General features: G+C 35.2%; 4 protein-coding genes and 1 pseudogene across 13 annotated transcripts in view; 2 read left to right on the top strand and 3 right to left on the bottom strand.

Annotated features, from left to right (window-relative positions):
- Window positions 1-7,394, bottom strand: part of LOC132143552 (circadian locomoter output cycles protein kaput-like) — a 20,319-nt gene extending 12,925 nt beyond the window's left edge. For all 3 annotated transcript variants that reach the window (XM_059553873.1, XM_059553874.1, XM_059553876.1), the window contains exons 1-13: window positions 7,283-7,394; window positions 6,999-7,210; window positions 6,298-6,400; window positions 4,060-4,208; window positions 2,481-2,572; window positions 2,230-2,319; window positions 2,003-2,120; window positions 1,264-1,377; window positions 1,007-1,125; window positions 763-845; window positions 573-679; window positions 334-481; window positions 170-245 (exon numbers count right to left, since the gene is read on the bottom strand). In XM_059553873.1, coding sequence (XP_059409856.1) covers window positions 170-245; window positions 334-481; window positions 573-679; window positions 763-845; window positions 1,007-1,125; window positions 1,264-1,377; window positions 2,003-2,120; window positions 2,230-2,319; window positions 2,481-2,572; window positions 4,060-4,208; window positions 6,298-6,314 — 1,113 coding nt within the window. In that variant the 5' untranslated portion in view covers window positions 6,315-6,400; window positions 6,999-7,210; window positions 7,283-7,394. The remainder of the gene's footprint in view (window positions 1-169; window positions 246-333; window positions 482-572; window positions 680-762; window positions 846-1,006; window positions 1,126-1,263; window positions 1,378-2,002; window positions 2,121-2,229; window positions 2,320-2,480; window positions 2,573-4,059; window positions 4,209-6,297; window positions 6,401-6,998; window positions 7,211-7,282) is intronic.
- Window positions 7,395-8,936: 1,542 nt separating this feature from the next.
- LOC132143278 (cytosol aminopeptidase-like) lies at window positions 8,937-11,712 on the top strand (annotated as a pseudogene).
- A 5,258-nt stretch (window positions 11,713-16,970) lies between these two features.
- On the top strand, window positions 16,971-40,318 carry LOC132143553 (RNA-binding protein 47-like). Of its 7 annotated transcripts, none has more exons than XM_059553882.1 (7): window positions 16,971-17,212; window positions 24,459-24,620; window positions 32,188-32,911; window positions 33,345-33,849; window positions 35,354-35,557; window positions 36,617-36,807; window positions 38,215-40,318. In XM_059553882.1, exons 3-7 carry the CDS (start codon window positions 32,219-32,221, stop codon window positions 38,467-38,469), a joined length of 1,848 nt encoding a protein of 615 aa, XP_059409865.1. In that variant the 5' UTR covers window positions 16,971-17,212; window positions 24,459-24,620; window positions 32,188-32,218; the 3' UTR covers window positions 38,470-40,318. The 7 variants fall into 7 exon arrangements, with proteins under 7 accessions (XP_059409865.1, XP_059409860.1, XP_059409861.1 ...); XM_059553877.1 differs by having other exon boundaries at window positions 35,351-35,557; XM_059553878.1 differs by lacking the exon at window positions 24,459-24,620 and having other exon boundaries at window positions 35,351-35,557.
- Window positions 40,319-42,940: 2,622 nt separating this feature from the next.
- Window positions 42,941-50,856, bottom strand: LOC132143548 (5,6-dihydroxyindole-2-carboxylic acid oxidase-like). Its single transcript, XM_059553869.1, has 8 exons — window positions 50,203-50,856; window positions 48,974-49,329; window positions 48,560-48,882; window positions 47,370-47,574; window positions 46,028-46,195; window positions 45,691-45,870; window positions 45,370-45,519; window positions 42,941-43,535 (listed from the first exon to the last, which is right to left on the bottom strand). The coding sequence occupies exons 2-8, from the start codon at window positions 49,326-49,328 to the stop codon at window positions 43,336-43,338; spliced, it is 1,581 nt and encodes a 526-aa protein (XP_059409852.1). The 5' UTR covers window position 49,329; window positions 50,203-50,856; the 3' UTR covers window positions 42,941-43,335.
- Window positions 50,857-51,318: 462 nt separating this feature from the next.
- LOC132143547 (uncharacterized) lies at window positions 51,319-60,281 on the bottom strand. 2 transcript variants are annotated; one of them, XM_059553867.1, is made up of 7 exons: window positions 60,049-60,281; window positions 57,320-58,330; window positions 54,539-54,610; window positions 54,263-54,448; window positions 53,382-53,502; window positions 52,051-52,146; window positions 51,319-51,947 (listed from the first exon to the last, which is right to left on the bottom strand). In XM_059553867.1, exons 1-7 carry the CDS (start codon window positions 60,110-60,112, stop codon window positions 51,824-51,826), a joined length of 1,674 nt encoding a protein of 557 aa, XP_059409850.1. In that variant the 5' UTR covers window positions 60,113-60,281; the 3' UTR covers window positions 51,319-51,823. The 2 variants fall into 2 exon arrangements, with proteins under 2 accessions (XP_059409850.1, XP_059409851.1); XM_059553868.1 differs by having other exon boundaries at window positions 52,051-52,143; window positions 60,049-60,280.
- Between the last annotated feature and the right edge of the window lie 8,833 nt (window positions 60,282-69,114).

Below are 69,114 nucleotides of genomic sequence, written 5' to 3'. Positions count from 1 at the left end.
CAGTTAACCATCAATACTGATAACCTCACATTTGATAAACAGACATTTTTCACCACTGCAGGGAATAAACTTTATCCAAGTCTCTCTTAGATAAGCCATTCTAAAGCATGTACATTATACCACATTAGTGTCATATTTCTGAGAGGTTACTATCTCAGAATCATTTCACCTTATCTCCGGCCTGCTCAGGGGGAGATTCCTCTATACCCATCTCTCTTCTCTGCTTTGTGCGCACCTCAGCATAACTACAGACAAAAATAAAAACAATTCAAAATAAAAACAGAAGCAAAGTCACTATCGGTATCTTCTCGGTTTGTGTGGTCATCCATGTACCTCACAACCGTGTGCGTGCAAACGATAAACTCTGGTCGTGAGTTCCACTGGTGATAGGTGATGTAGTAGTTAGTCTGGAGCCAAATCCACTGCTGCCCTTTAGTTAAAAAGCGATAATAACACGATTTCCCTTTACCAAACTGCATTACTGCAAGCAGACAGAGAATAAGAGAGAGACATATGAAGAATCTGGCACCAAATGTAAGTTTCAAATAGATGTTTGTTTGTTTTAAACTCACAATGCTCATGGCATTTGGCCAGTGAATGCAAGTCATCTACGTGATAATAGTCATAGCCTGATGTTCCCAACACCTCAAAGGGCATATAGCCAATGATAGGAGGTGCTCTGTAACACAAGAACACACAGATAACTCACTGAAGGAAAAACTGGACATTACAAACATGAAGAAAGGGAAACTGTGTGAACACCTGTGATCTAATAAAAGGAATTTCCACTCCAGACTGTGTCGAGACGTAAATTCTTCATTGGGCTCCTCCACCATGCACATCTCCTGTACACAATCAATAACAACAAACAGGTCAATATTAGAATGCTTTTGCTAGTAATGCTTTGTTATGATGCCGGCCTATGGTTGATTGCTTGCTTTTAGAGAGAGTTTTTGTAATGGAGATCTATTTTTGCTCTGGATTTTCTGATTGATTATTAGCTTACTTTGATGAATTGGGGTTTGGCGAGCCTCACAGTCGCAATAAAACAGACTTTATCGTCGAAGGCCGGCTGCAACGTGTGCTGTAAAATTCCCTCAAGGCCATTTCGGGTTGCAAGAGGCACTGGGAGAGCATTCAAAGTGGAGATTTGTGTTAAAGGAAATTGGCTGTCCATGTGTTTTCCTTTGAGCAGTAACAAATACAGTTAACATATGGTCGAGTATTTAGTCAGTTTAAATCAAGAGGAAAATAAATACTTACTGTTGGCGAGTGACTTAAAGTTGCCAATAAACTTGACATATTCATACACAGGCGGTTTTTTGGGATCCACAGGACCTCTGAGCATGTGACAACAAAACTCCATCTGGTTCTTGCCTGAGACAAACGAACAACAACGAAAAAACATTAGACATGACAATATAAATTAAAATCCCTCTTGTATAAAGTGAAAATGACAGTGAAAATATCCTGAGGAAGCAGACATCGGCACAGAGTAATTTTTACCATCTCAGTGGGAATCAGGACAGGACTAGTAAGTGACAAATTCACTATATATCTATATCTCACTGATTTGCTTCAAAAACTTAAATGGTAATTTTAATGAAATTAACATTAATTTCAGCCAAACAGCAATTGCTGTCAAGTAGAACTAAAAGGTTTCAAGTGCAAAGTAAAAACCTTAAATATACAAAAATAAAAAGGAAGAACGTTATTGAATCATTTTATTTAATTCAATATACATTATTATTAATATAAGTTAATTTATTTAAAATGGGTTAACCGTGAACTAAAATTAAAACTGTTAATGATAATTTTCTTGAATTTAAATAAATCTGATATTAAATCAAATCTAAATATATGAAAAACTTAAATGAAAATTAGGAATGCTGCCTTTGAAACTAGCAGAAAAAAAGTTGAAGTAATGAAATTACTAAACCTAAAACTGAAAAAACAACAACAAATAGAAACATTAAAAAGTAATATAATTGATATTGCTCACATTTGAAGTAATCAGAGTTGAGGTTTTCAATGTCTGGGTGTGAGGAAAGCACTTTATAGACTTCTTTGTGCTCCCCCACTGGCAGAAAGTTTAAAAGGTTCTGATCCACCAGGTCCGACTGAAACAAACACAATTATATATGAATGTAAGACACATAAAATGTTGCAATTCCAAGACCAAAAGAAATCTTTAAATAGACTACAATCAATTTGCCAACTCTCACTTACCGGCAAATGCTCAAGTAGAGAAGTTACACTTTCTGAGGAGTAAATGATGTTGCCATCTGTCAGCATCACTATGAAAAACCCATCCAGCGCCTTAAAAAAAACGTAAAAACACATAACTAAAACAGCTGCAATCCATAAACCAAGTGATGGGTGAAAAATGTAAAATATTAAACGTGAATGAGGATGCACTCATTTTTTATTAGGAAGAAACAGAAATACAAACACACATATTGCCCAAAGCAGGGTCATACCTCTAGCATCAGCTGTGTAAACTCCTCGTTGCTAAGAAATGGGGGTTTCCAATCTTGCTTGATCTCACTTGACTCAGACTGTGCAGCAATTTCTGCATTTGAACACAAACGATTCCTTAGAAACTGTTTTCCTAGGATCTGCATGTCTCAGTTGCTTAGAGACTACACCACATTTTACAAGTTTTTGGCTCTAATCAAGTTACCTTTCAGAAGTTTCTTATGCTCACCAAGGCTGCACTTATTTGAAGAAAAACAGTAATATCATGAAATATATTCAAATAATTGTTTTCACATAAAATACTGCAGTAGTATGCTGCTTTGTGGTCACTTTACCCCATTATACTACATCATCCAAGATCTTCATGTTGAAAAAAAAAAAGAAAGTTTTTTTTAGGAAAACCATCCAAAATTTTTCTCCATATAGTGGACTTCAATGGGAGTCAACTGGCTGAAGGTCATTATTGCAGCTTCAAAGGGCTCTACATAATCCCAGCCGAGGAATAGGGGTCTAGTTAAACAATTGGTCATTTTCTAAAAAAAAAAAATAATAAATTTAGATGTCACGTGGTTAAGTTTTTTTTGTCTGTGCACTTCAGTTAAAAAAGGTTGGGTAGTGCGAAAAACTTCTCATTTTATCCTCTTTTTTTTTGTAAAGGGCATTTGATATTCTGTGCATGTTTGATTTGTAAACACTGGGTTGGTACATTGGTACCGCCAATGTCACGCATGACCTTTCTAAAGTGATTATGTAACACACGAAGTCAAGTTCTTGCAAGACGAGCATTTATGGATAAGTATATAAATTTTTTAAAAATTAAGTTTCATGTAGAAGATCATGTAGAGCCTTTTGAAGCAGCACTAAAACTTCAATTTGGAACTTCAACCCATTGGGTCCTATTGAGGTCCATTATGTGGAGAAAAATGCTGCAATATTATCCTCAAAAGACTTAATTTCTTTCGACTGAAGGAAGAAAGACATGAACATCTTGGATGATATGGGGGTGAGTAAATTTATAAGGACTTTTTCATTCTAGAAGTGAACTAATTATTTAATTCAAGACTGAAGTACAGTTATTACTAAATGTATACATTTAACTTAGAAAATAAAACATCTGGAAGATACTGAAATACACTGGTGATATAAACTGTGTATCTGGAGTTGGGGTTAAGCATATTGCATTGTGGGATTCTGTGCAGTATGATGTGATTTTTACTGCACACTTTTGGCATTTTTGTAGGTCATCCAGGTATACAATGCATACAGAAAATTAGCATATGGCTCACAACACAGATACTGCAGAAACTGCATGAGCGGCATGACATTAAAGCTGCATAATAAATCAAGATTACAGCTTTTCATGTGATAAATTACAGCATTCCACTTGGATGTAAATCACATGCCAACTGTATATATATATATATATATATATATATATATATATATATATATTTTTTTTTTTTTTTAAGCAACAACAGCAGTTGAGCATTAGAGCCCATCACACACATCTACTGTGTGCATGGGTACTATGGCAAAACAATAATACAAATCTCCAATTATTCCAGTAATTATTTGCCCCACCTTTGTGCCTGCACAGGTAGTCTATGCTTTTCTGCAATATCGTAGACTTGTCCATCTTGCGTGTATTTCCAGGCAACATGGTGCCAAGTTCTTTAATGAGGACATTGAACTGGTCTCGCCTTTTCTTCTCTGACTTATTTCTCGAAACTCTGTGATTGAAGATAACAAAGTTGAGAAAACAAAGCATTAGAGAAGGCTGAAAATGCTATTCACGATAAACATATCACTTGCTGGAAGAAAAGTACTACTGTAAACATTAACCTTTAGACCAACAGCAAAAGCATGCAAGCATAACTTAAAAAAAAAAATAGAGCTTTTAAACAAGTTAGCGTGTTTTATGATGCATTCATGATATTGACATTTCCAATTATTCTTTTTATGGCTCATGAGAACAGTGAACAACATAAGCCATATTAATAAGGCCAGTTCAAATGTTGGGAACTGTAAACTTAGAAAAATGCTTGCATTTTAATAGCAATGCAATACATCTTGTGGTGTTCACATACAAATACTCATGTCTAGAAGTAAGACTTTCTTGTTGTATTCTACGAGTTGGGACCATTTTATTATCACAAATATGTGATCTCTATGTTTGTACGCATTTCTATTACAATAATATTTCATAAGTTAAAGGGGCTATATGAAGCGATTAAAAAAAAATTCTTTCCATTTGGAGTATTACAAGCTCTTGGTGCATGAAGAAGATCTGTATAGCTGCAAAGACTAAAGTTTCAAATCCAAAGAGATATTCTTTATAAAAGTTATTTCCGTTTAAATTTTTCTGGATTCTGTTTTTTTCCATTGAATTTTTTCTCCACTCCTTTTTAATAGTTAAATTGAAGTTTATTAATCATAAAGCAAGTCTAATTAATTAAAATCATGAAACTTATACATTTTCACATCTCAATTTAATAAAAGTTTAACAAAACTTACATGTTTGAAGCCCGATGAAATTTTTTATTTTTTATCACCATATTTTTTATTGTTACCAAATTCTGTTTTAACATGTATAATTATTTGAATGCATAAAACAACTTTTTTTTTTTTTCTTACAGGAGAAGCCTAATGATTTTTTTCCCTTCAAAAATTCTGTATTTCAGAAAGGCGGGGCATAGAGGAGCAACAATAATGTACAGTATGTGGAAAAAACCCTTAAACCGTATAAACACATTGCATTACACCAAATAATGTTCTTTTTAGCAATATCATATGACCCCTTTAATATTTAAATGTTCATTTCAGAACAACAAAAACAGCAATTGTTTAATGTAACTGTTTTGCCTTATCTTTCTCTTCTTCCTCCATCAGCCCATCAAAAACACTACAATCAACCCTAAAATAGGACATGCATTTATTCTCTGTGTGATGGAAAACCATTCTTTTTTTCTGTAATACAGTTACATGTCTGTCATTGGATGCTTTTTTATTTTTATTTTTTTGTATACTACTGCAGAGAAAAAGAAACAGAGAAGCCATGTCCTTCTAAAAATAGACTAAGGCTGACGATAAACTCCTACTGTATTTCTTTAATATGTAAATGCAGAAAGTGGAACACTGACAATGCATGGGTGAATATAAAATTGTAATTACATTTTAATAAGCAGGTTGTAGATATATGCATGCATTGATTCATACATTAATTATATCTAGCTACATTTTCTGTTGTGCTACTAAAGCATCTACATTATTTTTTAAGTACCATTTAAATGTTTGGGGAAAGAATTAATACCTTAATTCAACAAGGATGCATTAAATTGACCAAATCTGACAAATAAATCTATAACATTACAGAAATGAAAGATTCATATTATAATTTCAATGATGCTCTTTTGAACTTTCTATTCATCGAAGAATCATGAAAAACAGTATCACGGTTTCCCCAAAAGTATTATTCCAGCAAAAACATCATTTTTAAATATTGATAAGAAGTGTTTCTTGAACACCCATTTAGTATATCTAATGATAGCTGAAGGATAATGTAACACTGAAGACTGGAGAAATGGATGCTGACAATTCAGTTTTGCTATCACAGGACTAAATTACATTTTTTTTATATATTACACTAAAAAACGGTTATTTTAAAATGCAATAATATTACAGTTTTTACTGTACTTTAAAAGTCACGAAATTCAGCCTGGCTTGAGTCTTTTTACAAAACAAAACATAAAAAAAATCTAGCTGAACCTGATCTTTTGAACAATGGTGTGTACGTAATGTTGTGTATATTTTGAGCTCTACCTGTCTCTGGAGCTCATGATAATGCAGTCTCATGGATCAGTCTGGGGTTAAAAAACCTGTTGCATTGGGAAGACATATGAAGAGGTCCCGCCAATGTGAAAGCCTGTGGACACAAAACATTGGATTAATTATGGTGAATTAATAGTGCAAGTAGTTTAATATTGTTTCTATGACTCTGTTCTTGCTACAGCTCGGGGCCACATGAACGCTTACTTGACATAAATATCTTTATATTTACTTTACAAAGGATGTAGGATATATTCAAACTTTTACTACATTTTCACTTGCTGGTTCACTCAGCATCAGACCAAATCATTACTGAATTTAAAAGTCTCTAATGAAGTTTATTTCAAAGTATGCAAGTTAGAAAAGCATCTCAACCCTCGAACATTATGCTCATCATTCCACTTCAACCCAATAATTACATGGAAACTGCAACCACAACAGCTGTAATAACAAACATACCGATCATTCATTTACATCAGTCAAATCCGCCAAACAAGGACACTGGCGTTGTAAGAAAACATTCAAACTGAACCAAACGAGTATGTCATAAAGAAAAATTAAATGTCACGTCAGTGCATAAACAGCTACATCTAAACTTAAAGAGATTTTTCCTCGTGCACACCAGCAAATGGATCGCGGAACTACCGCCTTTATCAACATAAATAAATGTGGTACCTACAGAAAAAGACACTCACATCCACACAGGTGCCTGTCTGATATAATCTCCTTGGCTCCGAGATCACAATGCAGCGCTGCGTTGAATAATCGGTGCAATAACTAGAAATGCAATGCTGAATTTCATGCGCGCACTTCCTCGAACGAGCGGTCTCGCGAATGTGGGTCAGAGGGCCTAGTGACACGCGACGCGTAGCGGAAGCTCCTCCCGGTCGCCGCAAAATCTGGAACGCTTTAAAATGCGTTAACTCGGTGGTCGTAACGATAAATACATTATCAGCGTAGACTTCTCGTTTTCTTTTACATTCGATCAGCGGCGGTTCGCGGTTGCTCTCGGTTTCGAACAGGATGAAAACATTTAGGCCAAGCCTACTTCACACCAGCAGTCGAAGTCATGCGCAGAGTGTGCAAAGAATGTGCGCACTTCTTGAAAAAGTTAAATACTGGTGCGCTATGCCTATTCTTCGTGGACCAATTGCACAATTTTGTACATGATTTTATTTAAGTGTTACCTTTTGGCTGCAAGCATACTTTAATTGCCTAGTAATAAAAGGTACAGTGAAGTGGCGTACAAAGAACAATGTTTAATGAGACTAATCAGACTTTTTAATAGCAAAATAAACATTTAATTACAAATTTAAAATTGCATAAGGAGCCAACAAACCAGTACTCCGGTTGTTTGCAGATATTATTAATTGAACTGTCAAATGTAAACACAATATTCCATTTTTTTTCATTCATTCATTTCAATTAAATGTCTTGTGTGATCTTCTAAGATTAAAATATGTAAAATTTAGAACTAAGCATGCTGGTTTTAACTTTTTTATGGTTTATGATATGAAATAATACATCACGCAGATTTTTGTCATTGTTTCAATTTCATGTTAAATAGAAATAAGGCTCGTTGAATTTAATTAAACATTAGTTCCTTTCAGAGATGTTTTATTTTAAAATACAGATGGCAAAGCAGGTTCCAATGTCCCTTAAATTTTATGACTTAAAAAAATGATTTAAGTTTTATGACTTTTATTTTGGAATAAAATGTCGTCTTTTGTTGACGTCAATAGCTGCGCTTGTGTGAGAGTTTTAACCAAAAGAAATGGACACAGCGACCCCGTTTTAACCTCCTGAGGCTTTCTCTGATTTATCTCCTTGAATCACGGTTGAGTCTGTTTTTATATCAGAAAAGATCAGCATTTATTTAAAATAAAACACTTTTGTAACATGCTACACTATACCATTCAAAAGCTTGAAGTTAGTATATTTAATTCATCATATGTATTATTATTATTATTATTATGTATTCATTTATATTTATCATAACATTGTGAAATTATAGAAATTAATACTTTTATTTAGCAAGGATGCATATTTTAATCAAAAGAGATTATATTTATAATGTTACAAAATATTTCTATTTCAGATAAATGCTGATCTTCTGAACTTTCTATTCATCAAGGAAACCTAAAAAGAAATTATACTCCGCTGTTTTCAACAATAATAATAACAATATTTTTTTTGAGCAACAAATCAGAATATTAGAATGATTCCTGAAAGATAATTTGACTGGAGTAATGGTGCTAAAATGCTTTGAAATCACGGGGAAAATGTACATATACATAACACACACACATATATATATATATATATATATATATATATATATATATATATATATATATATATATATATATATATATATATATATGCAGGCTTGGTGAGCAAAAGAGAATACTTAAAAAAAAAAAAAACATTAAAAATCTTGCTGTCCAAAAACGTTTTACTGTTAGTGTAGTTCACCCTAAAAACTAAAGAAATTAGATTTTGCATAAATACAGTTAAGAAAGAATGAGCTTTAAAGGTTGTTCTTTCTGCTTTCTATTAAAAAGGGGGGGGGGGGAATCTGTACTGTAATGCATAATGTAATTGTATTCTTGTGGAAATTTAGAAAAATACATATGTGTGAGTTTCATTCAAGTATTTTTTTTTCACAATACATCTATTGGAAAGTTAAGAACGCAGTTTTTTTTAATGCAGTATTTAAAATTACCCTAAAAAGTTTTCCTGTGTTTATACAGTGGGCTGCAGGAAGCTGGAGGTAGCTCGTGTGAGGTGAACCCTTGTGTAGATGACCAGTCAGCAGCAGAGGGCGCTGTGCTCGGGCTTTTTGAGTATGATGAGCTTAAAACCAAGAAGAAGGTCCCTGTCACGATCAGCAGCATGACAGAAAGGTGTTTTGTATGGAGATGGGCAGAACCTGGCCAGACAACTAATGTAAGCTCCAGCCAAACACATAACTCCCATAGTGTTCGTAAAAACTATAGAGCAGAAGCTCTCACCCTTAATTTACTCACAAAGTTGCTGTCCACAAGAGGTAGTGTCAAAGTTCTGTCATCTTTTCATTAATGACAAAGCAACACACTTTTCTGTGTTTGTTTCTCTCTCTCATTTTTAAGGGCTCAGTCTTGGATTGAGAGTGAGCAAATGGATGCTTTTCTAAGTGTGTCTAAAGGCTCAGAGGAGTCCTCTATCTTTCTTGAGCTGCATTACAAAGGCACTTTAGACTCTGCACCACCTCATCTTGTGTTGGTGAGAAAAAAGGAATCACCTTTGACAGGTAACTACATCAGAACCTAAAACATCAGTGGTTGTGAATTTGAAGCAGATAATTGGTATGTCTGTCTCATTCCAGTGGTGAAATCTCTCTGAAACCTTCTTCAGGCATGGATGCCATTAAAGCAGATATGGGTGGAGCAGCCACTGTGTATTCTGCTATCATGACAGCAGCAGCTTTGAAGCTCCCCATCAATATCATCAGTCTGTCCACTGCACTAGAGACTGTCCACTGCAACCGTTGACACGCAAACTAACATCATGTTTCTTATTTCAGGTTTGGCACCACTCTGTGAAAACATGCCTAGTGGAAAAGCAAACAAACCGGGTGATTTTGTCCGTGCCAAAAATCGCAAAACCATTCAGGTATTCTCCTCTTGCACATATTGTACCAATATGCACATAGATACCATGTATTACTTTTTGACATCTGCATCAAATGTAATTAGTATTAAAAAAAAGTTATCCTGAGTTTTTCCAGGAGTCTTTAAAGTCTTTATTATCAACAGTGTTAACAACAGTGTTAACAGTGATAAATTGTTTTTTAGAAATTGTGAAACATTTTTGCTTAACGTTTAAAAGAATAGTATTTAATATAACATTTTTGTAAAGATTTAAAGGTGTTTACTGTCACTTTTTATCATTCTTGTGTCCTTGCTGAATAAAAGAAAAAAATAATAAACTGTACATTTATAATGTGATCATATATAAAGATCTATATTAAATAACACATTGGCTTAGTTAGCCTAATTTTTCTTTATTTTATTTCTATAAAATTTGGTTTATATTCTGTGTTAAGCTCACAGTTTCAAGCCCAGAGCAATAATCAATGTTGCTACACTTACAGGTACCATCACACAAGCTGCATTGATGCTTTCAAATAAACATAGACTCATATTAATGGTTTCTCTCTGTCTTTGTTCCTCTGGCGGGTGCCATGGATGTGGCCTTAGGCTCTGCTGCTGCAGGCGTGTTTAATAACTCTGATTGGCTGTGGGAGCGGCTGCATAAGGTAATGTGCAACGTCACTCTCATCTGAATGTCAAAATTACTTGAATACCATTCTTCATTGGCATTGTTCTATCATATTGTAGGCTTTGTGGAAACTAATGTCTTCATATGTTTTTTGTATACTCCTAGGCAAGCATTGTTACTGACAGGGTGTGGAGGATGCCACTGTTTCAGCATTACACCAAACTGGCAGAGCCCACTGGCAGATCTGAACAACATTGGAAAATATAGCCGGTACATATGAACACCCACACATGCTATTTCACACATTGTTTAATTATTTTTAATATGTTTGCACCCTCTAGTTCAACTGGAAGTAGCAGATCATGTTTTTTTGACTGGGTTGTTATGTGAACTAAAGGCTATTGAGAGACTTCTTTCAGAAACATTTCAAATTCTTACCAACTCCAAACTTTTGGACAGCAGCGTATGTGTTGTGTATGCTTTAGTAATAACTGTGCTTGTTTTTGGTTGCCATAACACTGAACTGGTCTATGACCTCACAGTTCAGGCGGCGCCTGCACTGCCGCAGCCTTCCTGAAAAAAGTTTGTGACAGCTGATCATTGGGCTGATCTCGACATTGCCAGAGTCATGACCAATAATGATGACGTTCCATACCTGAGAAAAGGAATGTCTGGAAGACCTACACCTACTTTGGTGGAGTTTGCTGCTGGTTTGGCCTCTGAACCCTAATGTGACCAATGTGAGCTTTGCCTTGGCTGCCTCAGAAGTACAGTATATCCATGATGATCAGTGTTGATGATCAGCAAAAAATGATCAACACAGTGAAAGGATTAAAAAAATAATAATCAGTGAAGTTTTTAACGGCACAAGAAGAAGAACAGAAAACTGTTTCTAATGGAAACTGCTGACAAGCATTGCTAGAACCTGCTATACTGTTGCTAAAATCTAGTTACTTTGTAAAAAGCAACAACTGAACTGAACTAGAGAATGAAAGACCAGTTTGCTGGACTGCCTTTAGAAAAAAAAAAAAAGTGGCACAAGGTTCAGGGAACTTTTCAAATTCTTCATATTTGTGTAAAAGATTAAATAGTACCAGTATTATACCATGTATAAATTCACAAAATAAAGTCATATGGCAATGAAGAGTGTGATAAATGTCACAATATTTTTACCTTGAAAACGTTTGTTGTATTTTCTAAACAAATGAAAACTATTTTCATTTCATTAAACAATAGATTTATGCTTACAATTAATGTGGCACCTTGTTCTGTTATGTTAGTATTGAAATGAACTTAAAAGTATATTTAATTTATGATTTGCTCACAGTCATGTCATTTCAGACTTGTTTGACTTTTGTGAAATATAAAAACAAAATAATATTTGTTTATTAAAGATAACAGTTTTGGTTACCATTGACTTTCGTTATATTAAAAAAAAACACTCACAAAATATTTTTTTTAAAGAAAGAAAGTCAAATAAGTTTAGATTGACACGAGGGTGGGTAAATGAGGACAGAGTTTAAATTTTGGGCTGATCTGTCCTTTTAAATCGGGCTTTCTAGTGTTTTCCTAGCCATATTTAAAGATTTACTGTGTGTCCTATACAGAGGAAATGTTTGAGAAGAAAAAACATCTGTACAAAGATTATTCATGTTATTAAGGTCATTATAGAGAAACTTTTAAACTCAATAACTGGAACTTGAAAAGTATGAAAAGTGAGTTGCTTTGTATACCACTAGATGGCTTTGTGAAAGTGATTGGAGGAAGAAGCAAGGCTTGTGTTATCTCAGAATGTTCAGTGTTGTGTCAGCTGGGCCTGAGCACTCATTTACACACAAAACAGGACAATTTACTGGAATGAAACCCTCTCACACCATGCCTCTCTGTGTGTTTCTAACTTTAGGAACATTTTAACTATTCTCGGGGGACACAGTTGCTAAAAGATCTCCAGACATTTGCAAAATCTCACAAAAAATAACTTTTATCATATCCTCAAAGATAAAAGTAAATGCGACAAAATAAAAGTAAAATGGTTTGCTTTCTGAATGTTGGTTTGGGTTTGTCTGTATGAATTCTAATTTCATTTAAACTAGGTTTAGCAGAAGTGTGTTTTAAGAACGTTAGATTGGACGTTGTGCTGTAAGCTGATGTGGAATTTGTGCAATAAACTTAATCTGAAAAGCGGGTCGAGATGGAGAGGAGAGCGATTGTTCTAACAGTGCAGAGGTTTAAGCACGCGTGCCCTGCTTTCATCCCACAATCCCCCACACACAACTCAAATATCCCCTTTACACACATACGCCATCCTTACCTGTGTATTTTAATGAACAGCACTGCATCAGTTGCCTTATTTTCTTCATGATAGAATTTTGATTAGGTGAGTTTACTTTTTAGACCTGTTTTACCACTTTTTACTAGTGCTGTCAAATGATTAATCGCAATTAATAACATCCAAAATAAACTTTTTTTGTTTACATAATATATGTGTGCTGTGTCTGTTTATTATGTATACAGTATATACACACGCATATTCAATAACATTTCAATATATCAATCAATCAGTTTCAATAAAATAAAGTATATTCAGCAAAACTATTTAAAACAATGAAAGTATTGCCAATTATAGCTATTTTACTACAAATACTAGTACTTTTTAGGTGCAGTATTGTCTATTATGTTACATATGTTATACTACAAATTCACCTATAAATGTACTTTTTCATGCAGTATTTTGTTATGAGTTTACTTGTAAGTTTACTTTTCAGATGCAGCACTGCAGATGATGTTCCATCTATTTTACTACAAGTTTGACTTTTTAGTAAGCCCGTCTCTGGGTTTGAGAGTTATATGTATGAGGTTTGTGCAAGGCTGAGACAAAGAGGGATCAGTTTGATAACAGTTCAGAAGCGCAGCCAGAGGACAAGGTCACCCGCATACAGTCAAAATATACTCTTTGCTATTTTGTTCTTCTTTTGTTAAAGCAGGAAAGTTTGTGGTAAATGAAGAGCTGATATCCACATCACCAGTTGCGAAGCAGTTGCGTCTTATAACCACCTCCACTCGGCAGGTTGAACCATGCCTCCCCTCCCTGGTCTGTAAGTACTCGCCTGGCCTGTCCGGCGATGCTTAAAACTCCTTTGGGAAGGATGGGCCTTCCGCAGCATCACTGTTCCCAGTGGAGTGGGTACGTTTTCCCAGTGTTATCCAATCTCACTTAGTGTTGTAGTGCTTTGACAATGGTGAGTGAAACTACTTGTTCAGAGCCCTGCCTACATCAAATAGGGGCGCAGGCTGCTTGCACAGGACACTGGAAGGGGCAGCACCCATGGCGCTTTTGTAGGGATCTCAATTCGTTGGTCACCGACGTGACGTCTAGAGTGACCGACTGAAAGGGAACGTCTCGGTTACGTATGGTAACCCTCATTCCCTGAAGGAGGTAATGGAGAAATCATGTCTCATCGCTATGGTTGCTGTACCACCACTGAGCCGCCGGGTCACATGCTCGGCTCCTCAGCGAAAACCTGGTATGCATTGCACCTGCAGCCTTAGTACACTCACATTGTGATCAGCGGCAGCTGGATGCAATAATTGTATGCCAATATGCATTGGCTCCTTTAGTTTACACTCAATGTAGATTGGTCTATCGAAGCGATATCCCAATTCATCGGTCACCAACGTGACATCTCCGTTCCCTCCTTAAGAGTTCGAGGGTTACCATATGTAACCGAGACATTTTTGTTTTTTTCTAAACAGCAATGATCGGAAGAAAATGTTTAAAAAGACTTTTTATTATTTTTTAAATTTTTTCATATGGTGAAAAATACCCTAGTTAATTTACATAACACATCTTAAATTTGCTTAGTTGTACCAAGATAACAATTTCTGCAATCAAAAGTTCAGTATAATCTTTCAGTATGATAAATAAATAAATACAAAATGTATATTTCACAGCTGTCTCTTTCCATTTTAATTCAAAGGAGTTTTTCCTACCTTTCAAATGTATTTTATTTGAAAAAAAAAACAGTGTATGAAAACAGAAAACAGTTATTTTTTTATTTTACATTTTACTATTTAACTGTTTTCACTGTATTTATATTGATATAAATGCAGCCTTGATGAGCAAGAGACTTCATTCAAAACCATTAAAAACAGTTACAGAACCAAAACTTTTTAACAGTAGAGTAAATTAAACTTAAATTGAAAATTCCATTGCCTAGAAGCAATACATATTTCCTCCGGGTGTGTGTGTGTGTGTGTGTGTGTTTTGGGTTAAGGGGTGGTGTATGTATGTTTTGGGTCTGCAAATGACTTATTGTGTGTATGTTTTTGGGCTGAATGATAATGAGTGTGTGTGTGTGTGTGTGGGAGAAAGTGTGTGATTGTACTCCCCCTCTTCAGGCAGGAGTATGATTGGCTTTAAACAGATTAACATTCTAATGGTGAGAGTCTTAAATCCACCCAGTAAAAGAACAAAAACTGCTCATTAAAACATACTGACCCTACCACATGTTCTCCCTCTCCTTTTCCTTTAAATGTTTCATTTCTTTTTCTCTCCACCTGTCTTTCTCTTCAGACATTGTTCTATGAATTTCTAGGATTGGTAAAGTATCTCTAACTCATCAGTTTGGCTCAGTTGCATTACGCCTGCACACATCCGCCCTTCAGATAACCATTTGATTGCATTTATTCATTTTTGTAATGCAACTTCAACTCATGTTAAAGTTCAGTATTAGATTAAAATGTGTTGTTTGTTTACTAAGATGTATGGAAGCTTGTTTATGCCTTAAAGTGGAGTAAAATTAAAATAATAAAATGAAATAAAATAAAGTTCCTGGTCTATTTCGTGTTAATTTTGCTGTGTCACTGTAATGCCCACTGACTCTGCAACCAGAGATGAGGAATGTAATTTTTCCACTCCTGCTGCTTTTGCCTATGTGAAATTCACCTGCAAGCCTTTGTCATATCCAACATTGAGGAAGTGTTCCCGATCTCTCTCTATGTCTCTTGTTTTCTCTCTGCATTGTCTGTCTATTGAGAGAGAAGAAGGTGTGTTAAATGCATTGATTGTATGAAAGGCGTTTCTGTGTGTGAGAATAAATAGAACTCTTCTCAGAGACTTGTATTTCACACATGGGGGTTGGTTCATTTATTTTTCTGTTGCTAGCTTAGTCAAGAAATCAATGGTTTAGTGAACCATTCTAATCAGTGACTAGTTATTAGATGAACTATTTGTTTGCCTGAGAAAACAATGGTGCATATTATTGAATGATATTAAAGTGGTAGTTTACCCCCAAAAAATAGAATTCTCATGTAGTTACAATCCTGTACACTGAAATAAAGTAATTGCTAGTAAATTTCACAAATAATAAAGGCAACACATTGAACTGAACAGTTAAAATGATATTTTGTAGAGAGACTGAAATAGTATTTTCTTGTTAAAATGTTCTCCAATATGTTTTATGTATTTATTTATTTCAATTTACAACTTCAAAAGAATTATATGTATGTATATACATATTATATTATATGGTTAAGTTTATTGTTTGGTTTTACGTTATTCGTTTTAATTATGCATAATTTACTGTTATTACTGTAGTAAGTGCATGTAATGATTAACTGTCACATTAAAGTAAAATAAACATAACAGTTTTTGTGTCTGTACGACCACATTTTATAAATTAATTTAATTAGAAATACACACTAACACACACACAAGCTAGAGGTCAGTGAAATGGGTGAAATTATTATTTTGAAGATAACCTTTTTTTCATTCCCAGAGGTCTATGAAAAACAGTGTGTGTTCATCTTTGTGTCACATTGATGCCTTTTTTGTGTACATCAGAGAAACCAAATGGGATGGTGAGCTCTGGTATGTTTAAGGTGTGTGTGTGTGTGTGTGTGTGGAATGCTGCTCTGGCCTGTCTCCAGGTTGAGGGAGGATAGCGTTTCCAATCCGAGAAACTGGAAGCATTCTGGTTTGGTGAGTTTCTGAGGCACACACACACACACACACAGAGAGAGAGAGAGAAAGGAACAGGTTGCTCGGACCAGCCCGGTGAGAAAGATGTGAGACAAAACATTTCCCAGTACTAACTGCTGTAGACATAGACTGACACATACCCACACACACACACACGCTCTTTCTTTTTATCAGTTTCTAAAGATTTAACATTCCTTATATATATATATATATAGTTTTCTGAAAAGTTTGTTTTTGACCTTTGGCATTAAAGACTGGTTCAGTATTCCAACAGATTTTTTCTTCCTCACTGCAGAGGAATGTGAAGATTATGTCAGTGAGAGGCAGGTACAGAGACTAGCGCTAATTACTCTCTCTCTCTCTCTCTCTCTCTTTCTCCGCCCGGTCTCCCTCGTTTTCCCTCCCTCCTCCTCCTCCTTGCCAGTGAAGGAGACAAGCAGGGGAACAAACAGCAGGGACGGGGAAGTGAAACAGTTTGGAGACAGAAACCAAAAGAGCAAAAGAAGAGAAACTTAAAGTTTTTTCATCACTCTGGACTGTCAAGACCTGTGAGAACAGACACGATAACGGGTGAAATACAGAGAAACAGGGATGAATGTGGTTGATCTGCTGTGCCTTTGATTAATGCAACACATAGATTCTCTTTGACAGCAACTAAAAGCGCAGGTAAGTTCCCACATTCTCATGCATGTCTTTTTGTGATCCTCTCCTTCACTGTCTCATGTTTTGTCAGGTTTCCTTCCTTGTTCTCTGTGTGTCATCTTCTCACAGATGGTCCAGCGATCACGTTCTCCCCTCTGACCTTATTTATTTTCATATAGTTAAACTGACATCTCTCTTTCCCTCCCTCCCTTTTTCTATCCTTTTTCCATCTTACAGTTGTAAGGTTAGAATGTCCTTGTGTTGCGAAAACTGTGTTAAAAGTTGCTCTGCGGGTCTTTTGTGTGTGTGTTGTGTAACTGGGCTCAGGGGGTGTGCTATAATTTAGTGTGTGTGAGAGAATCAGGTTTCTGACAATGAGATGGCTCAATCTAAGAGAAAAAACAATGATTAAAAAAGATTTAAAGGCCCATTCCAGCCAACGTAAGAGTTTGCATGCTTAGTGTAATGAGTGTAGACGTGTACTTTTTTCAGAGGGGAATGGCACAACATGAACGGACAAGACCCACACTTCACTTTACAGATTAATCACCATTTCATAAGCAAATAATTGTTTCTAGAACCGTAGAATCTTGTTTTTCTACTAGCAATGTATGGAAATTAAGTCTTAAAACACATAATAGGAAAGCTTCAGCTAAAACTTTAATGTGATGTTGAGTTGTCTCCAAAAAGCAGCTACATCTGAGGCAAACCTCACTTTAGGAAAATATCCAAAAGGTAAAAATGACTCATATACTGTATGTCATAAACAAATTTATCTTTTAGGGTTAGGGCAAGTTTGTTGCTATTATAATTAATTTTATGTAAGAAGAACAGCAAGATAACTATGTAAACGTTTGTGTGGGTATGTTTACTTAGCTGTACTTGAGGTATAATTTTGTCTACAGAAGTGAACTTAATTGTTCAAAACCTCCCTTTGGGGGATAACTATGGACTTTTTCAACTGGAAAAAAAATTCATAAACCATGTTTTTTTTTTCTTCTTCTAAAATTACAAGTCATTTCTTTTAGTTGTAGTAGACAGTGGCAGTAGTATTATATATATGTTTAGACAAAAATCATAAAAGGTCAGGAGTCTTGAGAGTCGACACACTGTGACTTTGCATTATGGGAGATGTAGTTTAAAATAAATTAAGAACTTGAGAAGAATTAACATTGAAGGTGAAGTACAATGAAAAGACAACCTGTCTGTGTGTGTGTGCGTGTGTGTGTGTGTGTGTTCGTGTGCGTGTCTCAATGTTCATGTGACTCTCTGTTGTTACTCTAAATACCGCAGCTGTTAAATGTGTAGGCGTGTTTATTTGGTGACAGACCTTTAGGGGCCCAGTAGTATATGCACTTGTGTGTGTATGTGTGTGTGTATTGGAAATCTGATTGGCTGTGGTTCTGACTTAAACCAGTTCTCACTTAAACCAGTTCTCTTTGCCTCCATTCAGCTGCTTATCTGATTATCAGAAAGCAGCATATTAAGGTGCATGTGTGTTTTTGGAATTTATATGCATGTTACTTTCATTAAATATTTAAATGATTTTAATTTTAATTTTATTTTGCCTTTTAATTTCATAAAGACAAAATCATTTTTGTCTTGTGAATTGCTTGTGTAAACTTTGAGAAAAAGATGCCTTGCTTGTGTTTCTGGTTTACACTTCAGAATCAGAAATGCTGTTATAATTGCTAAGTCCGGTTAGTTTCTGTGAATCGTTTTTTTTAAATGAACTGATTGACAATTTTGAACATTTGGTGAGCATTAAGACGGTAGCAAAAATCCATTTAATCCGGAGCAAAAATCTTTTTGAAGTTGCTATGTTTGTTTTCTGCTAATCATTTCAAATAGTCTGTTTCAAAAAATTGATTCACAATTCTGACTTAAAGTTATGATGTGTAGCATAGCATTTTCATGAAATATTTTTATGTAACATTCAAATATTCATGCAAATAATGTTTGCCATAATCATGCAAATATTTTAATGTAATATTCAAAAGTGTTCATAAATATAGCTTTTTGTTACTGTTTATTATTATATACTGGTACATAAATCTTGAAATTGTTCCTTCCATTTAATGACAGAAAATTAAGGATTTGATCATAAAAATGCAAAATTTTATGATTGATGGCCTTTTTATAGTTATAAAAATATCATCCCTTAATGTCAGGGTAAAAGCATAAAAATAGATCTTTTACTTTAATTTTTTACTTTTTTCTGTGCTATATCATTAAGTTCTATTCTCTAAATGTCTTTATTTCTTAAAGAAAATCTCGATCCCTACAAACTCTAAATTGAATATAATTGTAAGGTTTAGAGACATTTCTCAATTCTACATCCTTTATTGACTCAGTAGTTTTGTTTCCTCTTTGAGGGAAACACACATTTCTTATTCATCCACCTTCAGCACTTCAGTCAGCCTTCCTTGACTTCTTGTAGACATACTATTAGATATAAAGAAGGAAATGGAGAGAGAGCAAGACAGGTCACCTCTCTTTCTGTGTTCTTAAAGTCATATGACTGATCATGTGACCCCCTCAGCATGACTTTAACCATGACAGACATCTGGACAAGTGTATGTGTGTGTGTGTATGTGTGTGTGTATGTGTGTGTGTGTGTGTGTGTGTGTGTGTGTGTGTATGTGTGTGTGTGTGTGTGTGTGAGAGTGAAACAGGATCTCCTCTCTCTCTCTTCTGCTTTTCTTCCCATCTCTCTCCCTAACACACACCAAATACCTGCACTTCACAATGAATGCATTCTTATATTCTCTCTATAGACAGACTAGAAGAGCCGTATGTGTGTGTGTGTGTGTGTTCAGCATGGTTCTCCTCCAGGTACTTTGATTAAAAGTGACTTCTGAGGGGTGGAGCTCTTTTAGACCAAAGGCTTAATTTGGGATATCCCACCGTGTGACACGCACATACACACACACACGCACACACACACGCACACACACACGCACACACACACGCACACACACACACACACACACACACACACACACACACACACACACACACACACACACACACACACACACTAGTCTCCTTAGTGACCCAAGTTCTGCATGTCTGAATCAAGTCGCTCAATTTCTCTCTGTCTTGCTAATGCTTTTATGCTGCTTCATTACACTCTTCTCTCTCTCCACTTTCATCTTTTCTTTGTTGTAGTAAGTAATAATAGGCCTCGTTCATTGAACCCAATAAACAGGACAAAATCTGGACTGGTGTGTGAATATTGTTATGTACTTCTGCTATAGTGTGTGTATGTATGGAATGAAGGGGTAAGAGAACACAATGATCCATCGTAGTTTGTCCTCTTTTAAATGTAACTATTTAAAACATCTCATCCTTCATGCACTGATACTGAAGACTCAAACACTTGCAAGTTTTTTCCCATTACACCCTGTCCTTCCAACAAGACCTTCAATGGTTTTCAACCAGAAAAACAACGTAGTACAAAAATCAACTTCTTTTCTCTTAATGTTATAATGTATAAATATATTGTAAATGTAATCCATCTGAATCATGAGTCTTCTGTAGACACATGATCTGATTAATAGGTTTAATTTAGGTTTTTATTCACTGTAATGATTTAAACCTTCATATTCATCCGATAGAAGGAGGCTGGAACCGGCGGACAATCAAATAACCTTTTAATACAAAATAAACACAAAACAGCGCACCAGCCCCTCACGGACGACTGGTGCGCGCAAATAAAAACCAAAACACAACTAAAAGCCCAGGCCTGGTCCTCTCTCGTCCTTCACTGTCGTCGCTCCAGTTTTATATCCTTCCATCTCCTCTGTGGGCCTCGAGACCGGCGGGTCAAACAGGTGTAGCTCATCTCCAATCACTCCACCGGCCTCGCTCCCATGTCCCTCGGCCCCGCCCCACTCGTCACATTCACATATTAACATTGATCAACACATGGAGTACATCAACGGAAGCTCAAACGTGCTTGCTTGATGTGAAGGTTAAACTACAGTTAAACTTCCGTTTCTCGCGTTTGATGTGTTCTTTAAGTATAGATTAAAACATAAATATGTAAATAATCACCTTTATCATCCAGACTTGGATTTAGCTACTTGATTCATATGGATTTCTAGGCTATCTATGATTCAAATTTAGGTAGGATGTACTTTAAATGGAGGGACAGAAATCTCACAGGTTTCATAATCTTGGTTTTGTGTTTCAAAGATGAAAGTTTTATATGTTGGGAGTGCAGAGTGACCCTCAAGTAAATAAAAATCTGAGTATCCTCAACCAGAACAGAATGTGAAGTGTCTCAGAGATTGCAACAAATGAGTCCAGCCTGATATTACTAGGGCTTCTGTTTATTTTTGTTTTGCTTTTTTATTAACAAAATACAAACTGCAACTCTACAGTTATTTCAGATGGTGGAAATGTATAATCTTCTCCACTTAATGCCATAATCAGTGTTGGGGAAGTTACTTTTAAAAGTAATGTGTTACGATATTGTGTTACACCATGGAAAAGTATCTAATTGTGTTACTTAAAATAAAAATACTAAACAATAACTTAACTAAAAATGTTACTTATAAAGTAATGCATTATATTACTTTTGTGTTACTTTTTGTCACCTGGGCTGGGTTTGCTTAGTTGTTAATAAAAAACAAAGCAAAAGTTATCTTTTTGCCAACTTCCAAAATTGAAATTATTAAACCTCAGACTGAAGGAAGAGCCTCAGCCTCTGCACCTCACTCCCAGTTTCTCCTAACACAGGGACAGGAGAGGTGTCAGTAAATAAGAGAGAAATCCAAGTAACTTGTATTGCTTTTTTGAAAAAGTACCTCAGATATTTTGTTGTAAATTTGAAAGTAATGCATTACTTTACTAGTTACTTAAACAAAGTAATCTGATTATACAGTATAATCTGTGTTACTTTTAATGCGTTACCCTTCACCACTTGCTGTAATACTTCAGGACTGGAGCTTTGAAATATTTTGCCAAAACATTGGACCAATAAGACTTCACTTCACTTGAAATCTCATTGTTTTAAAATCACCCTATGTATTACACTTCAATATGGCTCTTCCATGTCTGTAGTTATTTAAAGCTGTTAAGCAGTTGAGCCATCAACTCAGTCACCATCATATGACCTTGACTAAGAGATCTTACTGTAGGTCAGATGTATTACTAGCATAGAAAGTCAGAGCGCATGTCTGTTTGCGTGTCCGTGTGTGTGTCTTTATTCTATTCATGTATCCATACAGTGCTGAAGTTTGAGTTAAACCTGATTTTCCAGTTACCTTTACCAGCAATGTGTAAAACTAAAACACACTTTCACAGTCTATCTTAATTCCCCCCAAACACACACACACACACACACACACACACACACACACACACACACACACACACACACACACACACACACACACACGTCTTCTCCCAACTGTCACTTGAGGATATATGTTTATCTAATACTTTTGTCTCTCTTTTTCTGTAACAAACACACTCTTGAGAAAGCACAGAAGAAGAACTTGAACTCAATAAAGACTAAGGTTTTAGATGTGTACAGTGAGCACTGATAAGGCTATAAATGCAGACTTTGCCCCCTCTAAAAGTACAGTATGTTGACTCTACACAGCCTCACCCTGCTTTATGACCTACACACAATGCATCATGTGCCTAGGTTTTATAATGTTGCTAATGATTTAAAAGATCATATCTGAAGGTGCTATTTTACATCTCAAGGTTGCATTTGAGCGATTGGGGATACACTTTGGAAATGTTTCCTTGTGAATTAATGTGTGTACATTGTGCATTGTGAGCACAGGACTGTTGTAGACAGTTGAGGGATCCATCCAACTGGTTTGCCACCCATTTGTGTGTGTGTGTGTGTGTGTGTGTGTGTGTGTGTGTGTGAGAGAGAGAGTGTGTGTTTGTTTTGTGTGGCTACTAAGGATTCTTCTGACCAGCCAACCACCTCAAACAAAAATAGTTTTGCCTCTTAAGTGCACCATCATTTCCTGTTTATGCATGTCCCCCATCGCTCTTCTCTAAATGTGTAACAAGTGACCATCATCATATGACATCTTACTGACTCTGCAGAAAAATATAATCGGGTAGTTGATAAATAACATGTCCATGAACTTTGTTTTCAAACCAATATGTTGGCTATAAAGGAAAGTGTTGCTTTTTAGCATAGTTTAAAGGGGTCAGGGTCACATGGTCCTTCAGAAATCTGATTTAGTGCTCAGGAAACACACTTTATTATTATTAAAGTTGAAATCAGCTGAAAAGTTGTGCTGCTTTAATTTTTTAATGAACACCATGATTCCCTTTTTTCGGGGTTATTCGATGAATACACAGTGCAGCATTCACTTGGAACACAAATCACATTATAAATGTCTCTACTGTCATTTTTGATCAGTTTAATGCATCCCTGTTGAATAAAGGTTTTGATTTCTTAAATAAATAAGTAAATAAATGAAAATAAAAATAAAAAAACAAACAAGCAAACTTACAGTCCCCAAACTTTTAAATGAAAGTGTATAGTCATTTTTCTTTTTTACACCAACCATTATGGCAGTTAAAAAAGTGGTCAGCGCAACAAAAATTTATTTCTTCATTTGTAAAATATTTTAATGAGGAAGAAATATCAAGTGCACATACAAACAAGTTTTTGGTCAAGTTTAGCATGCTCCTGTGCTATATAGAATTTTCCTTTTTATAAGACCACTTTTGGTTGTCTCAGTTTCTGAATGCTCTTTCACTCAAACACACACAACCTTCTGCAAATCAATGATTTCCACCTTATCAAAGTAACCAGAGCAACATAAAACACACTGTAACGTGTAAGTACCTGTTTCTTAGGAACAGGAATGAGAAGATTTCACAGTCCTTTCCAGGTTTGAATGTGCATGAGGGCCGCTGATCTTCAAACTGTTTGTGTTGAAATGTTTTTGAATGCAGGAATTCAGGAAATTGATTTCAGGTTAGACTGAATAGTTTTCATAGTCAGTTGCCGCTTATAATGAACTTTGGCTCAGTCAATGGACAACCTCATTCACAGCTCACCGCACACAGTCACGCTCCCGCACAGATGTCTCGTTTGCTCCCAGAAAAACGGGAGAGAAGGGTTCTTTGGTGTGACAAGGAAAAGGAAGGAAGAAAGAAAGAAATATAGGAGAGAGATGCAGGAGTGGGCACCTTTGCTCTGCCCCACCCCTCACATGCACTGAGTAAACACTGTTTTACCAACTGCACCTCCAATCACACACTCCGCTTCTCTACCCCACAGACTGTGTGTGTGAGACCGAGAGATTGACCGAGAGAGACAAGAGGGTAGCTGCTGACGCCAGACAGACAGAAGGCCTGAGTGTGTGTTTGTGTGACTGTGTTAGTGAAACACACACCAGCTGCACTGCTACTCGGACACACATTAATTCACCTGAAAAGGCAGGTAATGTGTGTTTCTTCATTGTGTGACTGTGACTGCTGGGATTCTAAAGTATGTGTGTATTTTCTGCTTGTTTAGTTCTGGCTGAGGCTTTATTTAAATGTTTGGAGGTAACTTCTGTGTTCTTTTTTAGTGGCAATGTTGTAATGACCTTTTATGACCTTCAGGGGAACTTAAAAAATGAAAACGATATATTTGTTTACTGTATGGTAAGGATGTTGAAATATAAATGTACTGTTGAAATATAAATAGCATCTTAGGTAATTTGACTAGCAGCATTGTGTGTTTATGCAAGTGAGCAAAAAATATAGTAAAATGTAATTGTGCGTCACAGTTCGCTACGTTGGTTGTTGGTCTTTGGACTCAACTTCTTCAGCCTTATGTTTGCTGTTAGGGTGGGCCCAGACTTGTGCGTGTTACTGTTATCAGAAAGGTTTACGTAGATATCTTAGTTCTCCGTGTGCAGATTTTTCATCGAAAATTCATCAGGAGAACGTGATGAGACATCAGTGATTTGCTTACTTGAGGCATTTTTGAGCAGATCATCAGCTGTGTGTGTCTATATCAGCGGACTGTGTTTAAACAGACCTCGTCACATTGTGTTGCAGTAAGTAGATTAACTTCAGGAGTGAAGAGTTCAGACTGCAAGATAAGAAACCTCAAGGTGTCAGCAGCATTTGTGGTTCATCCCAATGCTCTAATGTGTGCAGTGTAGTTATGGTAAAAAGAATTGAAGTGCTTTAGTGCTTTAACAATGATTGTTAAGCCTTGTTAACCAAAACTATTGAAATGTAAATATCTAAAATAACTGAAATAAAATAACATAAATGTTAGGTAAAAAAAAAAAACTTAAATTAGAAATATACACTTAGTAACTAATTGTAATAAAATAAGTTTAGCAGTGTTACTAAACTAAAAGTAAAACTGATAAAAATTGTTTTCATTGATTGAAATAAAGCGGAAATAAAATAAAACATAAATTAGGTTTTTAAAAAAACTTTATAACTTTTAAAAGTGAAAATTAGAAATGTTGCCTTTGTAAGTGATTGAAATATAAAATGTAGAAGTACTAACTTTTCTAAAAAACTAAATTATAAAACAAAAATTATGAATAAAAACTAATTCTAAATAATAATGAATACTATAAGAGTATATAATAATACGTAAATAACACTGATCGTTTGGGTTATTTAATGCCTGTTTTTGTCTAGTTTCTAAGTCTTGAGAACAAAATCATTGTGTGTTTTATATAAATGACTAGATAAACGTTTTACTGCAGCATGTTTTCATAGAGAATTGAAACAGAGGATTACAGGAATTGAGAACGGTGTTGTGGGTATGATGGTCACCATGTCCACACGTCTCTCACTCTGTCTGACATTATTTGACGCCAGTGTTCTGTTTTAAGAAACCGTGTCCTTTATGTTATATTGTAAAGTCATGTGATCCAGACATTCATCTGAGATGCACATAGCATATATATAGGACCATATACAGACCTTTACAATACTGAGCTTTCTTTGTAACTCTGATAGTTCTCAGTGCTGCTTCTTGTTAGATCTTTCTCACCACTGAATTCAAGGATTTTATTACATCTTGAAAACTTAAGATCACATTTTTGTTTTTGACAGCTTTCAAGAGATTCACTCTGAGATTCACATTTCTGTCACTTTCAGTATTCATATCGATTGCTGTTGACAAACAGATGATGCACTAGCTGTTTGGATCACATCATTACACAAAGTTCCAGTGAACAGTCATTGAGAATAAAATGTATCTGTTAAAGTATGTCTATGCTTACATGTTTGTTTTGGCCAACATCTGGCCACTTCGGCATATAACTATAACTGCTAGGCTGATTAACAGAAGTTGTAGTTCCCTCTTGTGTCACTTTCAAAATCAACCAGCAGCTTTTTCACTGGATAATCTGTTTAAAATGAAAGCTGAATTTTGTGAACTTTAAGTAAATATTGTGTAAATTATCCATTTAATTTCTGTAAATGTTTTTTTTCATATTATCATCTGTATTTATTGCCATTTCTGTAGTGCTAAACTCAAGATACTGACCACTTGCAACCGAAAAATTATATATAGAGTATGGAGAGTGTGTCAAATTAAAAAAGAATTGTGGAGCCTGGTTTAGAGAGACTTAATGTTAATGATCTGCACAGTGATTATGAAGTGTCACAAAGGTCAGCGTTTCTCAGAGATTAGGTTTAATAATTATAGGACACTATTATAGAGTTTTGCTTAGTCACTGAGAAGAACACAAGGTTCTGAACTTTTCGGTTTCATCATGTGAGTGGTTTTTTAAAATATGCGGTTTTAAGAGTCTCTTCGGCAATAAACATTAACTCACCAGATAATCTGTTGGTCATGGCAACAAACTTTGACTCTTAACGCACTGTGGCACTTGTATGGATGCTGAGTGTAAAAGGAGTTAATCTAAACCTTGCTGACACACCAACATTCAGACACAGTAAAAACATACAAAAACTCTCTCACCCATGTCCTTTAGCCACCTTTTACCCCTGAGACTCTTTAATGACACTCAGGCCAGCAGAGCTTTTGTGCATATGTGAGGGCTTTTCTTCGCTCTCTTGGTTGCTCTATAGAGTGTATATCATTTGAAGAGTCCTTGACATGACTAAAGAGATGCCCAGTATCTACACATAAACAGAAAGTAAGGCATAAGATGGGTCAATGACATTATGGGCTCATCTGACTCATCTATTTATTTATTCAAAAATACATAAAAACTTAAATATGCATCTTTTATGATAACCATGTTTTTAATCCCTTAACTATAAATTATTTTGATATTTTTGTGGGCATAAAGTCAAAAACGTCAGGTGAAACAACTGTCCTGATAGCCTTAAGAAAACTCTTGTTAAAATAATATAGTTACAAAAACTGCTACACTGGTTAATTATATTTAAATATGCAAAAAATGGAGAAAACAGAAAATTATATATATTAGTTAACTCCTTAACTAAAAAATATTTTTATATTTTTATGGGCATAAAGTCAAAAATTACTTTTGCATACTTATATGTGTGTGTATATATATATATATATATATATATATATATATACATATATATATATATATATATATACATATATACATATATATATATATATATATATATATATATATACATATATACATATATATATATATATATATATATATATATATATATATATATATATATATATATATATATATATATATATATATATATATATATACAGTTTATTAAATTAAACAGCAAATTATATATCATTTCTAAATTATAGATAAAAACAATGCACATTTTTTTATAAAGGTAAATTTAGTTCAGGTTGTAAAATTTGATATGGTGCAATTTCCCAGAAATGCATAATATTTATGAATATTATTAAATATATTATTACGAATAATATATTACCTTAATATTTATTTGGTTATCAAATTTAAACTTTTCTTAAACAAATTTTAAAACTTGGCAAATGTATTTTGAACTAGATTTTTTTTCCGTTATCATGGATACTCTTATTTGTCATTGACTCAAATGCCTCTTCATTATTTGTTGTGAGAGAGTGTATATTTGCACTTTTAAAGATGTATCTTGCAACCAGGCCAAAATTACAACCTCATTGTTAATAGACGCATAACAGCAATTCTAAAATCTTTTCAAACTAAAGTACAAACACATGTATGGTTATTAAACCTAAGCAAAAAAATAAATAAAAAAAATTATTAAATTAAACAAATAGATGAAAATCTTTGAAGTTGTATCCTTCACACTTTTTCCCATCATGCAAAATGTCAGCGATGATCAATCTTCCAAGCCACAGTGACCCAGCTCTGTACAGCATGTGTGTGTGTTTGCTGTCAGAACAGTACTTTGGGAGGCCAGCGTGTGTATTGTTCTACCCTTCATAATTTCACTCTTTTCTTTCACTGAGATCGAAGGAGTTTCACCCTAGAGATACTAATTGATATTTCGAGATTCAAAAGCCTTGTGTGTGTTATTGTGTACCCGTGTGTGTGAGTTTATATGTGCTGATTGTAAAATATTGTCCTGTGTTAAAGAAAATCTGATATACTTCTGTCAATCAGTATCTTATGTAATATAAAACCTTTGTGATTGCACACACAAAACCTCACACTTTCCAAGGACGATCCTCCTTCATTAACACACTTCATTCCATAAACTCATTTATTTCTATCACTTGATATTTAGTTACACACTATTTATTTAATAATGTGCAGTTCGATTATATTATTAAGTTATTACTTATGATGTTTATTAATATTACTTAAGGTTAAATAGTAATAATATAAATTAAATTTAAAAACTGGTGTTAAATTGTTATTTCATACTAAATACATCTTAAATACTATTATTCTCAAGATAAGTTTAATCTTCCATTGGAGACTTAAAAATTGTGCATTCGGTTTCCACATTTTCTTTAAGTAAATTTAAGATATTTTTGTTGTAACTCGTATAAGGCATTAAACACAAGTTTGAATTTCTCAAATGTTAAAATGAACATGAACTAAGATTGCAATATGTTTTATAAATGTAGTTAACTAAATTATTAAGTTTTAGTTCATATTTATTAAGTTTTAATGTTGTGTTTTTCATAATTTTGTTTGAAAATTGTTAAAATATTTAAAGATTTTCAGAAAAGTTTATGTAAGAATTTGTCTATTTTGTTGAAATGAGTTGCACATTTTGTGTGTCTGTGTATGTGTGTGTGTGTGTGTGTGTGTGTGTGTGTGTGTGTGTGTATATATATATATATATATATATATATATATATATATATATATATATATATATATATATATATATATGTGTGTGTGTGTGTGTGTGTGTGTGGCTAGTGATTTGTGCTGGTTAATTATCCACCTGCTGCTGCCTCAGGTTTCCTTGCACGAAGTACACATGCACACACAGACTTATAAAGGTCAACCATTGCCAGGCAGGTACAATGAAATATGGAACCTGATGTTGGCTGGAAAATTAATAATCTTTTTCCACCTTCTCGATCGTGCATTTTCTCTGTCTTGCCACTGATTTTCACTTCCTGCTGTTTTCTGTAGGTTATATCTGCACGGAACAAGGAAACGTCTAAAACATCTCACTTCCAGATACACATGAGGGCCTAAAAATGCTTTTTAAGTCTTTGTTATCCCCAGGGATTTACCTCAATATTAACTGTCAATCATTTTAATTACATGTATTACAATAATGTGTATTAATTACAAGAATTGATTACTTCCTATTGTGATTAATTAGTAATTAATTAATCACAATTAATGAACACAATAATTAAATTTTAAATACAGAAACTGACCTAAAGCAAGCCTAACCTAAAAAGTATTTTGCTAAAAAGCGTGAACCCCATATCAAAAGCCTATCACAGGCAGTCCACATCACTCCTTTTACAGTCGAGCTGTTGCATGAGCTCCGCCTTTTGAAGCGTGTCAAGGTGAGTACAATCGAGAGAGAGAAACTCAGTAAGACTCCAGATATTGAGCGTAGAAACGCGTCACTTGTGAGATCATTCATTCAGTGCTGGATGCTCTCGGTTAGTGTTTGGAGAGACCGACAGTTTTGTACTCTGTTTCGCTGCTTTTCCATTTTTTTAATACGAGTATGATTAAATATGCGCTAGACTGGCTTGACGTCTTTAAACAGTTGCGTTTGGGTCTTGCGCAAGAACAGCCTACTTTTTGAACGCGATGTCAAGTTAAAATAAGATAAACATTTAAAAACACGTCTCGAGATCTTGCGTTTTTTTTACAGCTCGTCTCACATTTTTTATTGCTCCCACGTAGCTCTATAGGACGCATTTGCGTTTTTATCACGCTTTTTTGTCATAATTAATCGCATGAAAATTACACATCTACTTATTTTTGCTCTTGCGGAGTCACATTTTTTTATTTTCTTATGCTTTCTTTCTCTCTTTACTTGTTCATGCATAATTTATTCTCTCTCGACCTCTCCTTCCTCCAGAATTCTGCTGAATCGTCTCAGTTTTGTCATTCAGTACACTTCCATTGAACCCACTTCCACCAAGACTATCCCCAATTTAATATGAAAACCAGTAGTTTATCTTAAAGGAAGTATTTTTATTTTGTAGTAGTAGTAGTAGTAGTAGTAAATGCCCGTTATTCAAATTCTTAACTTTTTTTTGTACTATTATTTAATTTGTATAAAATTGTATTCAAATCAGTCTCTATTAGCTGTTTTTGTCAAACATTTGCATAAGTGAATATAGAAATGCTATATCCACAGATTATTTAAATGTCTCTTATTAGTTTGTCTGCTTGGTCCTTATGGCTTTTGATTAGTCAGTCTGCTTTTCTTCCTGTTTCAGCTTGGCCTTGAGCCACACATGTACTGATTTTCAGTATATGTGTGTGCAAGCGTGTGAATGAGGAAGTGTTTATGGATGTGTGTGAGAGCGCTTTGGTTTAGTACTGCTGAGTTGCCTGTTATTCCAACCTCATTGTCCCAGTCACATGCTCCTTCAGTGCGCCTCTTAGAACTCATCATGAAAACACCAGGTACCGACTTAAGCACGGTGGGTGTTGTAGTTGTTCATTTGTTTAAACTTTATTCCTTAAGTATATTAATAATAACTTTTACACCTTGTTACTTTTGTCCATTTTAGTTGTGTTTACTTGCATTTTTGTGTCCGTGTGAGTTATGTGAATGTTGTGTGCTCCAGGATAAGCTGTGTATGGGTCAGCATGCTCTGCATGTGCAGCCATGGTTTCATTGCTAAGCAACCTAACTACCTTTACCCCCTCTCCAGAGGCATCAAGGTCCGGCTAACTGCTAAATTACTGACTTGAGCCAACTAACGGCAAAACAGTGAATATATGTTCCGTATAATGTTCATTAAAACATTACATTGCCTACAAAATCATGGTTTCTTTATGTCAAATATGATTTTTTTGTCAAAGATTTTGCTTCCATGCATCTGTGTTCTGATTATGGAAATTTCTAGACTGTAGGATTTAAGCATTTTGGAGATCTATCTATCAGTCTATCTGTCTGTCTATCTGTCTGTCTATCTATATATTTTTAACAGCAATGTTATTGAATGAAATTGGATATTAAATGATACTATTAAATTGTATTAAGTTGTTGTTTATTTCCTTCAGTTTAACATTTAGATTACCTTTACCGTCATCTAAGGCTTAAAAAAATTATTAACACTGTTAATTGTATTCTCTAGCAAATTTCAAAATTAATGTCAGCTTTTCATACTGTGCATTATAATGTAAATTCTCTAGTTGCATTCAAAATAACTTATTTTATTTTTTAGTAATTGTTTATTTTTAATTCATTTAGACAATTTTAATACAGGCCACTTAACCATAAGATGAAAATAATAATTATTTGGCAAAATTTTAATATTGGTACATCCCTAGTTGACATGAGAAATTTAAATTTATTAGCTAATAGTTTTATTAGATAATTATGTAGTGATGCTTGCAATTTGTTTTCAGTACAAATAACATATACATACTGACCAGAATAAATTATTTGTCTCTTTTTAGACTCCAATCCTGATTGGATGCTTGTCTCAGAATGACAGCAGAAGACTCCGCCTCTGCCGTTGCTATGAGTAACCCTAGCCCTTCCTCCTCTTCTAAGGCCTCCTCTGAGCATCCGCAGCATCACAGCACCATCCCAGAGGGAGTGGCTGGTGCCCCCAATGAAGCTGCCCTAGTGGCCCTGATGGAGCGATCAGGCTATGGTATGGTGCAAGAAAATGGACAACGCAAATATGGGCCACCGCCTGGCTGGCAAGGCCCCTCCCCTCCACGTGGCTGCGAAATCTTTGTGGGTAAAATCCCACGTGATGTTTACGAGGATGAGCTGGTGCCAGTATTTGAGACTGTAGGACGGATCTACGAGATGCGCCTGATGATGGATTTTGATGGGAAGAACCGCGGTTATGCATTCGTCATGTACACGCAGAAGCATGAGGCTAAGCGAGCAGTTCGTGAACTCAATAACTTCGAAATCCGTCCAGGAAGGTTGCTAGGTGTGTGCTCTAGTGTAGATAACTGCCGCCTCTTCATTGGTGGAATCCCAAAAACCAAGAAACGTGAAGAGATCCTGGAAGAAGTTTCCAAGGTGACAGAGGGGGTGCTGGATGTGATTGTGTACGCCAGTGCTGCGGATAAGATGAAGAATCGAGGCTTTGCCTTTGTAGAGTATGAGTCTCACCGTGCTGCTGCTATGGCCAGAAGAAAGCTCATGCCAGGGCGAATTCAGGTTAACACCATTTTCCACTGAAATTTTTAACTTCATTATATACTTGCAAAAGGAGAATTTTTGAAGACTCTTCACACAGCTATTTTCCATACAACAGAAGTGATAGACCACATCTACTAAGCTCAAAAATGCTAGCTCTTCAGTTAACAAATTACTTAATGGGAATATTTTGATTGGATCGCTCTAATGGTGCTTCTATCATTTTTATTTGCACTTTTTGAAGCTTTATAGTATTGTTTCACTGAAAAACTGTTGTGTGAAGATTTTTATGAAAAAAAAAAATAACAGCATAGCAGTTTGAAATGACATGAGGGTAAATAAATAATGAGAATTTCATTTTTAGCCAAACTATTCCTTTATTTATAATATTTTGTGAATATACCTACCTTAATTTAAATCAGTTGTGTGTGTATCTCTTTCTCTATGTATACAGCTCTGGGGTCACCAGATTGCAGTTGACTGGGCAGAACCTGAGATCGACGTTGACGAGGATGTGATGGAAACAGTGAAAATTCTGTATGTGCGCAACCTGATGATAGAGACCAGTGAAGATACTCTACACCAAACCTTCAGCCAGTTCAATCCTGGGTGTGTCGAACGGGTCAAAAAAATCCGAGACTATGCCTTTGTTCACTTCGCCAGTCGAGAAGATGCGGTGATTTCTATGGACAACCTGAACAACACAGAGATCGAAGGTTCCCGCATCGAAGTAACCCTGGCCAAGCCTGTGGATAAGGAGCAGTACACCCGCTATCAGAAAGCATCGAAGGGAACACCGGCTGCGGCTGCAGCTGTGGCTGCGGCTGCAGCTGCGGCTGCGACAACTACTGACAACAGCCAACAAAGTTATGTGTATCAGTGTGACCCATATACACTCGCCTATTATGGCTATCCCTACAGCACACTCATTGGACCCAACCGAGACTACTTCATCAAAGGTTGGACACTTCATTTTTTTCTTTCTACCCTCTAAGATCAAAATGAACAGTGGGGAGAGTGTGATTCTTAATAAAAATAAAAAAGATCCTATATGTACTCAAGAAATGCAATACCATTTGATAAAATCAAAATGACCTGAAAACATTCATAACAATTGATTTTTCTTGATGACCTTGTGTATTATGCAGTTAAACATATACGTAATCAGACTTGATCTGTACAAACAAATGTAGGGGATGAATTACAATAAATGTTTAAATTATGTCTTTTTAACTCAGAACTTTCATATGGCTACCAGCTTTAAAACAGTGGTTCTCAACTGGTGAAAAAAAAATCCAATGCTAAAAATCCTGAAAATCAAAACCCATGAGCTACACACGGTAATATATGACCCATTCAGGGGGTGTAAGGGGTGCTGTAATTGCACTTCATTACCAGTTACACTGAAACAAGTCAAATTTACTTTTTAACACTTATGTACCATTAAAAGGGGGGATTTTTACTTTTATCAAGTATGTCTCAATAGAGTACACATACTTTAAAATATAATGGAGATAAAAATGGTTTGGTTGGAAACAAATGTTGAAATTGGCTTCAATTTCAAGAGACTTTTAGAACCCAAAATCACTTTTCCTATTCAGCCTAGTCATTTTAATAATTTGCATATTAGTTCATGGTAATTTTTTATAATCTTTTAATTAATAATTGTATATAATTTAGCATTTTAGTTCATGGTGATTTTAATTTTTTGAGGAAATTAACAGTTTTGGTACTGTGGATGCTACTTGGTATCTAATATAAAATCCAGAAACAAAACCATTTGAGAACAGCTGTTTTAAAAGTCCTGTTTGTTGCTACATTTCTAGTATGGCCACTAGATGGCATGCATTTTGAGATTGTTTTGTGCTGAAGGGCTGAGAATGAGATCCCCAAAATGTATGATACTGAAACTAATGATGGGAATCTGGTATTATTATATTTCCTAACCCATAATCATCAATTACAAATGCTTGTGGTTTTGGGTTGGGTTGTAACAACTGAGATCATTTTTCTCTTTCAAATTGAACAAAGAATTGTGATTGCGTATACATTCTGAAACATACTTGTTATATATTTGACAACATCTATTGTCTGATTAAAACAGTACTTTATCTTTACTTTTAATTTCAACTTCGCTCAAACGCCACCACTCCCATCTTAAAGAATGGAAGGGAATTGCAAATATCTCAAGAGGTGTTCACACTGACAGCAATTTGAATTAGAATGCCGAAGAGTGATAGTACCACACCCCATCTCGATTACAAAGTTCATCGGTGCAAGCAAACCTTTTTAGCAAATACATTTAACTAGAATCGAAAGCTGACAGAGAAAGCTAATGACTTTACTTTAATCGTCTGCTTAATGCCATGCAATGGGGTTACCAGTACATATATATATGTATGTATGTGGCTCCTTGTGGTTCTGTACCTGAACAGAACCTCCTTTCATTTTTATCTTAAGCAGGTACTGTAAGAGGCCGTGGCCGTGCTGGGGCCGTTAATAGGGGCCCAGGGCCCCGCGGCTCATACCTTGGTGGCTATTCAGCTGGCCGAGGCATTTACAGCCGCTACCATGAAGGAAAGGCCAAACTGCCGGATAAGCCTTACGAGATCATGACCAATCTAGAGCTGGCAGCTGTGAACCAAATGGGCATGAAGCCTGGCACAAGTCAGTGTGAAATTAAACCACATATATATAAAGAATTTAACTCAGTTGTGCTCTACTCCATTCAGTGGAGGCAGAATCTAGAAACTTCTAGAACCATAATTTACTAATATTATTTATTAGTGAAACTGAACCACCAGTTAGTTTTACATTCAATTCTTAAAATGACAATCAAGTAAACTGGAGTTATTAAAAAAAGTAAAGATAATTTATTAAACTGTACTGCCCCTACTGGCCTGGAGTGGAACACTAACTTCGTTTCTTTATGACAGCTGTCATAGCTGTCACTGCTTACCCTAGTAAGCAGGCTTTGGTATCCATTTTATTGCTTAAATGCTTTCTTTCAATTATACATACAGTTTTCAAACAATTCTCAAAAGCTCTCAAAATTTTATATACCTCTAGATTAAATATTACAATATACAGTTATCTGAATAGACTGCTACTCAATGCATTATCATAAGACAGGAACTAAAACCACTTATAAAATGCTTTGAGAGCGTTTGACTTTGTTTGGGCATTGAGTTCAAAGTTCTTAATTACTTTATTTTCTTACTAATCAGCTGCTCTGTGTCGAAACTGACTGATCTTGCTGAATTCTGATCTGAGATCTGCGAAATCCTGACTGGACGTCACTTAAACCTACTGAACCTAAATCTGAATTAACATGGGGAATGAAAAGAGTTTTTGTACATGGAAACAATGTGTGTGTGTGTGTGTGTGTGTGTGTGTGTGTGATAGACGGTGTGTATGTGGCTCTTTGTGGGTGTATTTTTTGTCGCTAATCTTAAGCTGAGTCATACACTTGTTGTAAATGAGGACAGGTTGTGTAAGTCTCAGTCTTTCCCTTTTTCCTGCTTTTAACCTTTATCATTTTTGCATTTTCTGACCTATCTTTATTTTCCCCAATTTCTTTACTGCCTCATTTCAGATTTTAAATTGTATGTTAACTAACATATTGTACACACTTTACATAGTGATGCACAAAATATGCTATTATGTAAAGTACACTATATAGTCTGCATATTTTTGCCATTGTTCTAATTGTATGTATATGTTTAGTGGCTCTTCCAGGCCTCTGTGCCCAGTACCCTGCTATGTTTTCTGCTGCCCCTGCAACTAAGTTAATGGAGGAAGGGAAGATGCACCCAGTGGAGCACCTGATAAATCCTTTGGCCCTCCAGCATGACCCCACAGCTGCCTCGGCCACTGCAGCAGTCATACCTGCGGTCTCCACACCACCACCTTTCCAGGTACTGTACTCACCTGCACCTGAGCAGCTGGGGCAATTTGCAGTTATTATAACACTCAGATAATTCTAACACCACTGAAAGCAAGAATTCTGTGCTGTATGGTATTTAACAGCCAATTAAAATATTATTGAACAACTATGTGGAACTTGATCGAGCCTGGAGCGATCCTTTGAATTGCAGTAGCAAATATTTGAAAGTGAAAAATCAGAACTGGGACAGAAATTTAAAGAAATTCTTGTAACTTCAGTAAGTGTAATTTGTAACTTGAAAAGGAAGTTGAAAGGCCTTCTCTAAAAGTTGAAATAGTTTTAATTTTGAAGGTCTTATAGGCCAAAATGCCAGTATATTACATTTCTTTGAACTGTAATTATAAATTCCACTTCCTCTAATTCCAGTTCAAATTCGAGTTCAGCTTTCTATTCAGTTAAAATTCCAACTCATAAATTGGAAGGAGGCTAATTCTAAAAACATAAATTCCAATGAGCATATGTTGCTGCCTGTAATTAAAAAATTCATCAAATAAAAACACTTTTAGTAGCCAAAAAATAAAAAGATATTGAATTTTTCAAATATTATCAGATAAATAATACCAATACTGACCAAAAATACACAACATCTAGTCAAAATGCTATTTTCACAATATATCACCTTCACAACTTTATGGAAATCTGTATGAATTTTGTATTCATACGGTCATGATAAGTAAGATTTTTTTTTTTTTAAGAAATTAAATTAGAATATCGGACTGTTAAAGGGATAGTTCACCATCTGTAATATGGGGTTTTAATACAAGTTTACTCTCTATGCAGTAAAGACATTATTTTATTTATTTTTTTGAATCTGTTCTACATGACTAGAGAAAATGAAGGAAAAAGTGATGTACTGAAAAATGCAGGAAAATTTCAACACTTGTAATGCACTGGGCTCGATCAAACTATCAATAAGTGGGGATACAAAAATTCCTCAGTATGATCTGTAGTTTTCACAAAAGCAAAGTTTGCGTCATACGGTGAACTTTTGCTGACAAATAACCTCAATCTTGGTGCAGGTAATAGAAAAATACTGTAATACACATTGTTCATTTACTGTATCGACATTGTAAAAAAACAAAGCTGGTTGAAAATCAGCAAACTTATCCTTTAAAATGCAAATGTGTTTGCTGTGGAGGAAAATTGGATCAGATTTTATTTAATTTTTGAACAGAGAATGACAACCCCTCCATTCACTTACAGTATTCAGTTCGGTACAATTAAGAAATCACTCTAGGCAGCACTACCCAACATGACAGTGTGGAAATAAAAACTGAGTGACCCGCCATCATGGTCGTTGTCAAAAACACTTTATTTATCATTGCTTTATGGCGTCTAGCTAGGATATGGTGTAACAATCTATTTCTTTTCCTCACAGGGTCGTCCTTTAACTCCCATCTATGCAATGGCTCATAATATGCAGAGGATTCCGGCTGGAGCTGCCAGTCTGTATGGAGCCGGTTACATGCCTATCGCCACCCACGCCAACACCGCCACGCTGGCAGCGCTGCAGAAGAACGCTGCTGTGGCAGCCGCTGCAACCTATGGAGGGTACGCTGGGTACTTGCCTCAGGCCTTCCCTGCTGGTGCCACCTTCCAGATGCCCATTCACGATGTATACCAGACCTACTGAGACACGCACAGCTTCAATCACAGTGACTTACAATTACATCCACCGCGTCGCCACACGCCATCAGACATGTACGGCACAACTATGAGGTCTGCTGGTTAATTGAACAACGCAGAGTGAAACTGACATACAACTAAACTAACACATTCTGACTCGTGTGAAGCTCCCGGAAGCCTTTAGATTAGATGCTGCCAGCAAGGATGTAGATTTCTGCTAAATTTATTCACAACTTTATCAGCCCCACATTTATTAATCCAGACGTATGACCTAGACCAAAACCACTTTTATATGCTACTGCTTAACTTACCAAGACAGGTAGACTTTTGTGTTCTAAGTTATGGACTCAAACCCTTCAATGTGACCAGAACCTCCCCTATTCTCCCTTTAGATCGATAGGAAGCAGTCTGTCAGTTCAGCTTCCTAAAGGAATTGACAACACTTGCTGATTTCCAAAGCCATCACACGACTGAATGAATGACAACTCCTGTTCTCGCATGCTCATTTGCATCTTTTATCATTCTGCAGAGGTCTTGTATATTAGCTGATTACCAGTACAGATGTGGACTGACTCCGAGTGATATGTTCATATGAAGTAATTCACAATAAGACTCGCAGAAGAAGCACACCTACTGACATATCACTGTCTTCCCCACACACTCCAGCTGAGAATCACGAGCCAGAGCGTTCCTGTCGGCACACACTCCTAATAACGCTCCTCTGCATTCACGGCCACAAGAATACTGAAGGAACGCTGTAGTATTTGTGGACTTTAAAAAGAACGTATTTAATGCCTCTGTATGCTTTAGAGCATTTACTTTTGTTTTATGAAGAAAAACTGTAAAATGAACAAACAACTGCTGAGCAGGAACTTCAACAACCACAGAAGTAGAAGATTGAAAGTGTTTCATGAAAATACTGTATTTTGAGTTTATAACATATATTTGCAAAATGCGTTGAAGATGTCGAATCTTACTACCATTGGGTTTCCTGTACAAGAGTCTATATGCAAATACCTACATTCGTTTTTCCGCCTGAACTGTTTGCTTATGCATTTTTATATTTAGATTGTTTTAAGACTGTACTGTTTAATTGGTTTGAAGATGTTGTTTTTATTGTCTAGAGGATATTTAGCTTCTCTTAACTGGAAGATAGACAAACACTGTTTTCATTCACATTCTCAGAGGCAATGTGTTCAAGAAAAAGAAAACTGGAAATATAGACGTTTTTCGGTCAGCTGGATATATGCTGGATAGCATTTGTTCCCTGTTTACGGGATAGTTCACCCAAAAATGAAAATGCATATCTTTGCAAACCTGTATACCGTAACTTTCTTTGGTGAAACATCAAAGACGCTCTCCATGCAGTTGAAGTCAACGGTAACCAAAACGTTTAGGTTACTAAGATCTACTTTTGTGTTCTGCGAAAGAAAGTAAGTCATGCAGGTTTGCAATGACACAAATAAATTATTTTCATTGATTTGCATAATTTTCATTTTTGTGTAAATTATCCCTTTAATGTGTTTTAAATGCACAAACTGGACTGACAAAAAAAGTAGATGGGTTGAAGATGCAGCATTATTTATGATGACTTAGTTCTGCTTGATTGCACTGGTTGTGTTTGTCGATGACCAACCCTTATTTTTCAGACCACTACTGTGATTCCAAGCATTCAGTCCTGTGAAGTCTTATGTGCATCATTAGGAGAGCACAGGCTCCCTCATATCCGCTTTTGTGCCATTAATACAAATTACACCTGAAGTAATGTCCCATTTATCACTGAACCAGTTATGTTCATGTTGTTTATTAATGGTCTTGAGTTGCAGACCTTGAGTTGCAGAATAAAATCAGGTTAATGGATGAGCAGCAGTGGGTCCATCGAGTTTTGTAGTTTTTGCTTTCTTTTGTAGCTCTAACCCTGCATTTTTGTAGATCTCACTCCATGTGTAGCTACTGTAGTATGGTGTGTTAGCAGTGATGACTGTTCTGCACTTAAACATTTTAGGGTGTTAGAGGTTCTTGTGTATATGCTTTACAATATGTGTGTGAGCAGGCACTTTTGTCTCTTTAGAGGTATTTTGATACTCCTAGAACTGGAATGAACTGGACCAAACTGAAACCAGGGGTTCAGAGAACCTGTTAATATCCTCATTGTCTTTTCAGCGACTGCTGTATATCATATTAATGTCCTTCTGAAGACTGCTGTATGCCACGACTTTGCCTTCTGTAGGACTGTGTATGTCACATGTGCCTTTATTCAGACTGCTGTCTGTCAAGTGACCTCTTAAACTCTGTTTGTGATACCACAGTGCCTCTTCTGTCCTATTTTCTCTCAAAAAGTCAAGGTTTTTTTCTTCTTCTTTTTTGTGTGTTATACTGTTGTTTCTATGGGGGCTCTGAGTGTTAGAGTGCTGCTTTATGTTGTATTATGCTTTTATGTGATTCATGTTCTAACGGAGTTGATGTTTTATTAAGTATAGCTTGTTTTTTAGAAGAGACTGAGTGAAAGTTTGGGGAAACTTCACAATGTACCAAACAAAGAATGACAATCCATGCAGTTCACATCACGTTAGCTAGAGACACATTTTTACACACTGCCGCCATCACTGAGGACACTCTCTCTCAGAAATGGCATATCTGTGTGTTTTTTTAGAAAAGTGAACCATCCCCAGTAGTTTTTCTCTGTCTGTTATCTAATCTTTTAATATAAGAGAAGCAGTCAGGGTATATTTAATATATACAGTACAATGTTTTTATGTATGAAGTAAGAGGAAATGCTATAATATATTTTAAGAAGATATTTCCATCTCATTATATGTGCTTTAGAGAAGTTTAACAACAAAAACATCTTCTTCTTTTTTTGGCAAAGTGTACAACTAATGAGAATGTGTGGATATATAAATGTGGCTCTAAGTTGCCAGTGTGGAGTAAATATGTGCCCAAATTAATCATGCATTCATTGGCAAAACATTCCTTTTTTTGCAATCATTTCATAAACACTACACATGTAGCGTTTTCCCTCCATTTTTAGACTTTGTTTCTTGTTACTTAAAGGCATACGAACAAGACAAGTTGACCTCGGCAGAGGACATTTAGATAATGTAGAATGTTATTGCCAAAATATTCTTATCTTCTTCTTTTTTTAGATCTACTTAGAACTGTTTTCTATTTCGCATTGTTTGTTTAAAGCTTTTTTGGCATTGTTGTATTTATAGAGGTAGTTTAATAAAGCATTTTCAAAAAGAAAAGTAAGATCTGTGCTTGTCCTTTCTTCTTTGCTCACCTTTTACACAAAATAGTTTTACTAAATATTATCAGCAATTGTAAAAAAAAAAAAAAAAAAAATTGCAATATTTTTATTTAAATGTGTTCTTTTACTTTTGTTTTTAGAATTGTCTGATTATCAGATAATCATCAGTTTACATTTCAGAAGTTTAGATGAGGTTTCAACAAGATGAGGGTTGAAGATATCTTCCGATGGATAAAATGTTCCAAATTGTTTCAAGCAGAGGTGCTGAATTCAGATCTACCGTCCTGCAAAGTTCAGTTCCAACTCAGCTCCAGCACAATTTTCTGTAATCACTACATCTTTGAGACTGATAGGACTTGGCACCCATTAGCTAAATGAAAATGTAAGGTTTACACATGCAGTTATTTATGGACCACTAGGGGGCAGCAGTGAAGAGGGACCTGATGAAGGTCCTGTGTTCCTGTAATATGGCTGAAACTGCCAGCTTCAGTGAACTACTTCCTTTCTTGTCTCAGGATTTGACTAAGTAACAGTGAAATGCATGACATGATATGGCTTGCTGAATTGGTTCCGCACCCTAGTTATGAAAAAGGTCAGAAACAGACTTTATGATGTTATTTCTTTGTAAATAGGGTGACATAGAGTGAAGTGGGACGAATATGTTTCATGATTGATTGCCCTTTATATCAGCAGAAAATCAAATGTTAATAGATGCCACAAGGGTAGTTGTCATTCCAAATATTTTCATTTGCATCACAATCATGCATCACAGTGGAAACAATCACGCCTTAACATCCAATTCATCTCTGGCAAATTAAAATAAATGAACGCTCTTACAGACTCTATACTGAATACACACTCACACACAACCTTAAACCTTACTCTAAATTATTATTTTGATTAATGAATGATAATTACAGAAAATTATGTAAATTAATTTTGTAAAAAAAAAATAATAATAATAACAACAAAAAAGCTAAGGGTCTGGCTGTTGTCCCACTTTATTTTACCATGAGACACTTTTTATCCCGGACACTTGTTCTAATGGATTAAGATTATTAATCATGACACTATTATGGCATTACATGAACCAAGTCATAAGTCTGTGTATGGACAATATCAGGGACATTATTTTCAATCTATGGCAACCAGGATCTGTTTTTGTTTATTTTTTTCCCCCTGGAAAACAATTTAATATATTATATATAATAATTTAATACAGTATATATACAATTTATTTAAAATTTTATTTTGCAATATTCATGCATGTCGAAACTCTTTGAAATGACTTTTTGAGTAATATAAAATAGGTCACACTGTACAATAAACTTAAGTCATGTGTTCATAGGGCATTTATAAGCAGTGCATCAGCTTAAAATTAGACATAAAAAATGCTTATAGGCACATATGACTGTATTCTCAGTGTCTCAAGGGACATGAAAAATCTGAAAATAAATAGTCATAAATTAAGCCACTGTGTCAACAAAACTTTAACAATGCTTCTGAATGCTAATAATTCATAATTCATACTCCTTCAGTAGGCCTACAGTGTGGGTGCACAGTGCAACAAAATAAAAATGTTTAAGAGGAGCACAAAATGTTTTTTTTTTTTGAGTTTCTAAATCACACCACAGACTGAGAAGCATGCCGCTCATCCTCTGAGTAATGCCTGAACTGTTCCCCTAGCAGTGGCTCCAGGCCCTCAGCTGAGCGGTAAGAACATGCCCGAGCAGCACACCCGATGACTCCGCCCACCACAACCACAACAAGCACCACTGCAACAATGGCTATGGTGATGATTTCTGAAATAGTGTATGACCGAGCTGGCGAGGGAGAAAGAGAGAGATTTCCTTTTATTATATGAATCAAATCACAAATCCATAAAGGTCAACAACAGTAATTTTTATTTGTACACTATGATAGCGGTGGCCCCATTGCTCTCCTGTGTGCACTTCACACTCCAGTCCAGTAGGTGGCAGAAATGCTTCTTTGATGGTTTGCTAACTTTCTATAAACTTAAAATGAGATTCCATTGGCTCAAAAAACTTTAAATGTGTACTTTGTTTGCATAAACCCTACATAATCCAACCCAATCTCATGAAAAAGCATACGTATTTTACAAGGCAGTGTTTTATTATGAAACCACATGATGCAACACATAAGAAATTTTTTTTTGTTTATATTAAAAAACAATAACATTAAGATCCACCCCTAAACCGAATAGCTAATGGGGAGTATGCAGAGTGTACTAAAACTTATGAATGAGATCATAAAGATTCAAAACTATTAATAGTTAAGGATCGCCATGGGCTGTGTTATAATGACCATCAATGTATTTGTTAGCTTATGTACTAGCATAGCATACAGATACCTAATTAGCCTAATAGCTTGGCTTATACACCACTCATTTGCACTTGCCCTACATGTCTTCAAAACAGTCTATAATGTAATTACGTGTTAAATATCCAGAGAATTCATTTATAAAAAGACCAGTGTAATGAAGAGTGGGAGGATCAGACACTGGCAGAAGAAGCAGGTGAACATTTCTTCCACTTACTGAACTGCACACAGCAGATCAATGGCTTCTGCAGCAACTTTACTGTTAAAAATTATTTAAAATGAACAGAGCACTTGAAAAACCATCAGTGTTTGTTTGCGCTTTTGGGTACTTCATTAAGTGTTGAAGTGAGTCATAATGTACTTCCATTAGACTCAGTTCACACAGCTGGCTATTAATTAAATGATCCACTTTTGTGTTGTGCAGAAGAAAAAAGATGAGAGTAAATGATGACATCCTTCATTTTTGGGAGAACTATTCCTTCAGTTAAGCAACTTTAAGTTCAGATAAGTTGCATTAATAATCATTAATATTAATCATTAATAGGTAACAATGCAGGACTAATGAGTAGTGCTACATTAACACTTTAGCTGCCACTTTAATCTAATATGGAACAAGAATAACTAATCAGTAAATAATTGTAAAATTAGCTCTGAGCCTTCTTTATTAGGTAATCTGTAATTACTGAGTGAGACTGGCCTCATAATGAACTAATAATTAACTATGCAAAATTATAAAGAATTACCAATTAATTACTAATTACAACATCAACTTGTCTGAGACATAATAAATTGTCTTTTTTTAATTCTTAATATGGTCATACAATGCATAGCAATTACTTAAATGTTACCTAGTCACTCCGAATGAACTACTTATGGTCTAATACCATTTTTTTTTTAAAAAGAGAAGAACATTTTTTCTATTTAAAATACTGGTCCAGATCACTACAAGTTCTTGAAGAGTTACTAACACTTGAGTATTTATAAATGCATTTGATGAACACAATGAGAGAAAAAGGCAATTGCTCTTACTCTCGTACAGATGGTTATGTTGTGATTAGTAATTAATTGGTAATTCTTTATCATATGTCAGCTATTAGTTTGTAATGAGGACAATGCTATTCAGTCATTATTGATTACCTCAGTCCTAAATTAGTTTATCTTGTTTCCGTATTAGTTTCTAGTAGTAGCTGATGTGTTACTGTAGAACTACGCATAAGTCCAGTATTACTTCCTGCATAGTTACTATCAATGACAGACTATTTTTCTGAAGTGTATTTTATATTGATGTATGTATGAATTTTTTGTCGTGTTACTCACTTGGCCACTGAACCTCATAGGTGTAGCCCAGATTTTCTGGGGCGGTGACAAACATTTCAGCATTTCTGACTGGTGGCCAAAAAGGAACCATATTGAACGCCCTGTTGTGCCCAATTGGAGCATTTTCCTCAGGATAGACCACTGTGCCTGCTGCATAAGTACAAAGAACACTAGTTAGAATACATCCAAAAGATTAAATTCTTCTTGACTATGTATGTATGTACATTATTTGTGTGTGTGTGTGTGTGTGTGTGTGTGTGTGTGTGTGTGTGTGTGTGTGTGTGTGTGTGTGTGTGTGTGTGTGTGTGTGTGTGTGTTTACCAACAGTGTGTCTCTGAAGCCATTCATCAAAGATGGCATCAGTGAAGGTGTGAAGCAGGACAAAGATGGGGTCGTTTGGTGACAGGTGAGTCTGTCCACCTGTGCCATTGAGAAACAAATGAGCCAGGTTGTGCAGACTCCTGACTACTGGGTCATAGTTTCCCTGGGGAGCACTGTAACCTAGTGACACACAAGAACACCAATTAAAAGTCGCTTTTAGGAGTGTTTGCAGGTGGTTGTTTGGTGTGCTAGCCTCTTTGTCTGTGGCTCCAAACATTTTTCAAAAAAACTTTTTTTTTTAAAAATAGTGTTATCTGCATTTGTGAGTGTATCATACCCTCAATAGTGTTCCTGAAGCTCTGAGAAGAAGTCGAGTAATATGGTGGCGTGTCAAAAGTGTTCAGCTCTAGACAGTCAGTGATGTCCTGTGGTTCTGGTAATCTTTGAACCATGGGTCGAGCCACATTACCAGCAGGGTTTCTTCTGATTGGACTTGTCTCTGTACCTGAATACACACCAGTCAGAGAAGATACATAACTTTGATAACTTTTGATAATTAAATACTTTCATTAAAGACCATCAGTACTGTGTGTCAAGGGCAATATGTCTGGTGAAATATCACATAACGTTTTTATGTTAAGATTTGTTCAGGATGTAAAACTGTGTGTGACTCCATCAAAACTTGATGATGTTTATGATTTATTAATTAATAATAATTTTAAAAAATTATGTTTATTTTGAAATATTTATTTTAAAAAGGTAACTGTAGTTAATTATATCTGAGTAAATAAAAAAATAACATATTTGTAATATAAAATAAAATACATTTTAATTTAGTTTTTAGTGTATTTAGTGTATTTTTAGTATTTAATTAATTTTAATATAGAAAATCTATTTATCTTAGTTAGTTGCCAAGGCATTTTACTTTAGTTTTAGTAACTTAATGTACTAAAATAATTAAAACTTAAAACTGAAATAAAAATATTTATTACAATTACATAGTACCGGTAAAAAACTATATAGAGAAATATAAAAAAATGACAAAAACACACAACAAAATTTTAACACTTACAGTAATACCAGTGTAAACACATGTATTCATGGTGTAAGGAAAATAATTAGAACATTTTACTTCATGGTTACAGCACATTAAATTTTAAGAGTCATTCAATTTAAAGTTTGTAAATGTTGTAAAAAAATAAAATAAAATAAACATATGAAATCAAATGAATACCTAGGTTTTTTTTTCACAATTTGTCATTTGTTTTTAACCCATGAACCAAATCTGTGCAGACTGTAAGAAAGAAGCATCATAAGATTGAATATAATAATATTCACTTTGTCTGCAATCTGAGTCACTTGCAAATACAATCACATGATCCTAATCATTTTGCCCATATAAGGTTTGATCTTTCTTCTGAGCTCTTGAAATGCCTCAAAGGATTAGTTCAAACAGCATGTGAGTAGTCTTAGGTCTTGGAATTTGTGTGTGTGTGTGTGTGTGTGTGTGTGTCTTAGTGTTGCAGATGGTCTCCAATGTCTCACACTCCCCCACACTCTCACAGATCTCCCACCAGGGAGAGGACACAAAATTAGACGTGTGTTTTTGCAGTATTCTGTGTGTATGTGTTTGTGTGATGTATAGAGAGGCAGTGTGTGTTATTGTGAGTGTGTCGTACTGTTGCAGATGGTCCCCAGTGTCTCATACTCCTCCACACTCTCACAGATGACTCTCCACTGAGAGAACACAGAGTTGGAACTGATGCCATTGGTGTCAAAGCTGCTTCTGGCTCCCAGCAGGTCATCAGTGCAGATATCACACTCACTGCCTCCTATTGCAAAGTTCCAGTACGGCAGGGCAAACGACGGGTCCCCCAGCATGTCCTGTGCACACACACACGCGTATCCCAACATGTCCCATTAGCTGATCCTTCTATCAATGGGGAATAGTTGGTATTTCTGCTCACTGCACAAGATAATAAGACTTGCCAAATTGATTTTTCCAGAATAAAGCATACATCTAACAAAACATTAGAGGATTATGCTTAAAACAGTGAAAAAATGAAAAATAAGATAAAAAGATTTGAGTTAATTTAATTCAAGAGACATCAGCTGAAAATAGTCTTATCTTAGTTCTCATGTAAATTGGTTCTTAGTATATTTATTTACTTATTTTGGACTAAATATCAGATGAATAAATTAAATGAATAAAACAAATTCCAGCCACATAAAAAAGAAAAAGAAAATCATCAATTAGTCAGTCAATAATTATAATTAAGTTGAAATTATGAGATAATTTGGGAGATAAAATGTCAAAATGATCATATACTCATTGTCAAAATAATAAAAAAGGGACAATTATGACAAAATATCTAACAATTTTGGCTTTTTGTCATAATTTCAACTTTCTGTCATAATTATGTTATACTTTCAACTTTTTACATGTCAGAATCATAACTTTTATGACATATGATGTACCAAAGCATGACTTTTTTCCTTATGTGGTAGAGATGGTCTTCCATACTAAAAGAAGGATTTCCCCAAAAATGTACATTTTGTCATATATATCTTTCAAAATCATATATGTAAAAATTTTAATTTTTTGAGAAATCTTTCTATTAGTATGGAAGCCCATATCAGAGTCATATGAACAACTTTTATGATACTTTTTTTTTTTTTTGAAGATTGGTAGCTTTTCTATCTTTTCAATTTGCCTGGAAAAGAGCAACCAATGCATTCTTTATCTTTATCTCCCTCTGTGTTTGACAAGACAAGTAAGTTATACAGTTTTGAAATCACATGACATTATTAAACAGGTTTTGTATTTCTGTTTCCTGCTGTATGGTTATCATTATCTGTTTTGGGTCACCTGCATGTCTCTCTCCAGTTGCAACAGGTGATACCGGTGCCAGGTGACAAATCCCGGTCCTTCGTGAGAGAAATCCACACCTCCGAAGCTCTGCTGGCCTGGACCCATGTAAGTCTTACTGACCGAATAGTAGTGGGTCCAGACAAAGTAATTATAAACGGTGATGTTCTCACACTGTACACTAGCTCCATCAGGGCCAAAAATCTCCTGATAGCGACGGGTACAGATGACCAGGTCAGGATGGACGGTTCTTTTAGCCTGGTCCAGGGCATTCACAAAGGCTCTTTTCTCATCTGCAGACATCTGCATGACGTTACGACGCACTGAGAACACACACAAACCCATATGAGACAGAAATCAAAGCACACAAACATTTCCAGTACACATCTGTATTGTGTGTATTTCTGTCCTCACCCACGGTGGCTCTCTGATCACAGTTTGGCCCTGTCAGGCCATGTCGGCATCGCCCACAGTTAAATCCACTGAAGTTTCCGTTACACTGGCAGGTCCCGTTGAAGAACCTCAGTGGCCATCGTTCTCTATCATCACGCCCATCGTGAGGATACTGAGGCCCGTGTGGGCGGCGGTCAGCAGCAATTGACACACACTGACCTCTCCCAGTACTGGATCCACACTCATCATTGGGCAGTCCAGCAGGTGATGGGCAGCAGGTGCCACTCCGCAGACCTTCTGGTGTCACACACTGACGTGGGAACTGAGCTTGCGTCAGCACAACGCACATTAGCACTAAACACACACTCTTCCACATTCTGGAAAGGCATATATGGGCCCAAATGCATTAAAATATGCTTAGAGGGAGAGATCACCCAAAAATGACAATTTCATCATTGACTGTCATCATTTATTCAACCGCATGTTATTATAAACCTGTATAACTTTATTTCCTCTGTAGAACAGATGCCAGGAAGAATTAAAATAATATGGGGTTGGAGCAGCATAAAGTTAAGTCAAATTGGTAGGTTAAAATATCTCTCCAAAGTGCACTGATTGTGAAACTTAAGTTAACAAGGTCAATGTCTATCAATCATGAAAACCATCTTTTTAGTTATTCGTGCAGTTTATACTTGTAATATTAGCAAACTATTCAATTAGAACATAAAAAAAAACTTAAAAAAAAAACTTTTTTGTTTACAAAAAATTTTTCCATGAAAAGAGATATTGTATCTAAACATCATATAATGAAATAAATGCATTACAGTTGTTGTTGTTTTTTTCAACTGCTTAAACACATCTCAAAAGCAAACATCTGCAAACAACTTTGTAATAATACCAGTTCCTGTAAGAATTTACATAGAACATAGAAAATAGAAAATTGTGTGTTGTGTTTTGCAAAAAGTGTTTTGTGAAATTGTTTCAACTTCTTAACCTCAGCCTGTCTAACCTACTGACTAGTTATGTCATAAGAGCAACCCCCCACACATGGCTTGTATTAATGGTTCTTACAAAATATAATAATTATTTGTCATCTTGACTCTTGTGATGGCACCATAAATTCTCAAATGATTTATCAAACAACAATTCATCCATGGCATGCCCTATTGGGCTACAATGTCAGTCTTCAACCAATGACATAAAGAGTAAAAAATGATACAGCTAAAGAAAGATCAAATTAAAGTATGTACCTTATATCATCCGATCTCTCTTTTCTGCCCCACTCTTTCTCTCGCACACTTTGTCTTTCTCCTGTACTGTAGTGCCCCCCTGTGCTGCCCCCTGGCCAACTCTTTTATACTTACACCCCTCCTGACTGCCCTCATCTCTGATCCCTCCATCCCGTGACCAGCAGCCAGTAGAGAGAGGCAGATGAGAGAGAGAGAAAGGGTAAAAATACAGCCTCTTCATTTGCGTCTGCTGGTGTGACCTTTTCAAAGATCTGATAGATCAGTGGTCTTTGTTTTCATAACAGGAAAAAAAGTGAGCAGAAACAAACCATTTATTAAAGAAAAGACACGTGTCTCGAGTCTGTTATGAAAGGATTGTGCAGGAAACATAGAAAGACATTTAAATTCTGAACTGTTTAAACTCCAATTAGTTTATATCCCAAACATAAAGTTTTGAAAAAAATAAATAAAACTGGATATACATTTACAAGTAAATGGAAATTGTTAAATGCAATACATTGATGTGTATTGTAAATATTGTTCTGCTTTATCGATACAAAACAGTACAAAAACAAAATCCAAAAATTATTAAGGCCTAAATTTAAGATGTGTGTATTTGAATTGCATATTAAATTTCAATCCATTAGGATTACACAGTTCTATAAATTAATGGGATCCCCATTTGCCAGTTGTACAATAATCAATCAAGAAACAAAAAGATTATTATTAGTACAAATATACTGAACGTGTTTTAAATGCACTTTAACCAGTTTTACATATTTATCATTAATAATTTGTCTTCTCATACATTTTAACTATATTGATTGTTCCACAGCTAGCATATTTTAGCTTACTTGTAACTGAATAAATGTAAGTGTTTTGACAATTAACAACAGATTTATACAGATCCTAAACAATTTCAGCATTTTGAAAATATGATTGCATGATTTTTATGATTTAAATAAAATGTATTTGCCAATAATTCAAAATAAACTTTGTAAATAATAATAAAGAAAAAAATAGTACTTGTTTCTTACATTTATTTTATATATTACTGACAAATATGCATCACATTAAATTCATTTGTTGTTGTTAAAACTGTATTATCCAAATGGATGAAATTGAATATTTAATACATTTGTTCAAAAGCATTTAGTCTTGTTTTTTAGAAAAATAACCAAACATCTTAAAAAAAAAAAGATACATATACTTGAAAAGCAAGGGGAAATAGTGCAAATAGTTTGCAAAATAGCAAAAAGTTTTGTTTGTTTATTCATTTTAAGCATAAACCATGTTAAATGTTAGATGTTTTAAAGAAGAGAAAGCTAAATTGTAAATATTTTTCCTGAAAACAAGCCTTAATAATTTATGCAGTTTTGCCTTTCAAGTACATTCATCCTTTTCCCAGAATCTTTAGCTTTTTTAAACAAGAATCCAGCTTAAAATGATATGTACTCTGCGTTTTCCACCGATAACAGGTCTTTTTACTGTCTGAAGAATTACACTAGAGTGACATTTGCTGTCAAGGATAACCAGACCATTCAATACACATATAGACACACACACACAAACACAATTTCCCACAGTCAGACACTCAGACACACTTGCACAATTACAGTCATACTCCTTAAGGTCAGCAATGCTAAACAACAGAGGTTCTGGGGTCATAGGGTGAATTCTTCTCTGTGGAATCCAGTGGGAAAGTTGTCATAGCAACGTCCTCTTGCTGGACCTCTGAGAACTCTGGATGGTCGTCTACAGCAGTTCTGTAAGCACAAACAATCAGTCACCATACATATGTGTGTATGTGTGTGCGTGTGTATGTTTCTTATAGTCAGGGTGAGTATGTATGTGGTCATATATACTCACTGTTCATCGATTGGAATGGTGGTATCTGTGTTGTTTGCATCACATTCTATGCCTCCGTTTCCTCCAGCACACAGGTTCTTTGAGGCCACACTGCTGCTAACAAACATATATGAATATTAACTTTAGATCTTTCAGTATCAGAATCGATCATTAGCCATAGGCAGGTGGTATTAGGACGAGGACTGTTCTCATTCAATCATTATAATTCTTCTAAATCTCTCAATTCAACCCATTCTCCCACACACTCACCCACAGTGCCAATGTTATATCCTCATAAAATATTCATGAGTCACAATAAGGCTTATTATATGTCCCCCACTTTTCAGATATCGTTGTTTTCGATGCTGTAGGGAGCATTTTGTGGAAGAACACTTTGGCTATGACTATGAGTGCAATGTTCTGTAAGTCATCAATATTTTTTTTTCTCAGAAGACAGCTGATTCATTTTAACTGCATTTATCTGCTAAAAGTATGTTATAAAAGTAATAGAAATGTACATACATTTTTAGGAGCCAGATATACACTACTGTTCAAAAGTTTGGGGTCAATAAAAATATTAATGATAATAATATTACATAATTTATTTTATAATTTATTTGTTTTTTGTTTTTATTTTTAAATAATTTATAATGTAAGGACATTTATAGTGTTAGGAAATATTTCTGTTTCAATAAATGCTGTTCTTCTTTCTTTTGATCAATTATTACATATATATTGAAATAGAAAAAAATATTTTAAATTGTAATACTATTTCATAATATTACTGTTTTCACTGTATTTTGATTAAATAAATGAAGCCTTGGCGAGCATAAGATAATCTTTAAATAACAATAAAAATCTCACCAACCCCAAATGGTTGAATGGTATAGGTGGCTTCAGAGCTATCAGACAAGGAATAAAACTCATTAAACCAATGTTCCTGTAGTTCACTTCTAGTCTGTGCGTGTGTGTGTGTGTGTGTGTGGGTGTGTGTACGTACTTCTTAACACTCTGTATAGGTAGCACTTTATTTTACAGTCCTGTTCCCCATTTACATAATATGTACTTATTATAGTAATTACAATAATTATGTAATAACTAGGTACTAACCCTTAACCTACCCCTAAACCTAAACCTACCCCATGTAGTTACCTTGTATTACCAGAACTTTCTTAGATAAATACACTGTAAGTACAGTATAAGTACATGTAAGTACACGTACTGTAAAATAAAGTGCAACCGATGTATGTCTATATTGTACATATAATATATATCACATCAGTTATTGCATTTGTTCCAATAACCACTTCTCCTTCCAAAACTCCTAATGGTCTTACAAAGCACACACAAACCTATTTGGCTTTCGCCTGCACTTCAGAATGTAGACAATGGTGACAGCAGTTTGCAGAATGAGAAAGAAAGCTGCTGCTATGGCTCCTATCGTCCATGCTTCCTGCCCTATGGCTTTGGTCTCTGAAGCGTGAAAGAAAAAGTACTGTCAAATATAGAAAGTTAAAGAAATCAAAAAAGAGAAACGCGCAGGTGTGCCTCTCTATAGAGACTACCATCTGGCACCTTCTACAAATAGAATACAAAAGAGTAAAACTCTTTAAAAATATATATATTTTAAACAAAAAGTCAGTGACAGGTGCTCAACCTAAAGAAAATACCGATTGGCAACAACTGTTTTATTTTCTAGTTAGTTTTATAACCTTTGTGATTTTGTCAGAATGTCTAAATACATTTATTTTGTGTAAAACCTTAATTTATGGGATTTAGCTGTTGTTTTAAACAATAAACAATTGGCTTGTGGACTAGAACTATTTTCTTTTTTGTAAAAAAAAAAAAAAAAACTATTTCTGAAATTGATTAATTAAAGTCAGGGTGGAGTTATAATCTCAAATAAATGATACAATAGTCTATAATAATCTGTAATAGTCTACACTATCCATAATATAATATAATATAATATAATATAATATAATATAATATAATATAATATAATATAATATAATATAATATAATATAATATAATATAATATAATATAATATAATATAATATAATATAATATAATATAATATACAGCATGTTTCCGCATATATCCAGATGTTATTGAAAAATGTATCAGAATATCAAACAATATTGATGAGAGGTTGTATGTGTTTTCAAAAATAGTTTTTGCAAGTTTGTTTACTTTGGAGTGTTTAAATTATATGTATGTAATTGGCATACGTTTAGAGTCAACATGTTCCTCCACTGGTGCATCAGTATCCCCAAGCCTCAGTTTGAGAACTGGTGTTGGTTGGAGCTCCTCAACAGTGTTCATCAACACTGATACACCCTGATTGTTCTTTTTCGGGTCTCCGGAGGTGATAATCTCATTTACATCACTGGCCTCATGTGTTTTACCTGTAAAATCTGAAGAAGTTTCCACACATTCATTGTGTTACAAATAGACAGCGGGCGACTGAAGGTTTGACAGGGAATTTGTGTCATTAAAAGCCTCACCGCCTGTTGCTTTTGACTTCGTAATAACAGGCTCCTGCAGTTTAATTGGTCCCCGAGTATCCACGGTGACCTCTGTTGTGAAATAGGGGAGACATTTTACAGAGTGGTGAAAATTGCAGAAGAAAGACAAGATGAGAGCTGGAGGATACGAATGGAATTTAAAATGACGCACTCACAGTATATACTTAAATGTGTGAGACACAGCAACTATGTATAAAAGAGTACAATATAGGTACCAAGAATCTTTTGCCAGGAGATGTTTGTGTGTCAGTGGATAAGATTACTTTTATTCGCTATATATTATATGTGAGGCCATTTTCTACAATGTTGGAAATTTTCCACCAGACCTAAATGGCCAAAGATATTGGTAAACAACTTATGACTGGTTTTAATGAAGACCTGAGTGAAACTTTAACTCTCATAAAACATCTTCAAATCACTAAATCAATTATAACAGACTCACATTTGAAACACAAATTTATCCCATGCACAGAAATGAAGAAAGTCTGCTTTATCTGACTACAACCAACTGTGACGGAGGCCATTTGACTCAGTGGAGCATGACGTGCTTTTAGGAGGATTGGAGGGTAAAGTCCATGTTGTGTGGGAATTAAGGTTTAGGGGTATCTTAGTTTCAGCAGGATGAATGTGTTTCTGTATGTAGGTCACAGGAGCAGCAGGAGAAGAAACATATAGGACAGTGGTTCATTAGAAATTAGGCTCTGGAGCTTTGGACAGACACCAAAACAGACCACACTGTGACTTGTTTAAGCAGATCTTAAAATGCAACATGATCTCATTATAGTACTCAATATAGTACTGGATTTTTGTTCACTGAGTGTGGCTCTAACACAACATTTCTAAATATTTGTATAGATTCCAAAATGTTATAAACATATTGTTAGGATAATATGTAGTACATAAGGCATAAAAAAGTTTATGTATGCATTTGGGTTAACAGAATATTGAATTTACAGGAATAATTAATGTGTAGTGTGTGTTTGTGTACACACACTCACTCTTTGTGCTTATATTAATACTTTAGCATTTTATTTATTTTTAAATAAATAATAAGAAGAATGGTGTTAAAACCAATATATTTATACAGTAATTGTGCATATGTAAATAGTCAATGTGTATATGCATATTTCTGCATATATTCAAACATACTAAACATTTGGTGTCACTTTATAATTTTCCCCTAAAACCTGTGTACTTAGTAACTAGATGTGTATGTAATATGTAACCACAGTGTAAGTACACATTGGTACATAGTATCTACAGCTCTAATGTTTGTATAACTACACATACTGTATGTAACATCCCACTAAATTGTATGTGTATGTACAAATGTGTAACAGGACATTGAAGCGTGGAAGAAAAAGTACTGTCAAATATAGAAAGTTAAAGAAATCAAAAAAGAGAAATGCACAGGTGTGCCTCTCTATAGAGACTACCATCCAGCACCTTCCACAAATAGAGTACAAAATAGTAAAACTCTTTAAAAATATATATATATTTATACAAATAGTCAGTGACAGGTGCTCGACCTTAAGAAAATACCGATTGGCAACAAATAAATAATGCTGTAGTATTCTAGTTAGTTTTATAAAATTTGCGAAATGTGTAAGTACAAATGTGTAACAGGACATTGGTAACAACACTTCTTTGTAATGAAAGTACAGATGTGTAACAGGACTAACAACACTTTTTGGTAAAAAAAATGTTATACTTTATATTCGATTTATCATGTAATTACTCTGATGTTACACAGCAGCGGCCAGTAAATTAGGATTTACATATAAATTGTGGTTGGTGTCCAGAATGTTTCACTTTATATTAAGTGGACAGTTCCTGAGGAATTACCATGTAAGTACACTGGTATTACAGTGGTGCACCAACTCCAACTCGAGATCCAACTCCTCCCACTTTACCTAACCCTAAACCTACACATCTCCACCCTCTGGATCCCATTTCCACCCCTAAACCTACCCATACCAAAAGTGTATAATGTGATTCGTAAATACTTTTATGCTCTAAATTCTGTTAATATGGCCACATTGTATGTTCAGCACATACCCAAACATAGTAAAATGTATGTTTAAATGTTATGTGCAAATACATATGAATACTGACATCAGACTATAAAATGACACAGAAGGAAATTTCATTTTTCATTTCTTCCAATTTGTTTTGGTTACCTTTTCCTCATGAAAACAGAGATATTATTAGTTTTTGCAGGTGCATGTGTGGGCTTAATTATTCTCCATACTCCCAAAAGATACTTATCCTTTGATTAAAGAAAACAACTGCTATTTTGCCACACTATTCTATTCTATTTAGGGAAATTCTACAACACTATTCAGTCCAGAATTGAAATAAAGCAATACCATCTAAATCCCCATCGTGCAAAGCCTGAGTGAGCAGTGTATTTCAGCATATTTCAGTGTGACTGTGTAATTAATGGTGGATAGATGACTCAGAGTGCGCCCAGGAGCCAGACATCTCCAGAGATACATGTTATGAGTCTTTTCGCTGTTATAAACTGAAGGGATGCCTTTAGGCAGCTTTGTTCCTTTACTGTATTATTGTAAGTGCAAAGATCAGACAGTGAAAGTCTAATTGCATTAGGTTTAGAGGGAGAAACACCACCACAATTGGGTAACCACAGCTAACTAAATATTTTGCTGTGTGGTGTACAACTGGTCTAGAAAATGTATCACTTTTATTGGTTTAAAGTTGTCTTGGGTGGAAAATGCACATTAATCATAAGTTCATTACCTGGTTCTTGTTGAGTTTTCTCCAGTACTGTTTTGTCGGCTGGATGAACCTCCTTCTTTCTTGAAACCTTCCATAGCTGTGCCTCAGATCCAGCCTTTACCTCCTCTCTCCTTGCTTCAACTTCAATCACACCTTCTTCAGTCTTCGCTACTTCCTGTTCTTCCTCTTCCTGTTGTACTTCATCCATATCAACCACACCACCATCTGGAGCCATCTGTGCTGTTACTGCCTGCCATTCCTCTTGACTATGCTCTGATTCTTTATCCCATTCTGTATCTTGCCTTTCCAAAGATTCTTCTTTTTGTTGTCCTTGTAGTTTAACTTGTCCCCTACTTATCATCACTTCTACTTTCTCTATTTCCCCCTTTCCTGTTTTCTCTTCCATCTCAGACACCTGAGCTTCCTTCTCAATGAATCCCTGTTCTGGCTCTTCTAAATTTTCATCTTCAACCACTTCCATTTCTGCAGCTACTCTTTCTGACTGTTTATCTTTTTGTGTATCAGGATACATCTGGACAGGTGATTCATCTGCATGGCTTTCCTCAGTCATTGTATCACCCACTTCAGCAATCGTAGGGTCTTGCAAAACTGATTCTACTGGTTCCTGAACTGAATCTACTGCCTCAAGGACCAACTCTCCTGGTTTTATAACTGATTTCTCATCTGGCTCTGAGATTGATGCCTGAGGTATCAGTCCTTGAATCTCCTCTACAGGCTCAATATCTTGAGTTGATTCTAACAAATGAGCATCTGGTTCACCTGCAGTGAGCACCACTGCCTCCTCTTTAGCTGCTGCTTCTGTTGTATAATCAGCTGTGGTCTCTACCATTGGTGACTGCTCTTCTGGAGTCTTCTGTGGCGAGAGTTCACCTACGACCTGCTCTAAAGCCTTGTGTACAGTGTCGGTTGTCGAGATCTGTACTGCCTGCTCAAAGTCTGCCTTCACTGCATCAGTCACATCACCCAGGCTTGGTGGGGCTAGCTCAGGGTCAGGGGAGGGGATAGCATCATCTGTGCAAAGCAGCGAAGAGAACTTCAGACTTTAGAACAAATTTGACCAGGTCAACATTGTCAAGTTGCTAAAGTGCAGCAAGATCACACAGTGTTTGAATAGCACCAGGTTTAGGCAAAATTGGCTACATTACAGTTTATGAGTTGGAATTGGAATTGGAATTGGAATTTCTATCTATCTATCTATCTATCTATCTATCTATCTATCTATCTATCTATCTATCTATCTATCTATCTATCTATCTATCCTATTAAACATAAATACCAATATATCTTTTCTTCCATTTTGTGACATGCATCTGAGTGTAACAGATTGCAGAAAAATAAAGCAAGTGTACTTGAAACTTGGAACTTATATAGATTTTTGATTGGATTGTGTTCTGACATGAACAAGCTTACTAACGCATTTAAAATGACTTGCATGCATCCCCAGAGAGAACTCATTATCCCCAGAAGATTGAGTGATGACATTTGTTATGAAAAATTTAACATGCCAAAGATCTATATAACATGCATTAATAAAATATATTTTTTTCATAATTTTGACTTTCAGCTTGTTTTTAAACTCAAGCCAACATTCAAAGCATATCTTGACAAAATTTTATATGTAAAAATAACAGTATATATTAATACTTTCTGATAGTCTTTGCTACCTCAGTTAATATTCATTTTAAATTCAGGGATTTAATTATAAGCCATTCTAAGTTAAGTTCTAAATGTTGCACAACCCTGGTGAACAGTGCTAGTAGGGTCACTGGAGTCCACAGTTAGAATCTGAAGCCTTTAATAAGCTTTTAAAACAAATATCATACTGTTAAAATCCAATTATATTTGTGATGACAGTCAGACTTACAGTAGCTTAACACTTTCTCTACGGTAACAGGTAACTTTTAATATCGCAGTTTCTTAAAAAATCACTATGTGATTGTACATCGTGACTCTACATGCATTTTGAGCTCTGAGCCTAAAAATACTCATAAAAAATCATCAGAAGCTGAGACTAAACTTGTACAATGTACTATATTTTTGGAAACAGAAATGGTAGATTTAAAAAAAAAAAAAGATTATTAGTTGAATAAACAAACAAGAAACTACTGTATCAAACTACATATTTACTTTCTGTATAACGTATTTTGTAAAAGACAGCTTCAATTTAGGCCTTTGTTTTCACAGCAATTTTCAAAGGAAAGTGCAATAGATTTGTGTGAATTCCCGTGAAATGTGAGATCTCACAGATGATTTGCATGAAGGTGTTGTGGTGCTGGGAAATAGCGATTGAATCACTTTTATAGGCCTGAAATTAGGAAGCTAATGGGATCTCAGTCTGGAGTCTACAGAGATATTAGTTTGTTTGTACTACAGCCAGACTCAAGCTGAGGCTGCCAGTGCTGTGGTTACCATTCTGCCTTGACAAACTGATTTGAAGTTGTTATTGGTTTCAGATCTGGTTGACATGTTGAAAACTGGATTTTAAGCCAATCAGCAAACTGCCTTTGGAATGACCAGGGAATTTGATTATGCAGATAGCACTTTAAAATTGATTTCAACCTAAGTGAAACTTATTGAAATCTAATGCTGACTCAACATAGACTTAGCTGTTTTGTCCTGAGGGTAATAAAGTATCATTTTCCCAGTCTTTATATAGACTTTGTAATCTGATTCCTTAACATCTGCTTTCAAGCACAATTTCAGTGTCATTGAAGAAAATGTTACTATACCTTGTGCCTGACAAAGATGAAACAGCAACACCACTAACAATCCATTATGAGAACACAGTCCCATGGTGCAAAACCACAGATGTCCAAAAACTGCCTTCTTTTTGTAGTGTCTATTTGTTGGTGGGGTTTTTTTTTTAGTTTTTTGAGATGGATGAGGGAATTAGCTGGCTCCAGGTGTGTTGAACTCAAAAGCGGAGGTCTCTGGACTGGGATCCTCTATCTCTCTTTGAGTTGGCATTGGGAACAACAAGGATTTGCCCTCGCCTTGAAAAGTCGCAAGGCTTTGCAGAATGTGGTGTGGAATCATACCAAGCCACGAAGACATATCTCACTCACGTAGTAATTAAGGCCAACCTGCTAGTTCATCAGGGCAGAACATTAGGGCAATTCAAGAATGAGAGAACATCATCATGGAGATCTCATCAATAATCAGGATACCAGTGTGAGCAAATATGATAGCAAATATTTACATTAATTAATTTTCTAAAGACTTTTATCCCAAGCAAACAGCAGTGAATTCTAAACTTCATATGTTTTATTATTATACATGCTCCTTAGGAATCAAACCCATATCCTTTGTGTTACGCTTTATTCCTAATATCAGATGTTGACTTTAAACATTGTGTTGAGTTACCAATAACTTAATAAAATAGCTTAAAATTTCAAAACTGCCTATTGTAGTCTGAAAGTACTCAGTTTATTGTGCTTTGGTAAACCTATAAAAATTACATTATATGCTAATGTGGTACTCATATTTAACCCAACAATACATAAAGGTAGTATTCAAGAAAGTTCAAGAAAATAACATTTGTGTCCATAAATGTGTTTAATTTTCTACATTTATTTTGGTACCATACTTACAACATAAAATAAAGTTAAATAATTATATTTTATTTTATTTTATTTATTAGTTTATATTTTTTGTTAAATAAGACAGTTCTGTATCATGATACATTATTGTCATTTATCAGAAAAGTGATTTCTAGTGAAAAGTTTCATTAGATGCACTGACCCTATAGCATAGCTATGAATCATAGCTAAAAAATAAAATGTGTCAGTTTAGATATATTGAAAATTTATTTTGTTTGTTTGTTTGTTTATTCATTCATTCATTCATTCTGAAACAACTGAATCATGCTGAAAACCAAGTGTTTAATTTTTTCTTTAAAGAAAACTGAATGCACTACAGGACTTTTTTCACAGCTGATTATGGGCACTATTACAATAAATAAAGTTTCTAATTTTGGCTCTGTTATGTTATTAAAATTACATATATCTAATTTAAATAGTTTTTGCACCTAAAACTTCTGTTCACTAATGAACAGCAGCTTGAACGCCTCATGTCATGGTCTGCTGGGCTTTACTCCTTCAATTCAAAGAATTTCTGGAATGCTCTTGCCTGAAGTTCACTATTCTGAATGGGACCCAAAAGCAGGCATGATTTCAGTCATTAGCACGTAATTCACATCAGAACTACTTCACATGACCATCATAGTTTCTGGCACATTGCCTCAGCCCTGAGAACCTTCACTTTTTTGTAAGAAGTTTTGTTCCTGCACTTTTTACACACAGTGTTTCGGATAAAAGTAGCTTTGTGTTCGATAACGTTCGCTCAGTTGCTCATATGACAAAACTGCTCTTATAAAAGATCTTTATAAAGGCTTAATGTATTCCTAAAGGGAAATAGAATAAGGTGAGAGAGAACAGACCACAATCAATGAGTCTTTGTGAGAGCGATGATGTTATCAAGGGCACAAGGGAATTTTTAATGGGCGTTAAAATAGTGTTTTGTTGCTTCCAAAATAACAAAAACTATTTGTAACCTACCGCTGCGGACAGATACTTCTTTTTCAAGAGTTTCCTCCTGCTTTATTATTCTCTTAGGCTTTGTTGGTGCTGTGGTTCGTGACTGTACAGAGATTAGACCAGTGTAGTCTGACAGTGAGCTATGCTAATGCAGTCACATGCCGCTCACATTGTGTGCGCTAAGTCTCGGCAGGAGAGAGGCACTGTTAGCTTGTGACTGCACTGGGATTACTGAGCCATGCAACGCAAGACCCAAACACACTCATACAACAGGAGGGAGCTGAACGTACACACACAAACACACTTGCTTGAGGCCCAGAAATTCACAAGGATAAACAATTCTTTTATTTCAGTTTCAAAGGGAACATTATTGTGATGCTCACTTTTTGAATATGTTGTCATATATGCATAGACAGTGTGATCTGAGATAAGAGATCACCATTAAAAAACACCATAGGGCAGTGGTTCTCAAACCTTTCCTGGAGTACCCCCTGCCCTGCACATTTATCATTTCTCCCTCAATTATACACTTAAATTAAACTCATCAGCTCATTAGTGGAGACTGCAAGACCTGAAGTGGGTGTGTCAGATATAGGGAGACATACAAAATGTGCAGTGCTGGGCTACTTCATGGAGAGGTCTGAGAAACCCTCCCATAAGGAATGCTTTTGGGACCGTGCATGACACTAAATTTTTTGTCTTTATTGATTTATTGAAAAGTTTTGTTAAAAATTCAATTCATACAGTCAGTGACTTATACAGTTTCTATGATTGATTATTTATTTATTTATTTAGGTAATAAATAATGCAGAAAAGCCTCATTAAAGGAATTAAATTATTGAAAAGTTTTATTAATCTAACCTAATCTAATCTAGTTGACTAATAAACCTGGCATTGTGTATTACAAATAGGGTTGGTTCTTTGATTATTTGCTTTTGTTCCTCTTATGCAAGTTGCTTTAGATAAAAAGTCTCTAAATGCTAATGTATATGCATAATCCTTTATTTTAATTTATTAGAAAAAAATACACAGTTTAACTGCTTCACAGATTATTAATATTGGAAAAACATTTAGTGCAACCAACAAGCAGAAACATGAAGAAAAGAAAAAACTTTTTTAATTTTTAACTGCTTCAATGCTTATTAATATTGGGGAATAAAACCTTTAGTGCAACAAACATGGAGAGAGAGAGAAAAAAACATTTTAATTTTTTTAAAATAAATATTTATAAATTAATATAAAATGTATGTTAGTTTTTTTTTTCTTAATTATGACAACATAAGGGATTTTTGGAGGACATCTGCATCTAACTTTTGAAGTTTCCTTTGGATAAAAGGCAGGCTCTCCTTTAGCCTTCACAGCTTAATGTCAGTATTCAAGACACTATATGTGCAAAAGTGAGAATTACACAGAAAGAGTAGACTTGCACATATTTCTAATACGGTAAATGCAGACAGGGATTAAAATAGTTTATTCATCACATTCATCTTCTTACAGTAGAATCTCAGTGAAAGTCGCGAACAATAAGGTTTGCGTATGTTCTAGTACGATTATGTAGTTGCAGAAATTTTCAAAGAGACCAGCAAAAATGCTATCAAAAACACATCGTTAAAGACATCATGAATGGTTTAAACACCCCACTCGTTAGTGAATACAGGGTGTGATCAAAGTCTCTCATTTGAATCATTATGACAGCTTCAGCTAAAAAAAATATTCACTATAGCATATGCCAGCCATGAAGAAAGCAACTAATTATTTTTAAAAATCTGACAGAGATGATGTCATGGTACCTAAAAATGGTGGTTGTTCTTATGTCCCTGCGAGTGAGCGTGTACATGTGGAACAGAGAGAGAGAGGAAGAGAGGGAGACGAGCATGTTTGATGTGGATTTCGAGGTATCTGGGGCATCTTTTTAGGTCAAAAACTTCAGAAATTTTCAGAAAGCTTCCATTTTTCATATGTAAATCAGCTCCATGGAAGCAACAGAAACAACAGCGCCAATGATATATGCGTTATTAATATTCAGAGAGAAACTTCTAATTTATACAGCCTTCATTAGGAAATTTATCAAAGGAGAGAGCTAGTAACCGTAGCATTACCAGTCGACAGAAACACTGATTTTGCTGTGTGTTTGTGAGTATGTTTGCACAAGTCTAAGAGAGAGATTGTTCCCAACAATAGGGATACTTTTTTTAAGTTTTCACTCATTTCCTGTTCTCTTCAATGGTCTATTCCATGTAGGAGAATAGAGGCCTACTATTGAAACAGTAGGCCTATATATTTAAGGGTTGGTTTGATTATACTTTCTCAATATCTTAGCTCAGGTCTTTGGTGCTTAGCATGGCCCTGTGAACCCCTGCTGGTAGATGCTGTAACTAAACACTCAAAAAACAATTTTCCCTTCTGACCAAAGGAAGATGGGGAAACCTGTTTGAAAACATTAATTTTATGTGCACTTTAGTAGCACAGAAATTAGACTGTTCAACTGATGGCTATTCAAAAATCAAATATGTACATATTTCCTAGCTAATACTAATGCTAAATGTATAGTTAATGCATGAGGGCACTTGTCCAAAGTGTGACTTTTAAAATAGAATCTCTGATGTTCTGCAATGGTGAGTTATGACGTTTATGGAGGTAAATATGGATTGTAAGGTCTTAAATGTATTGATTATTATGTCATCCAAATGGAATGTCATTAACTTAATACAATGTAATTATACCTTCAGACTGAAAGCAAACAGATAGAAAATCCACTCTCACTTGAATCTGGTCCAAATAAAGGATCATGGTTTGATTGACTACTGTATATGGCCCAACTCCTGCTGGTGGATGCAGTAAAATAATTCTGCTGCCATAAAGAATATTCTCTATTGACAACCATTCTTACGAAAATATGTTCAAAATAGTGTATATATCTCAAGCAACACACAGCTTGAATTGAAGGTTTTTCATTTTATCTTAGTAAACATTTGCCATTGACAGAATCAGTTTTATTTGTTTTTATTCATTCCTGTACTTCTTTTGTACTTTTATAGCTTTTGTCAATTTCTAATTTCTTTATATGTAAGTCTAGCAGTTTAGCATAGCTTGGTATAGAGCTAATTGATTAAAAAAAGCTCCATATAAAGGTTTTTTTTCAAGACTGATGCACCAGCTGCAGATTCCAAATAATTTACTCGTTTCGGTTTTCAGATTCAGTTTACACAATAGTCGATGTGAGAACTATGTGAGCTCAGATTCATGGTTCCCTGTCCAGTTTGTTTCATTACCAAGGATCGTATTCAGGGTTGCCAGGTTTTCAAAACCCTGCAAATTGCTACTCAAAACTAGCCCATAACTAACCCAGTCGCGTTTCGAGGGTGGTTTCAACGTAAAATACACGTTTTTGAATGGGTTTCCCTTGTACAATTCGCATGCCAGGGTCTAAATATCACGTTACTGGAGTTGCTTCAATCCGAGGACATGAGAGTTAAAGTAGCCCAGTTCCGCCGTACCTGGCAACACTGATCATATTAGGCTAGTTATCTGAGCTGTAGCCTAATCAACGGAACCGACACATAGGGATCGCCCCTTCTTCGAGAGATCATTAGACAATATCCTCTACTTAAATAGAACTCTTACATAAGCACTGTATATTATGTAAGAGGGATGCCTTTATTAATATTTCATACATGTGTGGTGGTGGTCTGTGTTTGATGTTCCTCCTGAATCATCTGCGTCCCTTTCCTTGAACAATCTCGGTGGTTCACGAGCACGTCAAGAGAGTGTTGTACCGTGGGAGGGCGAGGAAGTCTGCGCGATCATTATTTAACGCTCACAAAGTGTAGAGACAGACATACAAAGTCACAGAGGTAGATATCTTTCATCATTCCTATCCACTCCCTCTTTAAACAAAGAAAGACTCTGAGGGGATTAAAACAGAGTCACGAACGGTGAGATAAACCTGGGTGGGTGCTGAAACGAGATTGTAATACCGCAGTATTGTCAGCAGAGGGTGCATGCGGCTTTTTAGAAAGCCCTCATTTCATCGATGTGAAACCTTAAACCTTACATCAGCATGTCCCCACTCACTCACACCTCCCCCTTCGCTCTCCATAATTTACACACTTTCTCACACCAACACCTCTGTTTCTTTATTTGTAATATATTGTTTTAAACTGTCACTATCGCATGCATAATTTGCAGCGAAAGCGAGAAACTGAAGTAGAGAGAAATAGGAGGAAAGAGAGGGGAAAAGATTCCTTACAGCATCTTCTCTGAGGCAGAATTGGGTCAGGCTGCCTCCAGGGTGTAAGAGCATCTACCTACCAGTCAAAAAACCTGTATGTGTGTGTGTGTGTGTGTTTCCACCAGAGCTGCACTTGAGTGTATAACGGTATTGCATTTTCCAGTGATGTCTTAAGGTCTGATCTGTCTCAGATTTACTTTAATGACTCATAACTTTAACGCCAGCTATCCCAGCTTCCTGAGTCTTAATGGATTTGAGTGTATACGTGAGTATGAGAGATGGATGAATGTTAAAGTAAACGACTGACTGAAGGTTATAGTGTTAGGAAGAATGATTGTCCTGAGCGTAACAGCAGGTCCTCCGCTCTTTTTGTGTGTAGGTCACATTAAGCCTACATTGTTGGGGGTCCAAATGTCCCCACAAGGATAGTTAAACCTAAAATCGGCTGCAGCATATTGTGAGGGCCATCTAAAATGGCTTAATCAACATACCAGATTGTTTTTTAATGAAAACAGTCTAACACTTAATTTGACTATATGTCGAAAGGTCATGGCTGGTTAAAAGTTCATAATAATTCACTTTGTTTTTTTTTAAGTTTCTGTAAAAGTCTTATGCTTTTATTTAGATGCATTTATTTGCAATAATATTCAGAATAAAACAGTACAAAGAGTATTATTGTGCAATATTATTAAATTTTAATATATCTGGTTTCTATTTGAATTTATTTTAAAAAGTAATTTATTCCTTATTAATTATTATATGAATAATAATCAGCAGCCATTACTCAAGTCTTCGGTATCACATGAGCCTATAGGAATCATAATTTGGTGCTTAAGAAACATTTCTTATTATTATCAATGTTGAAAACAGTTTTTGCTGCTCAATAGTTGTGTAAAAGCCTTGATCCACTAATATTAATCAATGTTTTTAACATTATTAATAATAAGAAGAGCCTAATTTGAGCACGAATAATAATTGGCAATAACTGAGTACCAAATCAGCTTGAATGATTTCTCAAGGATTGCGACACTGAAAATTAGAGTAATGTCTGCTGAAAAATTTTGCTTAACCATCACAAGAATAAATTACATTAAAAAGTTATTTTTAATTGTAATAATACTATACCTTCTAATATTACTATTTTTACTGTATTTTTGATCAGATTAATGTAGCACTATACAAGACTTTTTTCAAAAAACATAAAAAGTATATATAATGTAATATTAACAAACACACACACAAATGTGTATCTGTGTAGGCCTGTACTGTGGTTTGGTCAACACAAGAGCAGGTGTTTACGCTGCCATTTGGATGTGGCCACATAATTTCATCAACATGACACCTGAATCTGGTTCCTTGGCCAAACAGCCTGGGAAGTTGTGCCTAGAATGACAGGCCTCTGGCGTGATGTCATTACAGTCCATGTGGATTGCTTCAAGAAAATATGATATGGGTTTCAATCATTCATTTTCCATTGCCAGAATGAAAAAAAAAAAGCCTCAGTCGGGTCTGGAAATGGGGATATGGTGGACGTAATGTCATTTGAGAGAACATAAGGGTGAACCATTGCACTGCTGTAAGTGGTGGACACTGGCTTTGTCCTATATAATAACACAGGTCATGTGGTCTGGGATCCTGTGCCATTTCTATGGGGGTGGGGAAGAGATTAAAGACATTGTGAAATTCCAAAAGCAGAGTCATGTTGTATGGTCCAGCTGTGAGATGAATGATCCCTTGCAGAGCAAAAGAGACGACAAATACAGTCATTTTGACAATCACATTAACATTCAGGGTTGTAAAGATTAAATTTTTAATATTTGTCTTTCAGCAAGGATGCATTAAATTGATCAAAGTGACAGTGAAGATATTCATAGTGTTACAAAATATCTCTATTTTAAATAAATGCTTCTTTTGAACTCTGTTCATCAAAGAAATATGTTTACAGAGAAATTAAAGGAAACAAATGAATCGTTTTATTCAATTAATTGATCAAAAATGAAACGTATCACAATTTCCACAAAAATGTTAAGCAGAATAACTGTTTTCAACAATGATAATAATAAGCAGCAAATTAGCGTATTAAATTTTTTTTTCTAAATTATCCTGTGATACTGAATATTCAGCTTTGCCATTACAGGAATAAATTACATTTTAAAATATATTAGAAAAGAAAACACTTGCTTTTAATTGTAGTAATATTTCACAAAATCACTGTTTTTATGTAAAATGTGTTTGATGCAAAATTTATGTTTTGATCAAATAAATGCTGTCTTGGTGAGAATAAGAGATTTTTTTGGGCAAAAGTGTAAAAATTCTTACAAATTCCTAACAAATCTTGAAGGATAGTGTAGGTTTCAAGGCCCAGTTAAAACAAAAAACTTTTGGTTTCTTTTTTTTTCTTCTTTTTTTCAATTTATTTCTTTTTTTCTATTTTTAAATCTGTTCACCAAGTGTATGCTGAAATAATTGTTGTAAATGGTATAATGTTTATTTTTTATTGAAAATTATACATGTAAGTGGTAAAATAGATTTTTATATGGAGTTTTGTTGGTGCAAAACATTCTGATATTACAAATTTGGTGCATCCTCTTGAAAATGCTCCAACGCCCATCCCCGTATCTGTCTCCTTTTCCATGATATTCCCATGTGATCTAATGAACAGATGATCAAAGCTGTTTCTGGGACTCTGCTATACGTCTAATGGTCCCTCTACTGTTTTAGCCCGTGAAGGAGGAGAAAATGAGAAAAAGACGGAGGAACATGAAACTGAGACTGTGTGTGAAAGGAAAAATGAGAGAGAGAGCGATAAAGAAGTAATGTTGAGCTAGTGACATTCGAATATAAGACAGGAACAAAATACAGTCAATGTACCCATGCACTGAGCAATGTCTGTGTGTGTGTGTGTGTGTGTGTGTGTGTGTGTGTGTGTGTGTGTGTGTGTGTGTGTGTGTGTGTGTGTTTGTTCAGACCCTAATGAATCTACGCACTGCATCTCTGGCGGGGAAAAAAACATATTAAACACCCAAGAT

The sequence above is a fragment of the Carassius carassius genome, chromosome 7 (assembly GCF_963082965.1).
Source record: "Carassius carassius chromosome 7, fCarCar2.1, whole genome shotgun sequence".
In the NCBI taxonomy this organism is placed as follows: Eukaryota; Metazoa; Chordata; class Actinopteri; order Cypriniformes; family Cyprinidae; genus Carassius; species Carassius carassius.
Note: the sequence above shows the minus strand (reverse complement) of the source record. Positions and strands in the feature narration are given on the sequence as shown.

Excerpts from the sequence above, each read along its gene's own strand:
- LOC132143553 (XM_059553878.1), top strand. The coding sequence starts at position 32,219 with ATGACAGCAGAAGACTCCGCCTCTGCCGTTGCTATGAGTAACCCTAGC. Across the intron at positions 33,850-35,350 it reads CCGAGACTACTTCATCAAAG|CAGGTACTGTAAGAGGCCGT; the intron begins GTTGGACACTTC and ends TTTTATCTTAAG. Across the intron at positions 36,808-38,214 it reads CCACACCACCACCTTTCCAG|GGTCGTCCTTTAACTCCCAT; the intron begins GTACTGTACTCA and ends TTTTCCTCACAG.
- LOC132143548 (XM_059553869.1), bottom strand. The coding sequence starts at position 49,328 with ATGTGGAAGAGTGTGTGTTTAGTGCTAATGTGCGTTGTGCTGACGCAA. Across the intron at positions 46,196-47,369 it reads ACTGGGGACCATCTGCAACA|GTACAGAGACAAGTCCAATC; the intron begins GTACGACACACT and ends GTGTGTATTCAG. Across the intron at positions 43,536-45,369 it reads CTATGAGGTTCAGTGGCCAA|CTCGGTCATACACTATTTCA; the intron begins GTGAGTAACACG and ends CTCCCTCGCCAG.
- LOC132143547 (XM_059553867.1), bottom strand. The coding sequence starts at position 60,112 with ATGGGACTGTGTTCTCATAATGGATTGTTAGTGGTGTTGCTGTTTCAT. Across the intron at positions 58,331-60,048 it reads TCATCTTTGTCAGGCACAAG|ATGATGCTATCCCCTCCCCT; the intron begins GTATAGTAACAT and ends TGCTTTGCACAG. Across the intron at positions 52,147-53,381 it reads TGCAGGCGAAAGCCAAATAG|CAGCAGTGTGGCCTCAAAGA; the intron begins GTTTGTGTGTGC and ends TATGTTTGTTAG.